Below are 60948 nucleotides of genomic sequence, written 5' to 3'. Positions count from 1 at the left end.
TGAAGCAAAGCATACAATCTGGCCAGGTTGATATCAAGATTTGAATTTGGTAAAAGCGCACAGGGTGTCATGCAATAATTGTAAAAGACTGAATCAGTGTCGGAAGGCCTTTTAGCTAGACTCAGCTAAATGACGGTGCTGCCACAAGCAGAAACGCGGATTTTGAATTGAGCGAGATGCAAAGACTGAGCTCTCACACAGTATCTGCGCATGTGCACAGGTTCCCTTCACGCACCAAAACAGCAGAGCAGTTGAGCCTCACGCTCTTAGTTATTGCGGAAATTGACCCACTATGCTGTCTACTTTCTGCATCTATGTCTTATTGCTGAGTCTACCTTTAAAATACAATTACAGTATGGAATCAACTTTTGCATTTGAGGGTGATTCGCTCAATATTATTATATTTTCATTTGTATTTACATTTTAATGTGCAATGTCCCAGGGACATCATACATGTACAGAGCCTCCTATGACCAATATAAAAACAAAAGACCCTCCCACATATGAACGGTCTCCTTTGTCTTCCGTCAGATGGCGTCATTCTAACGCGACACGTCATCAGTGCAGACGGCCGTTGCGCTATCAGACGCGAGACAATGGTTTAGAAATTCTGTGATGGATCTATCCCTAAATTTGATTCAATTTATTGGAACAAGCGCGCGCTTGAAAGGAGCACACATTTCCCTCCTATCACAGGGCTTTACTGCACCTGACCCCACCCATCTCAGATACCGCAGCTTGCGCGCCGAGGAGCAGTCTGGGAGAAATATACAAGCATCTGGATTTGATTTAATTCATACGCGCTGTTGTGCAGTACTGTAGCCTGCAAACAATCATATAAATTGCTTATATATTTGTTGTGTGTTTGCAAACGAGGGATTTAATTCAGTTATAAATGCGTAGTGCTGCTGATGCTGAATATCTGAAAGCATTTGATAAAAAGGATCTCATCTGCACGCGGATGTTGACCAAAGAAGACATTGGAGTGTTCCGGAGGCAACACAACACCGACGAGAACGAAGGATGTCTAGACTAGTTATATTCCTTTGAATGGACATTTTTGGGAAAACCTGCATGTTTGGATAGCTCTCTGTCAGGTGACATAGATAGACAGGGGTTCTTCTTTATCTGTTGTTTTAATAAAAGTGAAGCAGCGATGGATGAAGGTGCAGAGTCCGATGATGCTGTCATTATTGTGGAGAACGAAGCAGAGAGCATGCCAGTTCAGGAGAACACGAACGCCTGCAACGAGCGGACAGGCACCTTGAATTTTCTGGACACTTGTCCCGTGTGTCATTTAAACTTTCACAGTCGAGAACCAAAACTTCTGCCATGTCTCCACTCTTTTTGTAAGAAGTGTTTGCCGTCGGCTTCCAGGAATTTGGCCATGCCAGACACTAACAGCTCGACGAAACCACGTGAGCTGCTCATGTTTACAAACTATAGATACGCGAGACAGTGCATCCCAATGACTGTATAAGGGGAGGTGCATCCGGCTGTGTAAAATTGCAGTCTGTGCAAGATGGGATGCTATCGTGTGATTTGCAATTGTCTGTGATGTATTTAAAACAATGAAACTGTATTGGAAGTCATTGCATCTACCAAGAGGAATTTAATGCACAGATTACAATTTCAGACATGTGATGAGTGAGGTTAGAGGGAGGGAGTCTTATCTCATGTTCTTGTGCATTCTTGGAGATATTTAACCATTTCAGTTGTGTGTGCAACTTCATTCAATATGTATGCATGTTGTGTTTGTCTGCCCATCTTCCCATTTACAGTGAATGTGATTCGCTGTCCGGTGTGCAGACAGGAGTGTATGGAGGTGGACGTGATGGAGAACTTCTTTGTTAGGGACTCAGTGGAGGCTTCCAGCAGCACTGTGGAGAGGACTGTTCAGGTGGGTGGAAATACTGGTCAATGTAGTTTACTGCTGGATTGTACATATGGATAACCCAAGTAAAGCTTGTTCAGCAGCCTGGATCTCTGTTATTTACCAAGCCATTTCACCAAGATGCCGGGTGTTTTTCAGCTTAGTAGCCCATGAGCATTATACAGATGTAAAGCTGAAGCTTGGCATTATATCCAACATCAATGTCATTACCACAGACACGCAGTTTAGTCTTTGGCAGATTTCAGGCTCTAAATTCTAACGTTTACTTTCTAACCGATATTCTCTCTCCTGAGGCATAATAAGTTCAAATTCACATTTGACTTAACTTTCGTGGAAAGTAATATGACTGACTGGTCCATCTACACTACCTGTCTGCCAGTAGCTATGTATGTGTCTGACTGGGCTGTATACCTGTCTCTCTGTTGATGTTTGTCTGACTGGACTCTCTTCCCTGTCCATAGCTATGTATGAGTTGTGAGGACAACACAGAGACGACAGGTTTCTGTGTGGACTGTGTGGAGTTCATGTGTGCCACCTGCGTGGAGGCCCACCAGAGGGTCAAGTTCACCAAAGACCACACCATCAGACAGAAGGGGGATGTATCTCAAGGTGCAGTACAGCTTCCAGTCTGACTGAGGCAGCAACGATTGTCAAGGAAATACCTACAGTACAACAAGCAATAGCTCTATTTACATTATATTCTTGTTGATTCAGTGAAAATAATGCTCACATCCTCCTACACAGTACAGAAAGCCTGAGAGAAAATGCATACCTGTACTGTAGCTGACAGATTGGAATTGGTTACAGTTAGATTAACTTCTGGCTTTTAAATGCTTTCCTATTGGTTTTCCAGAGTATGTGGGTGTTTCCACTCATAGGCCAGTGTTCTGTGAAGTCCACAAGCAGGAGCCCCTGAAGCTGTTCTGTGAAACCTGTGATCTACCAACCTGTCGAGACTGTCAGCTACTCAAGCACAAAGACCACAAGTACTGAATACTGATGTGCCACTATTGATTTAAAAAAGATATATCTAAAAGCGAAATCTGCTGTTTAAATACATATTTATTTATATATTAATTAATTTATTAATTTATAGTGACTAAAGCTGTCCTTTATTTGAGTGGATTTGAATGATTTTGTAACAATTAAATAACTAACTATGATATGTTACTTAGTTACCAGTTTCTGGAGGATGCCTATAAGAATCACAAACATTACATGGAGGATATGAATCGTCAACTGCTGGAAAAAAAGAAGATCATTGAAGATGTGTCAAACTCCATAAACAATGGGTAAACAATGCATCTTCTTTAGCATCAGAGAATCTCTATGCTTGCTGTGTACATGTACACGATTTATAGTGAAATGTGAACACTATGTCCTTTTTTAATTTGACCTTTATTTAACCAGGCAAGTCAGTTAAGAACAAATTCTTATTTTCAATGACGGCCTGGGAACAGTGGGTTAACTGCCTGTTCCATCGTGCATCCAAATACGTTTTCTGTTTAGTAAGATGAATTTGTTCATGTCTGTTGTCTTTCATGTTTGTCAGACTCCTTCAAGTTGATGAGAACCGCATATCAGTTCACAATGAAATCAAGAAGTCCATCTGTAGTCTGATACTAGAGATCAACAGAAAGGGAAAGATTCTTGTCAATCAGCTTGAGGTACAGTATGATCACAATCACATCTCTAACATTAGGATGATTCTGTTTATTCTCACGTTTCCATAGCTATTCCAACTAGGATTTGTCAGGTTTCTTTGTATTCATTATGAGTGCAGAGAGCAGGAGGAAATGGCAAGGCCTACAAATGTTTTGATTGTCATGTGCCCTAGTCATGACAAGACCCTGTGAAGGCAGTGTTACAATGCCACATATTCTGGGAAAAGGCTATACAGATACTCCTGACCTGCAAAACAATATTTAATTCCAGAATTGTTTAAAATTACGTTAGGGTTTGGTTAAAGTAGGGGTCAGTTTTAGATTTTTGTTAGTCGTTTTAGAGGTCAGGAGTGTCCTTATAGCCTCTCTCCAGATTCTGACTTCTCCATTTATTTCCTATCCCCCGAAGGGCCTGACAAAGGATCATGAGAGCGGTCTGAAGAAGCAGAAGGAGGATATTGGCTATCTGTCCAGACACCTGGATCACGTGATCAACTTCACAAAATGGGCGACAGCTAGGAACGGCGGCACAGCTCTCCTGTACTGCAAACGTTTGGTAAGACCTCCCTCCCAGACTCTCCCTCGGTCCACTGGACTCCCAGGTATCCCCTATCCCTGAAGCCAGACAGGAGCCCATGGTGTAAAGCATAGATGAAATGCAGAACATATGCCTTGTGTTTTCTCAGTTTCTCCAAATTATTAATAACATCCCTTCTGCTGCAGATTCTGTTTCAGATCGGAAACCTCCTGCGGGCTAAATGCAATACCTCGTTTGTACCGCAGAGCACTGTGCGTTTCCAGTGTCGGTCAGGCTTCTGGTCTTCAAATGTCGATCTGGGTAAGAGAGAAAGCACAATGAGAGTGGCTACACTGAAATCTTACAATTCTATTTAATTGAAAAATTTAAATTGGAGTGTTTTATGTTGGGGGAGAAAATGATCTGTTGGACAAGGAGTAGTAGTAGTTATTCTTGTAGTGGTTTTAAATTAGCAGTTGCAGTTTGCACTAATTGAGGTTGTAGTATTGTAATAATCTTAGTTATACTGGATGTGTTTGGTATGGTGCATTTTGTTTCTGAAATAAAAGATCTGTACCAGGTCAGTGTATTACCTCTTCCGTTATGCTGAAGCCGTCTCTCTTCCTTTTACCTCAGGCTCATTAGTGGTGGAGAATGTCCCAGGCCCCCAGCTGGGCAGCTTCCAGGGCATCCCTCATCAACTCCCCCATCCTGGGCAGGGCCCCTCAGGCTCCCCCAACAGCCTGCCCCCAGGCCTCTCCCAGCCCCGCCTGGCCCCCCACAACCACAACACCCTGGCTCAGCTCCAGATGCAGGTGGAGAAACTAGCCCAACAGCCTCACTGGCAACCCCAGACCCCACCCTGGGCCTGGTACCAGAGCATGCGGCTCCAGAGACCCCCTCCAGGGCCCCTCCAGGGTGGCTCTCCCTCCCAGAGTCTCCCCCCCATGCCCCAGCAGGGCCGGAGGTTCATTGCCCCCCCTGCAATCCATCTCAGTCCCACCAGCACCCTGCCAAGTCCTGGATATCCTCCCCAGGTGGGAAAGTGTGTGCACGCGTGTGTGTGTGGCAGTTTGATTGACAGGGATTCTTAACAGGCGCAGACAGTGGATGACGTCTTCCCAAATGGAGCAGACAGCCTTCACATCCTGGGCAATTTATGTCTTGACTTGTCAAGATCATTTTGAGTCATAAGGTACCATAAAAAAAAACATGTATTGAAAAAAATTAGTCTAAATCTCAGTGCAGCTGCTCACGTGTGATACAGAACAGACCCAAAGACTCCAGAGATGATGATGATAGATATGTATGGTCTACAGTGTTTAGTCTGAGGCTGTTTTACACGACCTCTAAAATACAGGCAGATCAAGAGGACAATCCACTGGCCTGTAGATTTCAGAGTTGCGTCATGGCTGATGTGAACAAGCTGTTGAGGTGGAGCCTGGAAGCACTGTTCTTTTTAACAGCCACGTTATAGATCATTAATACGCTAGGCCTTGTGTTCAGTTTGACTTTATAATGTGTCATCACTGTTTTGAATTATATACAGTGTCAGGAGGGAATGGTTGGTCAGGGCAATGTCTAGTCTCATTATTTCACGAGTACATTTCTGACAAAACAGTGTATAACATCTTTAGTTATATAACCCCTTATCATATTGTCTGTGGAACTCAAAATTCAAGTTTCTATGCATTTTCCCCCGATGTAAAAACTGTTCGCCATTGACTGTTGAACCTGCATGCTTGGATCTAGACCAAACAAAGAAGGCTGTTTCAAAACAAAGTGCTTAAGTAAAGCATTCTGGAACATTTACAAGTGGCTTGTTTGTGTTCTGTCTTCTGTTTTGCTCTGTGTTGTGAAAGCCAGGGGCTCCTATCCTAGACATAACCTATCACAGGCTACTTTCCCAGACAAAACCAATTACAGACTGACGATACAGCATTTAATATGTCTGTCACTACCATTGACTCATAAGAATAGATATGACATTGATTGTTGATGGCATAGCTCTGTCTGACTCTGTCTCCAACTGTCTGTCTGTCTCTCTCACTCACAGGCTGTACAATCACTGAGAGGCCTGGTGAGCAGCCCCAGCAGCTATGCACTTAAACACATGGACGTATTCAACCCAATGCCTCACTTTTCCCACAATGCTCCACTGTCTAGCAACGGCAGCCTCAGTTCTCCTCACTTGCGACAGCAACAGGTACATACAGCTGCGGTCAAGTAAACAGGCAACCTTGCACTTCACAATGGAGTGTAATGGAGCGGAATGTTCTGTTTTCTCTCTTCAAAATGGAGTTGAATGTCTATTTTCTACCCTGTTGGCACCTGCCACTTACCACAGGTGATATAAATTCCACAATAAAGGACAATCACCTGCCTCCAACCAATCCATTTGAATTCTGAATAATTTAGTCCAGGCAATAAAATAAAAACTTTGAATTGAAAAATCTAAATGCCAGTTTAGATACTTTTTGGGGGGGCCCTGTGCAGGTAAAAATCAAAAATATACATGTGAAGTACACTAAACATTTTCTAAATGTCAACTTATTTGAGATGAAATAGTGAATCGTGCAAGGGTGGCAGTATACTTCATCACAACTGTAGCTCTATTTCACATCCACATATCACCTTGTAGCATGAAGTTGTTAAGAATCAGATTGTTTGCAGCTTAATTGATGTTGTGAAACCTTTTAGATGGAGTCTGCATATCACAACAAGCACCCTGGAGGCCCTGTCCAGATAATAAGACCCAACTTCCCTCAGACCCTACCAGCTTCCCTCCCATACAGAACTGGTATGTATTGGTGTTGTGTACTACTCTACTAATACTACACAACAAAATATAAGAAAACAAATCCAATGCTTCGTGTATATATGACCAGGGATCGAAGTTCAGGATTTTGGACACTGTCCAGCCAGGCTAGTAGACGTCAATGTTTACTAGCCCGGGTTCAAAATCTGTTCTATGGCATATTTGAAAATACAAAACATTCACTAGTCAGCAGGCTAGATTGGCACATTTTCTACTAGCCCGATCTGAAAAGCACTAGTCATGGTCAAGCAGGCTATATTAATTTCCATCCCCGTAATATGTATGAGGAATACAATTTATCTTCCTTTAGCACAAGGACACCATCATGCAGGACTAACTGCTATATCCTGTGAAGAGAAACCAGGGTAAGATAATGATTTCACATTCTTCGTGAATTCTATACAGGCATGACGTTTTGATATATAAAAATACATCTTTATATTTCTCTTTCTCTCACCTTCCTTCTGATTGGCTGATTGAAGGACTGTTTCCTGGAAACCTCTGGAGACACAGCAGAAGGCGTATGGAGCTGGGGGATCAGCTGCCAAGAGGAGACGAAGGGCATCGCCTGGACCCATCATCATCATCAAAGACGAGCCAGAGGACGACATCAGCTGTGTAAGAGGACGGGTGGATTGGAAATAGACAAATGTTCATAACTGATCATTACAATGTTATAATAATGATTACATGTACATCCTATTGCATGTTACTTGAAATGGTATGGGTGACTTATTTGTCTTTGAGCCACAGTATTTTTAGATGGCAACAGCACAGTAATGATATACTGTGATGTCGTAATAGTGTTCAATACCAGGATTGCTGTTGGGTGGTCCCTGAGAGGTCACTGTTCTGTTTTTGAGTGTTCTGTTAAGTAAGTGTGTTTGTGTGTGTTTCAGGTACAGGGTAACCTGAGAGCCAACCTCCCAGACAGTAGCACGGGGGTCCAGGCCCAAACCTGTCGACAAGAAGGAGGGGAACAACAAGTCCAGATTTCTCGTCAGAGCACAGAGGAAAAGGCCCAGGCCCCACCACAGCCTCCAGGGCCTTCAGAGGACCTGAGTCAAGCCCCACAGCAGAGCCACTCTCTGGGGGCAGAGCAGCAGCTCGGCAGTCAGGGCCCAGCTCCAGAAGAGGACCCTAATGAGGATTGGTGTGCTGTGTGTCAGAATGGAGGAGAGCTGCTGCTGTGTTGTGACAAGTGTCCCAAAGTCTTCCACCTCTCTTGCCACATCCCCACCCTCTTCAGATTACCCAGGTACTATAGGCCCTAGGAGAGAGGTGGACAATCTTACCCTTGGTGGGCCTGAGTGGGTGCAGGCTTTTTCTCCATCCATGCAGAAGCACACATGATTGTAAATACTATGGTAATTAGAATCAGGTGTGTTTCTGCTTGGTTGGAGCAAAAGCCTGCACTCACATCGGCCCTCACCGGGTCAGATTGCCTACTGTATCTAATGCACTGCCCTAAAATGGGATTAAATTAAATGGATCGGTTATCTGAAATTGATGCTATCATGTTGTTATTAAACTAAAGTTTCTATTGGTTTGCTGTTGTTTTTATTTCAGTGGGGAGTGGTTCTGCTCATTCTGCCGTGACCTGTCAGTGCCTGAGGTGGTGTATGACTGTGACATCAGCAGATTAGAGCCCAGAACAGTGAAGGAGGAACCAGACTCTGAGGGAGGATTCTGCCCTGTGGACAAACGGGTCAGTATTGTACTGTACTGTACTTGAAAAAGACAATAATTTCTCAGGCCTACCTGAGGTGTTTAGGGTGTTACTTTTATCTTAATACAATACATAATCTCTGGGGTTGATATAATGTAAAGGTGTGTTGTATTTCTCTCTCTCTGCAGAAATGTGAGCGACTGTTGCTGAAGATGTACTGCAGTGAGCTCAGTGCTGACTTCCAGGAGGCTAGATCCCACTTGGTGAGTGGAGAGGAATGCTCAATCCCAGGCTGGATCCTCCTTGGTGAGTGGAGAGACTAATGCCCGATCCCAGGCTTGATCCCCCTTGGTGAGTGGAGAGGCTAATGCCCAATCCCAGGCTGGATCCCCTTTGGCGAGTGGAGAGACTAATGCCCAATCCCAGGCTGGATCCTCCTTGGTGAGTGGAGAGACTAATGCCCAATCCTAGGCTGGATCCCCTTTGGCGAGTGGAGAGACTAATGCCCAATCCCAGGCTGGATCCTCCTTGGTGAGTGGAGAGACTAATGCCCAATCCCAAGCTAGATCCCCCTTGGTGAGTGGAGAGACTAATGCCCAATCCCAGGCTGGATCCTCCTTGGTGAGTGGAGAGGAATGCTCAATCCCAGGCTGGATCCCCCTTGGTGAGTGGAGAGACTAATGCCCAATCCCAGGCTAGATCCCCCTTGGTGAGTGGAGAGACTAATGCCCAATCCCAGGCTAGATCCCCCTTGGTGAGTGGAGAGACTAACCTTTACATAAATTCACTGAAAACCCACACTTACATATGGTTATATTTACAGTATTGCACTTTTCATGTAGTCTACTTTTGGCCAGCTAATTACCTAACCACCTATCTATCAAGCAACATTATGGACTAAACTTTTAAATTGTGTTGCTGCAGGATTATTTTGCTGCGACAATATAGGTCAAATTAAGATCCAACATCTGTAAAAATAATATGGTATTGGTATTGTAATATCTCCACCTTGCTCTTTGGCCGCTTATACCGATAAAAGTCTCTCAGTGCATAGGCTAGGAGGTAGCCCCCCCCCCCCCCGGGAATGTTTGTACAAAAACTGTGAGAAGCTCATTTCGGGTGACTTTTTAAATAGGCACTCTACACCAAAATAATTTATGTTGACGCCATCTGAAATAGAATTTTCCCTTTTTTAAAGCATTAAAACCTGTTGCTCAACTAATGCAGCATAGTGGCTTTAAGTAAATCGGCTGAGTCACAGTGTTTCCCATCTGCATTTACCTCATTGAAAACCCGAAAAGACATTGAATGCCTCAAATGCTACAAATATATGTTGTCACTGTGATCTTAAAAGCGTATCTGGGTAGAAATATGACATTTTTTGTAATCATATTTTTGTGGCGCCGCAAAATTAATATAGGAGAAACATTGACATAGGCTTACCATTACTGTACCAAAGATGTCTATGGATCAATAGAGAGAGGTTATGAGGGGTCTGTTTTTGGATTGAAATGTCTCCTTGTTTTATCATCCACTGTATAGCCATGATTTTTCAAGCAGAAATTTGCTTCCTGGCAACACTAACTCAAAAAAGTTCTGGGACACTGTAAAGTCCATTGAGAATAAGAACACCTCCTCCCAGCTGCCCACTGCACTGAAGATAGGAAACACTGTCACCACTGATAAATCCACCATAATTGAGAATTTCAATAAGCATTTTTCTACGGCTGGCCATGCTTTCCACCTGGCCCATCCTACCCCGGTCAACAGCACTGCACCCCCCACAGCAACTCGCCCAAGCCTTCCCCATTTCTCCTTCTCCCAAATCCGTTCAGCTGATATTCTGAAAGAGCTGCAAAATCTGGACCCCTACAAATCAGCCGAAATTGTTGCCACCCCTATTACTAGCCTGTTCAACCTCTCTTTCGTGTCGTCTGAGATCCCCAAAGATTGGAAAGCAGCTGCGGTCATCCCCCTCTTCAAAGGGGGGGACACTCTTGACCCAAACTGCTACAGACCTATATCTATCCTACCATGCCTTTCTAAGGTCTTCGAAAGCCAAGTCAACAAACAGATTACCGACCATTTCGAATCTCACCATACCTTCTCTGCTATGCAATCTGGTTTCAGAGCTGGTCATGGGTGCACCTCAGCCACACTCAAGGTCCTAAACGATATCTTAACCGCCATCGATAAGAAACATTACTGTGCAGCCGTGTTCATTGATCTGGCCAAGGCTTTCGACTCTGTCAATCACCACATCCTCATCGGCAGACTCGACAGCCTTGGTTTCTCAAATGATTGCCTCGCCTGGTTCACCAACTACTTCTCTGATAGAGTTCAGTGTGTCAAATCGGAGGGTCTGCTGTCCGGACCTCTGGCAGTCTCTATGGGGGTGCCACAGGGTTCAATTCTTGGACCGACTCTCTTCTCTGTATACATCAATGAGGTCGCTCTTGCTGCTGGTGAGTCTCTGATCCACCTCTACGCAGACGACACCATTCTGTATACTTCTGGCCCTTCTTTGGACACTGTGTTAACAACTCTCCAGGCAAGCTTCAATGCCATACAACTCTCCTTCCGTGGCCTCCAATTGCTCTTAAATACAAGTAAAACTAAATGCATGCTCTTCAACCGATCGCTACCCGCTCCTACCCGCCTGTACAACATCACTACTCTGGACGGCTCTGATTTAGAATACGTGGACAACTACAAATACTTAGGTGTCTGGTTAGACTGTAAACTCTCCTTCCAGACCCATATCAAATATCTCCAATCCAAAGTTAAATCTAGAATTGGCTTCCTATTTCGCAACAAAGCATCCTTCACTCATGCTGCCAAACATACCCTTGTAAAACTGACCATCCTACCAATCCTCGACTTTGGCGATGTCATTTACAAAATAGCCTCCAATACCATACTCAACAAATTGGATGCAATCTATCACAGTGCAATCCGTTTTGTCACCAAAGCCCCATATACTACCCACTTTTGCGACCTGTACGCTCTCGTTGGATGGCCCTCGCTTCATACTCGTCGCCAAACCCACTGGCTCCATGTCATCTACAAGACCCTGCTAGGTAAAGTCCCCCCTTATCTCAGCTCGCTGGTCACCATAGCATCTCCCACCTGTAGCACACGCTCCAGCAGGTATATCTCTCTAGTCACCCCCAAAACCAATTCTTTCTTTGGCTGCCTCTCCTTCCAGTTCTCTGCTGCCAATGACTGGAACGAACTACAAAAAGCACTGAAACTGGAAACACTTATCTCCCTCACTAGCTTTAAGCACCAACTGTCAGAGCAGCTCACAGATTACTGCACCTGTACATAGCCCACCTATATTTTAGCCCAAACAACTACCTCTTTCCCTACTGTATTTAATTTATTTATTTTGCTCCTTTGCACCCCATTATTTTTATTTCTACTTTGCACATTCTTCCATTGCAAATCTACCATTCCAGTGTTTTACTTGCTATATTGTATTTACTTTGCCACCATGGCCTTTTTTTGCCTTTACCTCCCTTCTCACCTCATTTACTCACATCGTATATAGACTTATCTTGGCCAGGTCGCAATTGTAAATGAGAACTTGTTCTCAACTTGCCTACCTGGTTAAATAAAGGTGAAATAAAATAAATAAATAAATGATGAGGGACATTGAGAGAAACACTTTTTGTTGTTTTATATATTGTGATAGCCTCTCTTTTGCTGTAGATATTACCAGAGAACCAGGAGACCCAAAAGACGCTGATGGTTCTGTCCATTGTGAAGAGCAAGCTGGAATCCAGGCAGAGCCCCTGCTACCAGACACCTTCTGAGTTTGTATCAGACATCCGACTCATCTTCAGGAACTGTGCAGCATTCAATGAGGTAGACTAGACAGCACTAACGTTTTCCAGAATAGTCCTTTTATCTTAGTTTACACCGATGTGTTAATTAAGCTCTTAATGTGTGTGGATGGACAGTGTTTGTCATTTACATGTTAGTTTTAGCAGATGCTCTTATCCAGAATTAGTTACAGTCAGTGCATTCAACTAATGTAGGTAAAACAACCAAATACATCTGTCGTCTCTTTCCTCCCATGCCAGGCTGACACTGAGGTTGCCACTGCAGGGAGAAACCTGGAGAGGTTCTTTGAGGAGCAGTTGAAGTTCCTCTACCCTGAACGGATTTTTCCAAAGGTCAAGTCTGAGGTCATCAGTTCTGTGACCCCTCCCGTCTCTCCTCCCCCTCCCACAACCCCTGATGAGGAGAGCTCCCAGCATGCAAAGCATCAGCGCAGGTGCTCTGAGACCCAGGAGTTGTGTACTCCTGCTCAGCTAAGCTCACCAAAGGGAGAGGAAGAGGCCGTATAAGCGTGCACATCATCATCTCATCAACTTTTATCAGTCAATAACACTGCCAGTACTAGCCTATACTAATAATTCATCTTATTCTCTGAGAAAGTCTGATTTTCTAAATGTGCCAAAATAATGTTCTGTGATCAAATCATTTTGGGGAATAGGAACTGTTACAGGGTTAATAAAGTGAAAACACGTCAAAGGTATCAAACCAGCCTGAGAAAACATAAGACTGATTCAGTTGTTATTGCAAGACTGTATGAAGTGTTAGTTTCATGAACATGTCAGCTGTGCAAGGTCTAGTTGTTCAGGCCTACGGTAGCCTTGACTCTAGTTTACAGTGTGATGGCTGGTAGGATGACACGAGGCCTACTTTATTAATCGCAACAATAGAACTTCATCTTTGTTCCCTCAGTGTTTTGTCATTGAGCCATTCAATGTGTCATGTATTTATATTTTACATTGTTGTAGTGGTTTTTATGCAGTGTATGTAAATATTTACAATGATCATTAACTTAAACCAGGCATGTAAATCTTCAACAAAATGCAGTCCCAAATAACCTCATTTGCTATGTTTTCTCATGACTTCATACCATCGCTACTTGTGAAAACCAAAATATTGTATTCATAAAAAATACTTCTTGCATGCAAGTTTACTTGCAGCTGTTTACAGGGTAAAATAAACAATGTCCAATATCTCACTTTATGATTCTTATTGCTGTTTGGGGTCTGTGTGGTATTCATTCAGCATTTATAGTAAGACATGTTTTATAGGGTGAGGAAATCTAATCTATTGGTGATGAATATGTCTATCACAGTTGGAATAGTTAAATAATAGCTAATCCTCTTTAAGTTTACTGTAGTAATTCATCATGACATGGGGCCCAGATAACCAACAGTACAGTACATGTTAGTGGCCTGATGCTGGGTGACATGGAGAGTGTAAGACAAGTCTGGTTGTGGTTCAAAAGGACTTCAGTGCCCTCCAGAAGATTAGCACCATTTAAAAGTGACCTCAGCCACTCTAATTTCCTCTACCTAAGAGATCTGAGTTTGTCCTGAGCTGCTGTTTCTCGTTAAAGGGTGGAAAGGAGAGGGGAAAGTGGTGTGTGTGTGTGACCTCTTGGCCCTCCCACCCCTACCGGAGGGCAGCTCCCACTCAGCCCAGTCAAAGCTCCCAATGGTGGAACAAGTTTCCCCATAATGTCAGGACAGTGGAGTCCCTGCTCATCTTCCGAAAATGTATGAAACCCTACCTGTTTGAATAGTATCTCAAAGAAATCCCACTGATCTCGGTTTGAGTCTGGTCCTCATCACAAGGCATCCTTTTGGGCCTTTTATGGTCATATCTTTACACTGGTCCTGTGATCCTACCCCCACCACCCCACACACATTAACCCAGAGAGGAGATAAGATAAGGAGATATACCAGCAGTATAAGTGTTACCTTCTGGTTGATATCTAAAGATGAATTGAGTTTGTGCTCTACTCTCCTGAGTGAGGTGAATGCAGTCTGTGGAAACGTGATACTCTTATTGTGTAACAGTGCACCATAAACTTGCCTCTATATTTTGCCACTGCTGTCTAAGATACTTGTTTAAAACTAATTGTTCTACAAGATGACACCCCCCCCCCCCCCCCCCCCCCAAAAAAAAAGTCGCCAGGATGCACTGAGTTGACACTTCCAACTCCTCATTTCAGCAAGGGTACAGAGAAGTTCGATAGTAACTAGCCTTAGCAGCACAGGGAGGCCCATCCAGAAGAGTGCTAGTATTAGCCATGCATGGCCACTCGAGATGTTTCTAGAGGGGCTGTGTGATGTGGTGTGTGTGAGGGGGAGGGGGGACACACATGGCTCTGATTAGATGATTGTTTACTCTTGGCTCTCTCACCATGCATACCCAACGCCAGATGACTGATTGAATTTGCAGAAAGACTTAGTTTGGTATAAAAGGTTTATAATGCCATCTATCAATTATTTACCTCCTTGCAAATTTTGGCACATGGCAGAGGGTGTGTGTGTGTGTGTGTGTGTGTACGTTCGCGGGCACGCACGCGCGTGTGAGTAGCTTTCAAAGGGATTGTGCCCTCTAACAGTTTGAGAAAACTAATGAGTGGTTAATCAAGTGCCCATGGCAAGCTGTCCACAGGCATTATGTGGAAAATAAAATAATTAGTCATTCAGAAAATGTGTGGTGAACACACTTATAAAAAGCATCTGCCGCAATTACATGTTATGATTTTTAGCGTGTAAACTAATCAACTAATCATTTAACGCATTTTCCCCCTTATAAGCTAATTGGCAATCCATGCATTGAGGTAACCACATTTACGCAACACCTGGCTGTTATAGAACAGTAGGCTAACACTGGCAGTTCAGATCGAGAGGAAATGGTCCATATACAGTATCTCTTCCACTTGGTGAAAAAGCAACCCCACGTCTGTGACAGTCTGAGGATGAAAAAACATACGCTTCAATGAAATTAATCATTTTCCTGAGGAACAATTTTGTCAACCTCCAATATCAAGTATGTCTGCGGAGGAGGACGGTCGTGGAGGATGGTCGTAAATGTTGCAAAATATGGAATATGCATTAGATCAAAAAAGTACAAAAAAATAAACCTACAAATTCTAAAGATTTTATGTATTGCAGTCTGGAAATGGCCACAACATATTTTTTTAGATAACCAGAGAATCACTAAGGAGTGGAGTCCAGGTCTTAAGTAATCAGTGTGATCATTCTGCCACAGACAGACGTCTGAATGAAAGTTAATCAATGTCGCCATTACGTGTCGTATTATTCAGTCAGAAGAAGAAAATGATATTTAGTGCTACTTTAAATCTGTCAGTAGGCCTAGATAATGGAAGTCATTAAAACGACTTGAATTAAATGTAATTGTGTCATATAAGAACCTGGTAGTTAATAAGAGGAAGTATAATAATGTAATGTCAAAATCAATACACTCCATTTAGGGTTTCTGAACTTTTGATTTAAAAATGTTTTACTCGTCACTTGCGATGGCCCCCGCCCGCCCCTCTGAGCGAGATAATTAGACGCTCGTTCTGAGACAGTCACGCTGCGATTCATTCAGCCACATCACCCACACGCATACTCCTGCCCAGCGTGAGCTCACAGTCTGTCTACCTTTCGCTTGAAAATCTGCGTGTCCGTGAGAAACTGTGCTGTTGTTTCACACCTAAGGCAGAATATTACAGATCTGACTGTTGTACACTTTCTTTAGTTTAGCAAGAATCTCTCCTCCTTCCAATGGGTCCCGGTATAGTTATACTTTTCTCTCTGTTCGGAGTTCTCAACGGACAAGGTAAGTTACCTTTCTGCTTCAGGATAGTAGCCTACTGATGTAATTCTAACCATGAGAATCAATCCATGCCCATGCGTGATGTACCGCATACTGTATAGACGCAAAGGAGGCTGATGAGGGGAGAACGGCTCATAATAATGTCTGGAATGGAGTATAATGGATGGAATGGAATGTTTTTGATTCCATTCCATCCACTCCATTCCAGCCATTATTATAAACTGTCCTCCCCTCGGCAGCCTCCACTGGTATAGACATACAATAGACAAAATACGCCTGTAAGCACACATAGGCATGGTAGATATTTCAAGTTTACCAGTTTACTGCACTATCACTGTGTGGGCAGAGATTAGGTCGGGTACCACTAGAGATAACCAACCAATAAGTTTTACATGTCATTTTATGAACACTCTGTCAGTTATATTACAGTACAAACATGTAGCCTATTGTGTCACATGCTGTTCAGTGTGTGTCATTTGATTTTGATTTGATTTGTGAGTGTGTGTGCCATGTGTGTTTGTGTGTATCTTGCCAGTAAAACATCTGCCCATGTCTACTAGCTTAAAGGATGGTTTCAACATTCTGAACTTGTCCTAAGGTGATTTGATAGTGATGAAATCCATTGTGCGTAGTTTTTAATATGGACTAATTTCGTTGGTAGAGATTGGTCAGACTACTGCCAGGACTGATATTTGTAATCACTGAGCGGTCATTATGCTATTTACATTTTACATCCCTCTTATCCAGAGGGACTTAGAGGTGCAATTAGGGTTAAGTGCCTTGCTCAAGGGCACATTGACGGATTTTGCTGGCTCAGGGATTCAAACCAGCAACTTTCCGGATTCTGGCCCAATGCTCTTTACCTCTAGTCTACCTGTCGATTACAACATTACAGATGGAAATTATTGCCCAACAGCTATCATTAACAAGGCTTTAACGTTTAAAATACGCAGTACAGAGATGTGTTCAAGAGGCTTGTTGCTCAGACAGCCAGCCAGACGCAGGCCAGGTTTCTCCTTACACTATGATGGTGTGTCAAATGAGTCTGGAGGCACTTAAGCAGTACCCCACTGATCGTTTGCTGGTCAGAGGGGAGGAGCTCTGATTTAGACCTTTAAGGGTCCCTCCAGGGGTCACAGAAGCTTGGGACAACCCATATACCCCAGATTAGGGTCCACTGGACACACATGGGGCCACTTTCACAGCCTGCCGGGCTCCTGACAGTGGTGTGCCTAGGAAAGAAGTTGACATCACCCCATCTCCATTGAATCCAATGTCATTGGGCATGTCACACGGGGGCTATACCCTCCCCCAACACCTATCAGCACCCCTAGCTCCTCTTCTCAGATTCCATGCTCCATGGGAGAGAGTCATGGTATGGTGTCAGAGTGGACTGACTGAAGATCTGAAGATGGCCCCATACGACCAGGTTATGGAACATCCATGTACATTAATCACTCATTCAGACATTTTGTATCAGCTCAACCATCATAGACTCAACCATCAGCCAAATACGTATTAGGTTGAGTGAAATGTGTCAGTGACAGACTTTTGTGACATGTTCTCAGCACTTATAAGGTCATTTGTGTAACTTCGATGCCATTAGGTAAACTGACTAAAGTGTGTTAGTTAAAGGATGTGGCCCATGGAAGTGGACTGTTCTGCTGCAATGTCTGGCTCTATCTGATGGGCCATTGTTGTGGGCTGAGGGACTGGGGCACCACTAAGCTCATTAAGCAGCGTTTACATGAGGAGTCTAGTCTCTCTCTCTCTCTCTCTCTCTCTCTCTCTCTCTCTCTTGCGCTCTCTCTCTCTCTCTCTGCCCAGACCCAGACAGGAGGCATGACAGCCCTCACCACCAGCACCACATTCCAAGATGGAAATCAGCTTTTTATGTAGACAGACAATGCATCATACAGACAGGCAGGCGGGTAGACTGCTAGATCTCCTCTGCAACCGCTGGGTTTGCCTCGTTTGATACAATAGTAGAGGGTAGATTTAAGACGCTCTGCTCATTCAATTAGTTGGGAAAGGGGGCAGGCTGTGGACTGTGGTGGTTATGGAATGGTCCTGTCATGCACTGTGGGTTAGGATTAGTTATCAGTATAGAGTTGAGGGAGAATACACCAGAACTGCAGGACGTGAGAGTCATGTGACCATCAGATGAAACTGAGATTCTATGATATTCTCATGCTATGCCTCTTCTGAGCTGGGAAGGGAGCCTCATGGAGCTTTGTGGGAGCTGGTGAGATGCATTCTGGGGGTTTGTCTGCTCTTTCTAAAGACATAGTGAGGGTTCCAGCTTCCAGGGTGTTTTTGGCAAGGAGACGTCAGTTAATGCCAGTGGTAATGGTCAAGAAATAGAAGAAAGGCCAGACCGGCCAAATCTGGCCTGTGGGGCAGCCGAGCAGAGAGAATTGTTCCCCACAGTAGGTTTTGACCATTCCTACTATTCCCCGCTCTTCCAGCTAATGTATTGTCTTCACTTTTACATGCGTAACTAAGTTCTCTCTCCAAGCAACACTTTTGTCACTCTCCAAGAGCATCCTGGTGTTGGTTTCAGCCCTCAGATGAAAGCTGAGATAGACTTTATCACTGTTGAAGAGAGTGGCACTAGTCTAGTCAGAGGCCCATGTGAAGTATTTTACTAAAAGCTTTCCCATTGGACAATAACTATTTGAATCAAAGTTGATTTCACGAAATTTCAACCACAAAATTCTGTGGTGACATTGAATCAACATGGGAAAAATGATTGAATTTGAAAAAAGTCATCAACATAAGAGAATTGACTTTTTTCACCCACCTTTTAACCTAAATCCAATGACATGGTGACATTTTGATTTGATTTCGTGTTGAATTCACCTTAGTGAATGTAAATCCAACCTTTGGACTGACGTCTGTGACCAGTGGGTTATGACTCAGTTAGGACATGGTGGGACGAGGAGCTCGACTGCTGCAGTTATTAGTCTAGCTGGTCACCAGCGACTCCTGTGGCGGGCCGGGTCGCAGTGGGTCGGCTGGCTTCCAGGTTGGAGCCACGCTGTGTTAAGAAGCAGTGCGGCTTGTTTGGGTTGTGTTTCGGAGGACGCATGGTTTTCGACCACCGTCTCTCCCGAGCCCCGTACAGGAGTTGTAGCGATGAGACAAGATAGTAATTACCTACAATCCGATACCACAAGATTGGGGAGAAAAGGGGGTAAAATTAAAAATGTAAAAATATTTTTGGCATGGTAATCCATCTTGACTACCCAGTCTGTATTTGTTTGATGATACACTTTACACTTTATTTTCAGCATAAGTTATCTGCATGGTTGCTACATAATTTAACTATTTTTTATGAATCTGCCCAAATTAACTTTCATATCTGTATCTCTCAAGGTCAATGTTGACAGTTATGTGATTTCCTTTGCATAAATGACCATATTCTTTTAAAGTTAATTTATTCACACCTTGGGCCCCTATCTGTACTTCCCATATTCAAAGATATAAAACAAGTTCCATAGCTCCTCTGGCAGAAATAATTGGAACTCTAAATTGTTATTTTATTACTGTTTTATGGAACGATAAATTTAAGGTGACACATCCTACCTTAGTTGAAACTTCTGATCCTATTTTGTTGTCTCGTCTGCCAAGCTAGAATTTGAAGTTAGACATGCCTATGATCCTCTACGATGTCTGTTATTATTTTCAGTTGTTGTATTCACTATTATTCCTCTAGTCTCCGACTAGGCTACGAATCAACAGCAGGTTTATTGGATGAACTAAGATGACTTTGAGTGTTCTTCTGGAGGATTTATATCCATAGTACCAATTTGGCAGGCAGAGCTTTGTTTATGCCTAAGGCAAGAAAGGACCAGCCAACCTGCCAGAGTTCTTTCACGTTTGGCAAATCACAGTAACCACAAGGAAATGAATGTATTTGATCTGATTGCTATGGCTGAATTGTTTACAGAGTTGAGGCATTCCGAGCTCTTTAATCCACATGAAAAAACCAGACGGAGCGCCACAGAGTTGGTCCAGCTCCAGTCGTAAAGCCTCTCTTATTTCTACACAACATATCCATCATTCAGCATCGCTGGCAAAATGCTTATGGGCATTTAAACACACTCCTATTACAGCTCTGAATTTCATTTTCAATCACTTGGAAGACACATTGTTAATAGTTGGGGAGTGTGAGTGGCATTGGGTAAAACAATAGATTTTTGTTTGGCTAAGAGTTTTGCACATTTGGTAAACATGCGTTGCATAATCATTCTAAATCATGTTGTATTGTACATGCAAGAGAATAGACTCCATTCTGCTCTATCAGTTTAGTCCTAAGTAATGTTAGAGAGTTTCTTATCCTTCAGATTGACTGTTACCTTATGTAACATGGAAGGTGGTTCTGTGCTTTATGAGCTACCTTGCCTGGGTCCTGAAGTCTAACGTTTGCTCTCAGCAGGCTAAAACCATATAAATACAACTGCTATAGTCACACCCCATTTGGGGTCTCTGGATCTCTACCACACTGAAGCAATCTGTTACATTCCATTTTAACAGACACTCCTGTCCAGAAGAACTTTACATGAGCAATTAGGGTTAAGTGCCTTGCTCAAGGGCAGATTTTTCACCAAGTCTGCTCGGGGATTCAAACCAGCAACCTTTCGGTTACTGACCTAATCCTCGGCTACCTGCCACCCCACTCTTCAGTAGGGCCAGTCACAGCATACAACATAAGCCTATAACCCAGTGTTTGTTTGTGGTTTTGTCCAACCACAGGTGGAAAACAGATGTCAATAGATGAGTGCTGTAAGGATGGTCGGGACCGGGGCATTGATAACCAGGACTGCACAGCCCTCCCTCTCATCTCCGAGTCCACCACATGCAGGTAACTGAGGCCCCACTACTGGACTTACTGGGCTCTCCTATCCATAGAAATGTCATTACAATAGATAGAACATGGATTGTATTTCTATGGTCTTACCTCTGTGCCCATAGTGGGAAGTGCTTACCTCAGTATTAGTCCCATGGGTTAATTTAATGCTGTAAAGATAGACTATAGGGCAATATGTATCGTGTTAGGCCATAATGTGAGATGACTTTACCTTACCCCCGGTCATAAATCCCCAGACACATTATTGACTTGATGTGAGAGCAGGGTACATTACAATAGTAATAATGACAGTAATAACATCTCTGGTAGTAATATTAGAAGGTGTGTTGCCACAGGTTCAAGGCCAATAAGGAGGAGATCTGTTGCTCAATCTGCTCTCTGGTGGCACATGTATTTACATTGGCTACCCAAGTGATAGAGAATTTGTTCAAATTATAGAGTGAGGGGGGAAGGGTGAGGGTTTTTGGTTGAGTGGGGGGTTGGGTTTAGGGTTTAGAGAGAGGGGTATTGCCAAATCCAGGAAATACCACTGAGGTGAAACTATACTCAAAGAGAGGACTGGAGAGGGGGAGGAACAGGAAATCAGAGGGATTATTTCAGACACTGAAAAAAGAGAAGAAGAGAAAAGAAAAACAGGAGCCCGGTTGTGCCCTTAAAAGGTCCTGAGGAGGCGGCGTGAGTGTGGTTGTAGTTTATAAGGAAAAAGAGATAATTTCTGGTAAGAGGGTTGATAAAGACAGAGGCTTTTTGGAGCAAGTTACAGGAGTGGAGTGGAGAGGGGATCTAAGTGCTGTACAGTACTGTATATACACTCAAACTCATAAAACAGACAATGGATTTCACTCCCTCCCGACAGACCAGACAGACCAGACAGACCAGACAGACAGACAGACAGACAGACAGACAGACACAGACAGACAGACACAGACAGACAGACAGACAGACAGACAGACAGACAGACAGACAGACAGACAGACAGACAGACCAGAGACAGACCAGAAACAGACCAGAGACAACCAGGCAGAAAGACAGACAGACCAAAGACAGAGACAGACAGGGAGACAAGCAGACAGACCAAAGACAGAGACAGACAGACCAGACAGAGAGAGAGACCAGAAACAGACCCGACAGAGAGACAGACCAGACAGACCGGATAGACAGACAGACGGAGCAGACAGACAGACAGACCAGAGACAGACCAGAGACAGACCGGATAGACAGACAGACGGACCAGACAGACAGAAAGACAGACAGACCAGAGACTGACCAGAAACAGACCAGAGACAATCAGGCAGAAAGACAGACAGATCGAAGACAGAGACAGACAGGGAGACAGGCAGACAGACCAGACAGAGAGACAGACCAGACAGACCGGATAGACAGACAGACGGAACAGACAGACCAGAGACAGACCAGAGACAGACCAGACAGACCAGACAGACCAGAAACAGACCAGAGACAACCAGACAGAAAGACAGACAGACCCAAAACAGAGACAGACAGACCAGACAGAGAGACAGATCAGACAGAGAGACAGACCAGACAGAGAGACAGACAGACAGACAGACAGACCAAAGACAGACAGACAGACCAGACAGAGAGACAGACCAGACAGAGAGACAGACCAGACAGAGAGGCAGACAAACACAAACCGCCCTTAACTTATTAAAGTCCCTCAGAGGAGCAGACCATTGGAGGCAAAGCACAGCAACCCGACTGTTGATGGTCTGATAAAGCTTGTCTACAGTAAAGAGGTGTGCTGCCTGCACTCACTCTCATTTCAGATCGGATTATTTACAGATCTAATTATTTTTGTCTACAGTACGACAACCGTTTCTGGTTTTACTGTAAAACGGCTAATCAAGCCTCTCCAACTGGACAGACTGGTCAGAGAGGTGGATATCACTGGTTCTCCAACTGTCTGGAAGTGCTCAGGCATCCTAGATAGGCTGGTTCCACTCCAGACTCAGCCTGGCCTTCCCCCAGAGGAATGTCATTCCAGTAATGTTGTCCAGGAAATAGGGATGCAAAATCCAACCAGGATTTCTGGAAAACCTGGGAATTTTGGGAAAGTAAAAATGTTCAAACCTTATCCAGGAAGTGTTGCAGCTCTGCACCCCTCTGGGTCAATCAGGGGGGGGAACATCCAATGAGGAGGTGGGTGGGTTTACAATAGTTACGGTAAATAATCGATTGTTAAGTTGGCTTCACTGTACCCATAACAGTGGGTGTGTGGTAAGCCAAATGAAAGCAGTGGTGAATTGACCCAACTGTTAAATTGAAGATTTTATACATAGACAACTTTTTATCCACCTTGAGCTCACACAGGGTTTTCCTTTATCACTCAACCACATACAGCAGCTGCAGCAGGCAGGACTATGAATAGATCCCTATTAGGCATGCCCAGGGCTCTTCTCAACAGGAAGCACTTTGAGACAGCGCTCTATTCCACTAAGGAGCCCAGTGATGGAGTTCAGAATAAACTGTGTTCCCTGTTTCCTGTCCCTGTTCCTGTCTGACAGGATAGTACAGGAGCAGTGCTGTGCGACGGTACTGGAGGACTCCATCTGCACAAACGGCATCAACATGGCCAAAGACCAGGGGGGCTGTGACACCCAGTTTCCTGGAAGCACCTGCGAGACCAAGACCGCAAAGGTGTGTGTGTCTGTGAGAGAGTATGTGTGTGTGTGTTTGTGCATATGTGCATACATTGCACAAATACTTGTATGCAGGTGTGTGTGTGTGCGTGTGTGTGTGTGTGTGTGTGTGTGTGTGATCCTGTTGAGCAGGATGAAACATGTCACTCTGGGGAGAAATGAGGAATGGAGCTTGTTGCTGTCAGGTAGATTATACATTCACATAAGATACTGTCTACTACAGGCTCTCTGCCAAGATAGGTGCTCTACACCCAGCTGTCTTCTTCCTCAGGATCCTACACCACCATATCACTACAACACACTACAGCACATCAAGGCGGCAGTCAAGACCCTTGCAGAGCTTTGCCAAGGGATCCACAGTACAGTTGCCCAGAAGAATGAGATCGTTGTTAGTGCAGCCAGCAACATGTCTTAACTTGAACCTCCACCTCAGTGAAATGCAGGTGTTGGCTGATTGCATTAAAGTGTGCTGCATTTATGAATGGGAGAAAAGAGGTACAGGATGAGTTTAGAATGGGGGATAAACCATAGCATGCTCATTTTCTAGCTCCCTCTAAAATCTCTCAGTACACTACCAGACTACAACCCCACCACCCACATTATGACATCCTCAAGACATGCACACACAGAAGATACAGACACACTCAGACTAGACTCCTCGGCCGTCACTAGTTACCACGGCCACAAAGTAATAAACCCTGACTATTTGTGATTTTAAACCTAACCCAACCACAACCACACTGCAAACCTTATACCTAACCCTAAACTTAAATTAAGACCAAAAAGCTAAGTTTTGATTTCATTAATTTTTATGATATAGCCAATTTTGACTTTGTGGCTGTGGTAACTGGTGGAAACCTGACCCCTCTCCCGAGTTAAGCCTAGACTGTTCCCTTTCAGACGATGGTGATTGGTGAAGTTGTAAAGTGGTGGTGTAATTTTCCTCTGTATGTCCGTCTGGCCAAATGATGCATATTAACACATTGAGTAATTATGTCTATGGTCTGACTCCTCCAGATGTGCTGTGACTGTTGTCTGCTGGGCCGGGCTGCTCAGGAGAAGGGTCTGCCCTGTGACCACAGCCTGTCTCTGGGCTACCAGTGTGGCCTGGTGTCCCGGGCCTGCTGCGATGACGGAGCCCCTGATGTGAAGACCAACACTCTGGGTAAGAGAGGAGGGAAGAAGGAGAGGAGGGTTGAGGGAGAGGAAAGGGTGGAGAGAGGGAGGAATGGGAGGTGTTGTAATATAGAGGGCAGGGAGGAGGGAGAGGAAAGGGGAAAGATGGAGTAGAGTGGAGAGGATATATGGACTATTTTTAATCTAGTTCTACACTGCCCTCTGGTGGCCATTAGGAGCCTTGGCTCTTGCTGTAGTTTTAGTAAAGACCTCCATTGTCATGATGAATAGTTTCAACACTCTTTGTTTGCAAGCAGTTTTTGCCTGTACTGGTGAATATTTTAATTCTTATCCCCCACAGTTCCTGACAAAGACAACGAGGCCCTCACTGGCAAGGATAATCCGTTACTGAATGAGTGCAGTAATGGTACTTCCCCTCCTCACATTACTGTCACATGTTATTAGCTGACTGTCCTCACAGAGAAAGTCAGAAACATAGGTACTCTAACAGAAACAAAAATAATTTACTTTAATGTGCACATTTTCTGTTCTCAACAGGATTAGCGAAGTGTACACAGGAATGTGTGGGCAACGGCACCTGTGCCTGCTTCAAAGGCTACAAACTCAAACCAGATGGGAAGACCTGTGAAGGTGAGTGGACAGGAGGCAGCAGTCATATCTTGTTGAATAGTAAATGAGGTGGAATAAATCCCTATCCATCTAGTATCTCCACAGAACTAGGCTATCTTACTTCTTAGATACACCTTCCACGTTATCCTCTTCCTCTTCCTCTTCCACTCTCCCTCTCTCTCTCTCAGATATAAATGAGTGCCTGCTGGGTGCCAGTAACTGCCGAGGAGGTGAGCGCTGCATCAACACGCTGGGGTCATTTCGTTGCCAAAGAGAGGTCAGCTGTGGTACCGGTTACGAGCTTACCGACAGCAACAACTGCAAAGGTCAGAGGTCGCAACACAACGCCTCCTACAGGGGAGAGGGAATATGTAAAGATCAATATGTATGATTCATACATCCATGATAAACTGTAAAACAAATCCTTGATAAACTGATAAACATCTGTCCATTAATCATCTATCCGTCTGTCTGTCTGTCTGTCTGTCTGTCTGTCTGTCTGTCTGTCTGTCTGTCTGTCTGTCTGTCTGTCTGTCTGTCTGTCTGTCTGTCTGTCTGTCAGATTTACAGTATGTCTGACTGACAATGAAGCTATTGTTGAGTATTTATAAGAATACATTTGAATCACATACATTTTAATATCATGTAAATCTGCTGATGCTTTCGTACAACATGTCTTCTTCCCCCAGACATTGACGAGTGTGAGTCGGGCACCCACAACTGCGCCCCAGACTTTATGTGTCAGAACACTCAGGGGTCATTCCGCTGTCGGCCCAAGAACCAGTGTGGCGATGGATACATCCAGGATGCCCTGGGCAGCTGCATCGGTGAGCATCAGAACCATGTTACCATGGCAACACATCACCAGGACAGTACATCACCCCATCCATCCCACATATACCCCAAAACACAGTAACTTCAAAGTACAGTCCACAGGGCCCTCCGACATACATACATACAGTTGAAGTCGGAAGTTTACATACACTTAGGTTGTGGTCATTAAAACTAGTTTTTCAACCACTCCACAAATTTCTTGTTAACAAACTATAGTTTTGGCAAGTCAGTTAGGAATTCTACTTTGTGCATGACACAAGTAATTTTTCCAACAATTGTTAAGAAACAGATTATTTCACTTATAATTCACTGAATCACAATTCCAGTGGGTCAGAAGTTTACATACACTAATTTGACTGTGACTTTGAACAGCTTGGAAAATTCTAGAAAATTATGTCATGGATTTAAAAGCTTCTGATAGGCTAATTGACATAATTTCAGTCAATTGGAGGTGTACCTGTGGATGTACTTCAAGGCCTACCTTTTAACTCAGTGCCTCTTTGCTTTACATCATGGGAACATCTGAAGATATCAGCCTCAGAAAAATATTGTAGACCTCCACAAGTCTGGTTCATGCTTGGGAGCAATTTCCAAACGCCTGGAGGTTCCACGTTCATCTGTACAAACAATAGTATGCAAGTATAAACACCATGGGACCACGTAGCCGTCATACCGCTCACGAAGGAGACGTGTTCTTCCTCCTAGAAATGAACGTACTTTGGTGCGAAAAGTGCAAATCAATCCCAGAACAACAGCAAAGGACCTTATGAAGATGCTGGAGGAAACAGGTAAAAAAGTATCTATATCCACAGTAAAACGAGTCCTATATCGACATAACCTGAAAGGCCGCTCAGCAAGGAAGAAGTCACTGCTCCAAAACCGCCATAAAAAAGCCAGACTACGGTTTGCAACTGCACATGGGGGCAAAGATCGTACTTTTTGGAGAAATGTCCTTTGGTCTGATGAAACAAAAATGGCACTGTTTGGCCATAATGACCATCGTTATGTTTGGAGGAAAAAGGGGGAGGTTTGCAAGTGAAAGAACACCATCCCAACCGTGAAGCACGGGGATGGCAGCATCATGTTGTGGAGGTGCTGTGCTGCAGGAGGGACTGGTGCACTTCACAAAATAGTTGGCATCATAAGGATGGAAAATTATGTGGATATATTGAAGTAACATCTCAAGACATCAGTCAGGAAGTTAAAGGTTGGTCGCAAATGGGTTTTCCAAATGGACAATGACCCAAATCATACTTCCAAAGTTGTGGCAAAATGGCTTAAGGACAACAAAGTCAAGGTATTGGAGCTCTGTCAGGAGCTCGGATTAAATGTCAGGAATTGTGAAAAACTGAGTTTAAATGTACTTGGCTAAGGTGTATGTAAACTTCTGACTTCAACTGTACATGACATATGTATAACCTCTGACCTCTACCCCAGACATCAATGAGTGTCTGGCCCAGACTGGGCCTTGCCACCCTGGCCAGTCGTGTATGAACACGGTGGGCTCCTTCACCTGCCAGAGGAACTCTGTCAACTGTGGCCGGGGATACCACCTAAACGACAACGGCAACCGCTGCGTGGGTACGTACGGCTGCCTCACTTCCGTACTGAGGCCTCATCGGGCCAGTCTGGGCATAAGGCCCCCTCAACGTCCCTGTCCTGGGCTATAGTAGAAAGCCTCAACATCCCCTGGAACCACCGCAGCACTGATAGCACGTGCTTCTCTACCATGTTCACCTCCTTTGCTTAGCATTCTTAGCATTCATTTCTTAGCATAGAATCTTACACTGTAGCCTACATTTCCATGTATTTCTCGTGGCCTCGCTATCCCTCTGCATACCGATGCGTTTTTTTTCTTCCTGTAATATCTTGTGATCTCTCTCTCTTTGCCCTGGGGTAGATATTGATGAGTGTAAAGGTCCTGATGGAGAGTGTGCAGGCCATGGCTGTATCAACCTGGTAGGATCGTTCCGTTGTGAGTGTAAGATTGGCTTCATCTTCAACAGCATCAGCCGCGTCTGCGAAGGTACATACTGACTTCTTACTCCTTGTAGTTACCTAGTAGTTACAGGACAGTGTCGTGTTAGTTGACATAAGCAGGACACCAACAGTCTTGACTGTTTATGACATCTGATATGTCATCGTAATCACAGCGTTATGTATGTCTTATGACAAAGGGTTAAAAAATAGATTTTAAAAATGAACTGCCAGTTGGGGAACCCTGCTGTAGATATTCAACTTAGTGTCCTTTTCTTCTGTGTCTTAGATATCAATGAGTGCAGGCACTACCCTGGGCGCCTCTGTGCCCACAAGTGTGAGAATGCCGTGGGGTCCTATAAGTGCAGCTGCACCCAAGGCTTCAAGCTGGCCAGCGACGGCAGGAACTGTGATGGTAAGGCAGTCTTCCAATGTTAAGAGTTGTTTAAATCTGAGCGTCCCTCATTGGCCATCTCTTGTTTTGCCTTACTGAAGTTTGTGGTCATGTGTTTTATAGATGTATCTCTCTCTCTCTCTCTCTCTCTCTCTCTCTCTCTCTCTCTCTCTCTCTCTCTCTCTCTCTCTTTGTCTCTCTCTCACTCTCTCTTTGTCTCTCTCTCTTTGTCTCTCTTACTCTCTCGCTCTCTCTCTTTCTTTCTCTGTCTCTCTCCTGGCTATATATGACTAGTTTTATCTAACTGAGTTACATTGTTGTTTGTAGATCTAAACGAATGTGAGAGCAGCCCTTGCAGTCAAGAGTGTGCCAATGTGTACGGCTCCTACCAGTGCTACTGTCGCCGTGGCTACCAGCTCAGTGACAGGGATGGCATCAACTGTGAAGGTAGGAGATGCTAAAACACATCTAATGAGCCATAGCCTATGGTGTAACCTAATCAGGAGCCCCATTACACAGGTAGTATTTGATTCGACTTCCTGTACCCTTTACATCCTCTATTGTTTGATCTTTGACCTTATCTCCAGACATTGATGAGTGTGCCTTGCCCACCGGGGGTCACATCTGCTCCTACCGCTGCCACAACACCCCCGGGAGCTTCCACTGCAACTGCCCCGCCACCGGCTATACTCTGGCCCCCAATGGACGCAGCTGCCAGGGTAAGTCCTCGCTCCTTATGGGGATGTAGGGGTCCTCAGCAGGGGGGTTATGGTCATTCTTCAGATCAGAAGACAAACACCAGTAAAGATGGCAGGTAGCCTAGCGGTTAAGAGCATTGGCCCAGTAACTGAAAGGTTGCTGGTTTGAATCCCTGAGGTGAAAAATATGTTGATGTACCCTATGTACCCTTGAGCAAGCAACATAACCCTAATGGCTCCTGTAAGTTGCTCTGGATAAGAGCGTCTGCGGGAGTGAATAAAATGTAACAGTGACGATTCTGTGAACCAAACTTCCGTAATGAGTAACCTTGCCTGATACCTGAAGAATTGCATTATCTCCCCAAGCTAATGCCTATAGGCTTTAGCTCAGCGGTCTCGTGACACGCAGCGGACGAGGTTTGAACCTAGGTTTCATGTTTAAAATATAGGATTTAAAATGTTTGTGGTTCTGAATTGATTAATTTCTCTTCCTGTCCAGATGTTGATGAGTGTGTGACAGGGACACACACCTGCTCTGAGACAGAGAGCTGCTTCAATGTACAGGGTGGATTCAGATGCTTGTCCTTTGAGTGTCCGCCAAACTATCGTCGAGCAGGAGAGAAGTGAGTACCTACCTACCTACCTACCCGAGGACTCTCTCTCAAGAACTGGGGCTATACAGTATACCGGTTTTTAGTTCACAGTATCCCAAGGTCGCCAGGTATGGAGTTCTCAGTTAAGTTGTAATTGACCAAGGCGGATGACTTTATGTAACTCCTTGTTAATCAGGAGAAAAACTCTTTTCACACTACTGAGCCAAACCGAGTGCAGTCAAGCCGAGTATTACTGGGCTGGTCTGGCTCCGCAATGTGAAAGGAAAAATATCCCAGCCAGCACAGTATGGTCAGGTCGGTCCTAAAGTGTGGATCAGGCACAAGTTATTTTATGGCCCCTGCTCTACAGTGTATACACAACCCCAACTCCAACCCCTACCTCTCTATTGAAGCTGTGCATGCCCAATGTGGACTCTTAATGGCTTCAGTTTTTGGGTTCAGTCAAAGGCATGTTCTGTGAAGGCAGTCGAAATAACAAAATGTAATCCTTTCCTTGAGATGTTCTTGCATGACCCTACAGGGGGCAGTGTGACACATGCTGGTCCACAGAAACACATGAGGCTGACTTTGTCCCTACCCACCTAGCCCCACCCAGCTAGCCCCACCCAGCTAGCAGCATGCCATGCACGGCAAATCAAACTTATACCTCTCTTTTGTTCTCTGTTTGTTCTATCTGTCCGTCTTTGTCTTGTCCTGTCTCTGGCCCCTGTCTCTCCTTACAGTCGTTGTGAACGCTTGCTTTGCAATCAGACTAGCGAGTGCCTGGCCTCGCCTCTGAGAATAACCTACTACCACCTCACCTTCCCCACCAACATCCCCGTGCCCACCAACGTCTTCCGCATGGGCCCGTCCAACATCGTGCCTGGAGACCATGTTCAGATTGCCATCGTCGGCGGCAACAAGGGCGACTTCTTCGGCATGCAGAGAGTGCCCTCTGGTGGCGAGATGGCTGTGACGCGGCCCATCACGGAGCCGCAGGACTTTGAGCTGTCTCTGGAGATGAGACTGCTGCGTTACGGCACCACCAGCACCTACCTAGCCAAAGTCCTGGTGTTTGTTGTCCAGGAGCAGCCCATTCTACCATATAACGCTATCCCTGAGTAGCGGGTAGTAGCATATAGCAACAAGAATACGGCAACAACAATGACAGCCAAAAAAGAGCAAACACTGCCATGATAAGCAAGCACAAACACAGTTGACGTAGACCAGAAGCAGCATTCTGTCATTTGTCTCCTTGTTTTTGGTCTTATTGTATTTTTTGTGATTACTGTAGCTAAGTATAGCCCTGCAAAATAGGTCAATGGTAATGTACTCACTTGGAGGTACAGCATTTGAATAGCAGCTAGGTGGCACTCTAGGGCAGGGTATTGAGGTAGTGGCCTGGGGATGCCTATTGATTACTGTATGTAATGGTGTAGTCTGGAGTCCTACAGGATCTTATGGTTGATTTGTTTAATGAAATGTTTTCTATTAAAATTGGACTAGACACAATAGACGTTCAATCCGGATATATTTTTTAAACATATGTTTTGTGGACAGCACCAGAGATCTCATTTTTTATTAGAATATTACATAGCTGGGGGAACTATGACCTGTAAAGCATGTATGCACTTCATGTTTGGGGTAAGTTTATGTGGTTGGTGAAAACATATTTTCAGTGGCATAGGTACATCTCTTGAATAGAACTGTGATATTCCAGTAGGTGAGTATCAGTGTTTTAAATAGCATATTAAATAGCATTTTAAACAGCATATTAGCACTGTTAAGTCATAGTTGATTTGGTAGAAGCAGTTAATTGGTGGATCCACATCCTTCTAATGTGGTCTCACATCCTGACCGAGCCTACTTGATATTTTAGGAATAATGTGAAACGCACATATTGCACTGCATACTGCGGGTGTAAAATCAAGCAGACAGTGACTCAAAGGCAAGCCAGAGTAAGTGACAGGCAATGGAATGCAGTCGTGGAAGACTAGGAAATAGGCAAGGCACAGAGATAGAGTAGAATTAGCCGAAACATGCTGTTAGGCCACTAGTCAGAGCCTCCCTGGGCTGCGGCTTACAATACCTGTAAATTCAACCATGGGTCCCAAGTTCCTCCCGACCTGTCAGGGCAGTAAGGATGCACCTGTCTAGTCGGGAAATCCATAAAATAAAACATGGTGGTCTGTGCACAGCTACAGATATAGTATCTTAATTTGATCACCCTGTTGCAGGAGAACATTCCTGTAACTCAGGAAATGTAAAACCTGTAGTGTATTTGAGGTTTAAAAAGGCTTCTGAAGTTTGTAATTTCCACTTTGAGATTTCAGACTTGATTTTTCCTTGTGAAAAATGTATCAACCTCTTCAAATATGTCCATTAATTATAATCCACAAAACAATTCACATTTCCTGTTGCTGCAAGATTAGTTTACTTCTGTAGCAAACTGGCTCAAATGAAGATCATACATCTGTAAAGCACAATTTGTTTTTTTCTCTACTCTGACAGTGAGTTATGGGGATCTGGGTTCTGGCCGGTGGTCTGAACAATTTGTGGCGGAGCAACATCACCGCTTGGAGAATGAATGATGCCCTGCAGTGTTTGTGTTGGGGCGTTATCAATCTACTGACTATAAATAATAATTACCCAAAAAATAAAAGGACTTTGCAGCACTTGACCAGAGGACTTCCATTCCATCCAACAGTCTGTTTTCCTTTCTGGTCTTGAAGTATTGTTTTTTCTGTAGGGCTGGGTCTCTCTGGGCCACGTGAGGTGAAGAGAGAGATGAGAGGACAGGGGAATACAAGGGCCCTCCTGTGGTACCCACAACACCCCCCCCCCACCCCACAAAGGGCATAATTAGCCCTTCTCTCTACTTGCTGTCTTGTCTTTGATGTACCCTGCTCTGTGTGAGGGCCAGTTCACCCTGGGTCATTATAATCTTGTAAATTCACTTTGTGGCCTAGTGGAGCAGAGCGTTCACCCCATCCTCCAGGCCCTGCTCTCTCCTCTTGCTGCTGCTGCTGCAGGCTGAGGTATTATAAACTAGAAGAACATTTGCGGCTTTGGCCTGAACCAAAGCAAAACCTGTACCCTGGTGTTAATTGCTAATTACAAGCCCCTGACTTTTTGTCAGGGGCTTTTCCACTCTCTCCATGAAAGGAGCTGTGCAACCCGAGCCGGGTTCTGGCCTGGGGTTCTGGCCTGGGGTTGAGCTGCAGCCTATAGGCCCCACGAGGAGAGACAGAGAGGCATGATGTAGCTATATTATACATTACACTGGAGCAGTGGTGGATGTTCACTGGACCCTATACATGGTACTCTTGGGAACCAGAGCCAAATCATATGTGCACTGGCCAGCTACTTGTCTGTTGGCATTACCTTGCATAACCTTCCTTTTGAATCCCATCCACACCAGACATTATCAACTGTATAAGCTGCGTGTATAGTATATTGTCTGTTTAGAATAGGCTCATGGAGAAGCAGAGTTTGTTCGGTAGAGCATAGCACATCCCCACCAAGCAGAGGAGATTATGGCTGACGTTGAGTTGTAGAATTTGTCTTGATATGTTTCGTAACCAGGACCTCCCCAGGGCATTGATGTTTTAAATAGAGGTCTCTGTCCCTGGTGCTTGTGGGTGAAAGCCTGCTGAGAAGCAGTTCCTCTCAGATTGCAGGACAGGTTCCTGGCAGCATAGCAGCCCTGTTGCTGTAGGCATGTGGGTGGGTGGCATTTGTTTCAGCGAGGTCTCCCCTCACCCTAAGCTGCCACTGATTAGATTGTGAAATAAACCGAGTCTTAAATAATGGGATGAGAGCAGCTCGGAGCGCTTGGGGAGTTGTCTAGTCATGTTCTTCACAATTTAGGAGAATTTTAGAACCCCCCTTGTCCCATAAATTCTCCTCAAGAGATTATCTGATATGAAGCCGGGGACATGCTCAACAAATCCAAATATTTTGCTGCGAGCAACTCATGCATCATTCTCTTCTCATAGTATTTCATATTTCACTTCTCTTCTCCCCACACAACACAACCAGTGCATCAGAAACCAAACCATCAATGGCTACCAGAGCCTCCACTAGCCAGCTACACTCTGGCTACTGTGTGATTTTTGGCTGTCGTTGTTTTATCATTCTTGCTAGCCACATACAGTACCGAAGTTTTTGATGTAGAATACAGCATCCAGCATCCCCGCTGTAGTTGGACAGATCGTGTTTGTGTAGCGGTTGTTCCACAGGGTCTGCTGAGTTCTTGATTGTGCAGTGCACTTCTCCCTTGGAATAGGATGCCCTGCCATTTGAGCTTCAGGGGAGGAACCGAAGGCGGTTTGTGCCTTAGGCTTTTTGTAATCTCTCCCTGAAGGTCAGAAGTTGTGTGTGTGCATTTGTGTGTGTCCTCTCTCTCCAGTGCAAGGGTCGAGCGCTCAGACACCGTCCGCTGTGTGAAGTCGTGCCAGCCCAATGACATCAGCTGTGTCCTGGACCCTGTACACTCCGTCTCCCACACTGTCATCTCCATGCCTACCTTCAGGGAGTTCACCAGGCCTGAAGGTAGGGGTGATCTCTTATGCACTTATGTAGATTACAGCACTTTTTTCACATCCAATGTTTTTATCACTGACAGCATGTTATGTGAAAACATACTTGTAAGTATATTCCTTTTTATATTACCTTGTTGTCCAAAACCTGTTGACCAAAAAAGCCTGTGATAGACTAGCCTCCTGTCCAAGGGGTGTGCTTATACATCAAGCTGCCTCACACTACATAATGAGGAGTTAGGCTCCTGCTCCTATGAGCTGAAATCCAAGGCTTTTGCAAGGCTACTTATTTACTTGCCCAAAATAAGCTAATGAACTAATTCCTTTGAAAACAACCTATGTGGCATCATTATGAGTCAGAAAAAGTTATTGTACCAAACACCTTAGTTAGATGTAAAATTGCACAATTATAACATACTCAGCAACAGATTTCTCAAGATTTTTTAGATTGATTCTGAGAAAGTGAAATAGGCTTCCTCGTCTACAGGGTCAAACTTTTTTTTAACTAGGCAAGTCAGTTAAGAACAAATTCTTATTTTCAATGACAAACTAGTGGGTTAACTGCCTGTTCAGGGGCAGAACAACAGATTTGTACCTTGTCAGCTCGGGGGTTTGAACATACAATCTTGCGGTTACTAGTCCAACGCTCTAACCACTAGGCTACCCAGCCGCCCCAAACATCATTAACCAAATGCAGAATCGGTCAGAAAACAAACCTCCAAGACTCTGGTTTCTCTAATGGGCAACATTAGTGGCTCTTTAAGAGTGTTGTTGACAGTGTAGTGGTAATTCATGCATCAGACACTTCCTCCTTAACATTCAATATATATATATGAGCTGTGTGCATTCAAACCCTGGGGGACAAGGTTGGTGTGCTGGTAACACCGTTAAGTGTTGCCTAGCCGCTAGACCAAAACCAATGTCTAAGTGTCACTTAGGATGGATCTGACTGACTGACCACTGTAATCACACCCATACAAACCGAGACAAACTTAGTCCTACAAACTTAGTCCTTAGTCCTCATCCTCAACTTCATGGGAAGTTAAGTCCTTGTTGTTTCTCATAAGCTCCTCGTCGGGATGTTTAGGACTTGCAGGCCTCTAACTGAACAACAGCACTGAACACCCATCATCCCTGTCATGACCCCCTCTGCACACAATAAACCCAGAGCTTAGCTGCCTCCCATTTTATTGTCTTCCTCCGAGGAGAAGTTGGCACGAGCCTGGCCGTTTCAATCCCAGCCTGATTATAAGGGTTTAAAGCCCTGTAAAGCTCTTTAGTCTCTAATTGTTATCTTCTTCCAACAGAGATAGTTTTCCTGAGAACCATGTCGATGGCGCACTCCTCCCCCCACATCAGCTCCGACATTGTGTTCGACATCCTGGAGGGAAATGTCCAGAATTCCTTCGACATCGTCAAACGTGAGGAGCACGGCGTAATCGTGGGTGAGTGGAAAGAAAGAAGGAGCGAAGGGATGCAGCCAACTAAGCCATATGCCATTTGACTTGAGTTGAGATCTGAGTAACTCATCAAGTCACAAGGGTCAAATAACAATAGCAGGCAATCACTAGTCCCGAGGCCTCCCTGGATAGACGTTCAAACAAGCGGTTTTCTGACCTAATTTTGCATTGCGTTTTTTATATATACAAACCAAACACATGTGTGTGTCTCCATGTGAGAGCTGAGTGGGGAGAAGAAGAAGAAGAAAGAGATGCTTTGGTTTGAGATGCATGAAATTCTCCATCATAAGGATGCTCCCGTGACACAAGTACATCTGACAATCACTTCCAATGCCATTTGCACCTAAGCTGTCCTTTGGGTTGTCCTCGGAGACCAATGAATGACGACTTTCTCTTCTTTCTCCACCAAACATTTTGGCATCAGTTTGTTCCACTTTTCTGCACCATTTAATTCACTTACTGAACTGCCATGATTTTCCATTCCTTAAGCAACAAAGCCCTTCTTCTCCTCAACAGATTATTGTGGCTATGATGTACAGAGATGGCTTATATTTTTGCATATGAAGAAGTCTGGATGGGCATAATATATTTTCATGTGCGTATGTAAATTTATGTGACGAATATCAGTCCTTTTTAGGGTTGCAAAATGAGGATTTATTACTCGTGTCTGTAATAATCTCTGGCCCTCTGTGTTGCCTTATCACATGCAAAATATATGAAATAATATTATTTTAAAATAAAAATATATAATGACAGAGCTGTAAAACATTATCCTAAATTTACAACCATTGACGTTCGATATGAGGGTTTCAGCATGAAATATCCTTTTAACACACATAGTTATTTCACCGTGTCAATATGTATTTGTTGTCAATGTTTTGCCGTCAAACTGGTGGCAGTTGTGAACACAGTCAATAGTTGGAAGAGTTGCACAGTTGCCTTATTGATTAGATGCTTTTTTCATTAATTAGGCTATTTATTCCTGAACCATATGGTCTATATATTAGAAACTCATGGACAATATGGACACATGAATGAATACAAACAAATGAATAATATATATGAATAACGTTTTTAAAAGTTATTCAAGTATAAATTACCAAAGTTACGATAGCGTGACAGATTTTCTGTTAATGACCAAAATTCCTGAATATTCCGGAAACTTTGGTAAATTACCGGTAGCTGTGCAACGCTAGTCGTTATACAGACTTTGAGATACTAATGGTACCCTACTTAACCCGGCAATCAAGGATCAGATCCAAGTCTGTTGCTGTAGAACAGAGAAGAGAGGAGCCTTGGTGGGTGTGACTGCATGTGGAGCCTCTGTAGTGTAGGAGCACATCCCTTTAGCCTCCACTGGTCTGGTGAGGATCGCTGCTCACTGTGTCTGGGGGAGATGAACCGAAGCCTGGCTCCAGGAGGATGGGGGTGTACTCGGCCCGGGGATGACGCATAGTTGGGCCTGCCTGGATGTTATTGTTTTGGCTCTGCGATGGGAGGATGGAGGGATGCGGGCAGTGGAAGGAGAGAGTGAGAGATACACACTGTGCTGATGGATGAAAGGATGCCCTGTCACTACGTACCACACAAGGCTGCTGAGGGGAGGACGGTTCATGATAATGGCAGGAATGGAGTCAATGGAATGGAACATGGAAACCATGTTTTTGATGTACTTGATACCATTTCACTAATTGCCGTACCAGCCATTACCACAAACCGGTCCTCCCAAAATAAGGTGCCACCAACCTCTTGTGCTACGTACATCTGTCTCTTCCCAGAATGGAGAGGGAGAAAGAGAGAGTAAACAAAGTGGTGAGTGTACACAAAGATTATTAGTCTAACAACCATACAATACCCACTGGGCACAGATGTCAATTCTCAATGTCTATTACACATTGGTTCAATGTAATTACATTGAAAAGACGTGGAAACAACGTTGATTCAACCAGTGTGTGCCCAGTGGGTACAGATACCATATTTTGAGTTTTGTGGTTATCATTATGTTACTGGGGTAACGGGGAAGGGGCATAATTGGGGTGGGGGGTGGCGGGGGTATAATTGAGCTACCCTTTGGTACTTTGGTACTTGGGACTTACGTCACCCATCCTCAGAGGTTTAACGTGTGTGTGCATGTTTGTGAGAGAATTTGTGTGACTCTCTCTCTCTCTCTCTCTGTGTCTCTCTCTCTCTCTCTCTGTCTCCCTCTCTCTCTCTCTCTCTGTTTGTGTGTGTATGTGTGTGTTCGTGCATGTGCAAGAAAGTGTGTGTACGAATATGTGCAGAAGTAATCCTGGGCCCTAGTGATTCATGTGGTTAAATGTATTGTTCCATTTCCCCACACCAGCCCTCAGTGTCTCGTCGAGCATTAGAACGCTTGAAATGGCTACCACATGAAAGGCTTCGCTGCCTTGTTTGTGAGGAGGCTCTTCTCTCCCAAACCCTTGGGGTGCTTATTGGATGCAGCTCTTGCATGTTAGCCATAGTCGTCCATGTTGAGTGGCTCTGCTGACGAGGCTTTGGTCAATAACTGTCTGCTGTGAAGTCTGGTGTCCATGTCGTGATCAGCTATAGGGTTTGGTTTATTCAACTCAGTGGTGGTGCTCCGCGCTGGTTCCTTTGGCTGGTGGCTGTGGCTTAGCTCTGTAGCTAGCTGACGTGTAAACTATCTGTAAGAGTTGCATATGAATCTACTTTATGAACAAGAGGAAAATCCTCCTTTATATTCACCAATAGCGCTTTTAATAGACTGACCGCTTTGACCAGGGTAAGCCGTTTAAGTTTGGTACACTGCTACTTTGGGAGAATGATTGAGTTTGTTCTCTGTTTCACACGCTGACGCACAGTCTTACACACACACACACACACACACACTGATGCACAGTCTCACCCATACACACACACACTGGCTATACAACGAGTCACACACTGCGAGAGAGCCGCACAACTCTTCCCTAGTCATCCATCAGTGTCACGCGAGAGTTTTTCCCAGCTCTGTCACGTCTGGATGACAGCCTTGACAGCCAGCCGCATCTGTGCAAACACAACAGCCCCTCAACGCTTGGGGAAAACATGATCACAACACAATACACTCACAGAATCCAATGTCCTGGAGCCCAGTGACTAGCCTAGCACCACGTACAGCCAGGACCACACAGCAGATGTCTTACTGAGTCTTACAGCCCTCCAGGTAGAGCTGAAGTAGATCCAGCTTGGTGGTATGTCATCACTAAGACAACATCTCTGGCACATCAGATGATGCATATTGGGAAAGACAAACAGTGAGGGAAAAGGTATGCATTCCTCAGACTCTCTTGCACTGTCATCTGATTAGGGCAGACTGTTTGATGACGACGTCTGTTTGAAGGGACATGATGATAATAGGATGATTGATTCTGGCAGCCAGCCAGAACTGCAGAGCTACTCCCTTTAAAAACAACAGTTCTGTGGTCTACAGCACGAGGAGCAGGTGGTCCGGAATCAGGGGCTTTCCTGTGATGCAGCATGTGGTGGTGTGTGTGTGTGTGTGTGGCGTGCTACAGATTGGTGGTGGTCTCTCCATTTGTCTCCATGGTGTTGGTGGTTCCCCCTGTTTGACTTTGTCTGCCCAGCCACGCTTTCACAGTGGGATTAATATTGTCTTAACAACACTCCCAGTGAACGCATGGTGTGGATGGACTGAGCTCACGTCATGCTCCTGTTAGCAGGCAGAGGTAGCTATGGTTTGAATGGGTCTGTGGGTGGAACTTGGGCTGAGGCTGTGACTGTGGGTGGGAATGGGGCCGAGGTTAATGTAGCATCGTGTGAAATATGTGGGAGAAGAATAAGGATAAGGATGGATGCTAGAAGAAGTAGCATCTTCTTCACAGAAGGGCAACACTTTTTCCACTGGCCACCGTGAGAGTGGGGAAGTGAGCAAACCATCACAGGCAAGTTCCTAAACCTCATCCTTTGGTGAATCTGGTATGTTCCGTTAGTAAATCAAACCTTCCGTCAATGGGCCACTTACTAGCCTGAAGACTGAGACGCCACAGCAAGATTCCAACCATTCTAGAACGCAGGTAGAAATATGCCTCTGTGGTTCTGAGTTATGCACAGATAATATGAAAGGCCTATTTACGATGTCATTGGCACAGAGGTGACAGGCTCACCGTGTCCATTAGCTCCATGAATGAAGGAGTGAGCTCACTGTCTGTGTCTGGTTAGGTACTTTGTGCTGGTGGCGGTCAATGGAGCCGTTCACAGCAGCTGGTGGAATTTGGGCCTGGTGTGTCAGAGCAGGTGTTAAGGACACAGTGGGGCTTGAGGCTCTAGTCTAGGTGTGCCTCCTAAATGGCACCCTATTAGTTACCTGGTCGAAAGACAAGTCATGCTCTATATAGGGAATAGGGTGACATTTCAGACGAACTCTAGCTTGTGGTTGAGTGTATTAGAATGAAGGGAGTTAAGGACAGAAATCTGCAGATTATATAGTGTGATAAGCAGAGAAAGCCTCCTCGCGGCAGAGAGAGAGAGAGACAGAGAGAGAGAGGTTGTCTGTCTGTCGGGATGATCATGAATTATGACATGAAATCAGCAGGCCCACCAGAGCGGGCCAAGCCCATGAGGAATCCCTGCCTGCCTGTCACTGAGGGGATTAGTACAGCTAATCAAAACAGTGTCTTCTCCACCCGACAACCCCACAGTATAGCAAAACACACAAGGCCTTCTCTTCCCGGGGTGGTCTACACTGATGTTTGATAGTGTTACACGTCACATGCACACACAGAATGTACAGTGCATTTGGAAAGTATTCAGACCACAATGTTCCACATTATGTTACGTTATAACCTTATTCTAAAATAGATTCAATTGTTTCCCCCCCATCAATCTAACTACTATACCACATAACGTATTTTTTGAAAATTTTGCACATATAAAAAAATATCACATTTACATAAGTATTCAGACCCTTTACTCAGTACTTTGTTGAAGCATGTTTGGCAGCGATTACAGCCTCGAGTCTTCTTGGGTATGATGCTGCAAGCTTAGCTCATCTGTATTTGGGGAGTTCCTCCCATTCTTCTCTGCAGATCCTCTCAAGCTCTGTCAAATTGGATGGGGAGCATGGCTGCTCAGCTATTTTCAGGTCTCTCCAGAGATCGGGTTCAAGTCTGGGCTCTGGCTGGGCCACTCAAGGACATTCAGAGACTTGTCCCGAAGTCACTCCTGTGTTGTCTTGACTGTGTGCTTAGGGTTGTTGTCCTGTTGGAAGGTGAACCTTCGCCCCAGTCTGAGGTACCGAGCACTCTGGAGCAGGTTTTCATCAAGGATCTCTCTGTACTTCGCTCCTTTCATCTTTCTCTCGAGCCTGACAAGTCTCCCAGTCCCTGCTGCTGAAAAAACATCCCCACAGCATGATGCTGCCACCACCATGCTTCACCGCAGTGATTATGCCAGGTTTCTTCCAGATGTGATGCTTGACATTCAGGCCAAAGAGTTCAATCTTGGTTTCATCAGACCAGAGAATCTTCTTTCTCAAGGTCTGAGAGTCCTTTAGGTGACTTGTGGCAAACTCCAAGTAGGCTGTCATGTGCCTGTCACTGAGGAGTGGCTTCCGTCTGGCCACTACCATAAAGGCCTGATTGGTGGAGTGCTGCAGAGATACTTGTCCTTCTGGAAGGTTATCCCATCTCTACAGAGGAACTCTGGAGCTCTGTCAGAGTGACCATCAGGTTCTTGGTCAACTCCCTGAACAAGGTCCTTCTCCCTGATTGCTCAGGTTTGGCCGGGCGGCCAGCTCAAGGACGAGTCTTGGTGGTTCCAAACTTCTTCCATTTAAGAATGATGGAGGCCACTGTGTTCTTGGGGACCTTCAATGCTGCAGACATTTTTTAGTACCCTTCTCCAGATCTGTGCCTCGACACAATCCTGTCTCGGAGCTCTACGGACAATTTGTTCGACCTCATAGCTTGGTTTTTGCTCTGACATGCACTGTCAACTGTGAGACCTTATGTAGACAGGTGTGTGCCTTTCCAAATCATGTCCAATCAATTGAATTTACATCAGGTGGACTCCAATCAAGTTGTAGAAACATCTCAAGGATGATCAATGCAAACAGGATGTCTCATAGAAAAGGGTCTGAATACTTATGTAAATAAGTTTTTTATTTTTTATAAGTTTGCAAACATTTCTAAAAACCTGTTTTTGCTTTGTCATTATGGGGTATTGTGTGTAGATTGATAAGGAAGAAAATGTATTTAATACATTTTAGAATAAGGCTGTAACGTAACAAAATTTGGAAAAAGTCAAGGGGTCTGAATACTTTCCGAATATACTGCATGTATATTTGCACTCCTCAGAAAACACCTGCACATACACTGTGTGCCTACACCCCCCCCCCACACACACACACACATACTGTACACACACATTGACACACCATTGAGTCTTGCTATAAGTGTATACAAATAATTTGCCGTACATAGCTAGCTATGTACTTTTCTTCCTCCCCTTCGCTTTCCACTTGATTTGTATTGACTTGTTCATCATCCCTCCCTGTATCTCCACAGCCACGCTGCTACATTTTCAGTTTTATTGTGAGTATTTGTATTTGACTAATTTATTTTCACTTTATCTACACTGTATGTCTTTTTGACTAATACAGATAAAAGGTATCAGGAGATTCTGGCATAATGTATCTGTTTATCAAAAATGGATCCAAAAAAGGATATACGCGTGTTGAGGAATCTGTTTCCAAGTCCACCAAATCCAGCATCATCTTTGACATTGGATGTTTCAATGCCGTGTTTTGAGATGTAGATTGAGTGCTATCGTCTACTGTGTCCGGTGGTTAGGTTACTGTATAAGGTCACTTTTATTACGATGTGAAGGTCACGATGGAGATAATGCTACATGGGCAATTCCACGGAAACGGAGTGAATAATAATAACAATAATAATGTACAAAAACACATTTACTTGAAGAACAGTGCAGATTGGTTTGGTAAAGTTTGGTAACAGAATGACAGTTTGTGCGGTTTGTTCTGTCATTCTGTTACCGAACTTTGCATCTGTCTCAGCATCATTCTGTTACCTTGAAATTTGCCCATATGCTACTATATCATCAATGTTACTCATTCATCAAACAACCACTGAAAATAGAAAGTCCAAGAAAAGCTAAATTATTTTCCTTCCAGCTAGCAACTTTTTCAATGATGTCACAACAGTGGAGAAGGACTACATGCGTCCAGCACGGTCCCAGGGTTCATTTGGGAGAGATCTGTAACTATGACTCAGTCATCGCTAATTGACCTTGAAATACCAAACCACACAAGCTCGCTTTTCAGACCGGGGGTGTGCAGCTCTCACGTCCCCTTTGGAGTGGTCAGGAGCTATACCAAACACACAAGCCAGTCAGGCCCGTGCCCTATGGTCCGGTCCCCAAGGAGCCTGTATTCTTATCCTAGGCTTCCCTCAGAGCGGACTGGGCCTGGGCCTGGGAAAAGCCGTGCTCTGCCTGGCCCCTTTCCAATGGTTTTACAGCACGGCGCATCACGCCACGGCCAGCGTGTCATTATACAATGATGTGGCGAGGCCGACGCATACTATGTTTTCTGGTGTTAAACCCGTTCATTAAGGATTTTGTCATACACTTCCTCGCCGAGTTGTAGAAACCAGAAAACCCTGAAGTTGTACTGTTTACATGTAACCCTTCAATATTGTAGCTCTCGCAGCCATAGAGGATGACAAATGCCTCCTGGCATTTGCTTCATTTTGTTTTGTGGCAGTGTCGCCTCGTGCTTCTACCATGCATTTAAGGTTATTTTCTAATTACGGGCTATTTTATGGTGTGGTGGAATGTTCTGGGGAACAGGGGGTTTGTGCGGCTGTGTGTTTGATGGAGGTTGGAACATGGTGGGGTCACCTCTGCACCCTGCTGCAGATAAACTACCTCAGCAACGGAACGACGTGATCCCGACTCCCAGAGATACCGGAGCAGAGTGCTTTCAGACATACTGTAAGCCTACCATCAGATCCTGGAATGAACTACATACACAAAGTAGAGGAGAGATGATATCAGTGAGCGATTTGGTATTTTCATTTTTTTTTTACTTGTACTTTTTACTGCACCTCAATTAATGACGATAGGATTGCATCAAAGTGAAACCTGCTAGCTTTGTGGTCAGGCTTTCACCTCACCACAGCTCGTGACTGAGTGAAATGTTTGCAATGATTATGTGGCTCTGGTGGTTTGGTTTCACATCAGGTTCATAGCTAGTATGTTGAGCTCCAGTTGTCACTGTAGATGCCTTGCCTTCATGGAGGATACATTACTCTGCATGCTGTGGATGTGAAACATGCTGATGGACAGAGCCCTTACGAGGCTCCTCTTCAGGTGTCAAATCTGAACTGCTCTGATTGCGCAATTAAAGCATGGGATGATTGAGAGGAACAACTAGAATCTACAGCTCTGAGAGCTGCTGCACGTCACTGATCAATGACTACAAGTAAGCTGCTGACAGTAGAACTGAGCACAGTACCTGAGAAAGGACTGAGCAGCATCAGCTTCAAAACACCATCTTGTCACGTGTTTGCAAAAATGAAAACATCACAATATACAATATGTTTTTGTCAATGCATTGCATTCATTGGGAAGAGATGAGTGTCACAGAGTTGACGTTTTTGTTAATGCATTGCATTCACTGGGAAGAGATGAGTGTCACAGGGTTGACGTTTTTGTTCATGCATTGCATTCATTGGGAAGAGATGAGTGTCACAGAGTTGACGTTTTTGTTAATGCATTGCATTCCATTTGAAAAGATGAGTGTCACAGAGTTGACGCTTTTGTTAATGTATTGCATTCCATTTGAAAAGATGAGTGTCACAGGGTTGACGTTTTTGTCAATGCATTGCATTCCATTTGAAAAGATGAGTGTCACAGAGTTGACGTTTTTGTTAATGCATTGCATTCACTGGGAAGAGATGAGTGTCACAGAGTTGACGTTTTTGTCAATGCATTGCATTCACTGGGAAGAGATGAGTGTCACAGAGTTGACGTTTTTGTTAATGCATTGCATTCACTGGGAAGAGATGTGTCACAGAGTTGATGTTTTTGTTAATGCATTGCATTCCATTTGAAAAGATGAGTGTCACAGGGTTGACGTTTTTGTTAATGCATTGCATTCCATTTGAAAAGATGAGTGTCACAGGGTTGACGTTTTTGTTAATGCATTGCATTCCATTTGAAAATATGAGTGTCACAGGGTTGACGTTTTTGTTAATGCTTTGCATTCCATTTGAAAAGATGAGTGTCACAGAGTTGATGTTTTTGTTAATGCATTGCATTCCATTTGAAAAGATGAGTGTCACAGAGTTGATGTTTTTGTTAATGCATTGCATTCCATTTGAAAAGATGAGTGTCACAGGGTTGACGTTTTTGTTAATGCATTGCATTCCATTTGAAAAGATGAGTGTCACAGGGTTGACGTTTTTGTTAATGCTTTGCATTCCATTTGAAAAGATGAGTGTCACAGGGTTGATGTTTTTGTTAATGCATTGCATTCCATTTGAAAAGATGAGTGTCACAGAGTTGACAGTCGGACACAATCATAGACAAGCAGGCAGGCAAACAGTTTCACCAAGTCAATCTAAAATATTGTGAATGATATCCTCTTCATAAGGCTCTTAGTTTCTACATTTTCAAGTGCTTTTGGGCCAATTGAATTCATATTTCATATGTCGGGTCATGACCCTCCTCTGGTAGCAATATGAAACCTTTTTAACCCTTCACAAATGCCCCTTTCACCTCCATTTAAGTCCCTTCATTTATTCATAGGAAGCGGAAATACAATGCAAGGCCCACAATGTACATTCTTTAACAATACCCTGAATTTACTGTTCCACAGAGGGTTGAATCAAGTGTTTTTGTGTAACTGCAGGGAGAAAATGAAGGACCATGTTGAGCATGAATTAAGCCACTTCCCATAGCCACAGGAAGCTGAACCTAAACAGAGGGCATACCTATAAGGTCCAAATGGGTTGTTCGGAAGGACAGTAGGCTAGCACAATCGCAGTCTTTGGGAGGTTCAAGGTTATGTGAGGGTTGAAGGTAAAACTTTCTATGGAAGAAGGCCTTGTTCTCTGTGAAGTTTTCACTGTTAAGAGTTAATTTCACATAGTCACATGTAGGCTTGCGTTCATCGTGTGCTTCTGCTGAACGATCCCATACATGAGTTGTGTTTCTAGACTCAACTGTTCTTCCGATGTCACATAATGGCGCCAGAGGGGATGGCTGCCGTCTTATCTGCTCTTAACCAACCATGCAATTTTGATTGTTTTTTCGTGTTGTTCATAACTTGTTTTGTACATAATGTTGCTACTACCGTCTCTTATGACCGAAAAGAGCTTCTGGACATCAGAACTGGGATTGCTCACCTCAAATTGGACGATTCTTCTTCAATGAGTCGGGTGGGATGGATATAATACAGACACCCGACCAGGCCCAGATCCCCATGATTCGCTGGAAAAGGTTTTGTGGAAAGAGATCAGGATGTCTTGTGAGGATCAGGGGACGAGTGGCTAATCTGCCCTGGCCTTCCGTTCTACCAGCTAACGTTCAATCGCTGGAAAATAAATGGGACGAACTGAAAGCACGTATATCTTACCAACGGGACATCAACAACTGTAATATGTTTCACCGAGTCGTGGATGAACGACGACATTAAGAACATACAGCTCGCGGGTTATACACTCTAACGGCAGGACAGAACAGCAGCCTCTGTTAAGACACAGGGCGGGGGCCTGTGCATATTTGTAAACAATAGCTGGTGCATGATATCTAATGAAGCCTCAAGGTTTTGCTGCCTGAGGTAGAGTATCTCATGATATGCTGTCGACCACACTATCTATCTAGAGAGTTTTCATCTGTATTTTTCGTAGCTGTCTACATACCACCACAGACTGAGGCTGGCACTAAAACCGTACTCAATGAGCTACTAGAGTTGGCCCTCCTAGTGACTTTAAAGCAGGGAAACTTAAATCAGTTTTACCTAATTTCTATCAGCACGTTAAATGTGCAACCAGAGGGAAACAAATTCTAGACCACATTTACTCCACACATAGAGACGTGTACAAAGCTCTCCCTCGCCCTCCATTTGGCAAATATGACCATAACTATATCCTCCTGATTCCTGCTTACAAGCAAAAATTAAACCAGGAAGCACCAGTGACTCGGTCTATAAAAAAGTGGTCAGATGAAGCAGATGCTAAACTACATGACTGTTTTGCTAGCACAGACTGAAACATCTTCCTGGATTCTTCCGATGGCATTGAGGAGTACACCAGCCACTGACTATGAATAAGTGCATCGAGTATGTTGTCCCCACAGTGACTGTACGTGCATACCCCAACCAGAAGTCATGGATTACAGGCCACATTCACACTGAGGTAAGGGTTTAGCTGCCACTTTCAAGGAGCTGGACTCTAATAGCAATCCCGCTATGCCCTCCGACGAACCATCAAACAGGCAAAGCATCATTACAGGACTAAGATCGAATCGTACTACACCGGCTCCGATGCTCGTCGGATGTGGCAGAGCTTGAAAACTATTACAGACTACAAAGGGAAGCAAAGCCGAGAGCTGCCCAGTGACACAAGCCTACCAGTCGAGCTAAATAACTGCTATGCCCGCTTCGAGGCAAGTAACACTGAAACATGCATGAAAGCATCAGCTGTTCCAGACGTCTGTGTGATGACGCTCTATGCAGTCGATGTGAGTAAGCCCTTTAAACAGGTCAACATTCACAAGGCCGCTGGACCAGATGGATTACCAGGACGTGTACTCCGAGCATACGCTGACCAACTGGCAAGTATCTTCACTGAAATGTTCAACCTCTCCCTGTCTGAGTCTGCAATACCAACATGTTTCGAGCAGACCACCATAGTCCCTGTGCCCAAGAACACTAAGGTAATCTGCCTAAATGTCTACCAACCCATAGCACTCACGTCTGTAGCCATGAAATGCTTTGAAAGGCTGGTCATGGCTCACAACACCATTGTCCCAGAAACCCTAGACCCATTCCAATTTCCATACCTAAAGGACGCTTATGTTGGAATGCTATTCATTGACTACAGCTCAGCGTTCAACACCATAGTGCCCTCAAAGCTCATCACTAAGCTAAAGACCCTGGGACTAAACACCTCCCTCTTTAACTGGATCCTGGACTTCCTGACGAGCCGACCCCAGGTGGTAAGGGTAGGTAACACCCCATCTGCCACGCTGATCCTCAACACGGAGACCCCCCAGGGAAGCGTGCTCAGTCCCCTCCTGTACTCCCTGTTCACTCATGACTGCATAGCCGGGGACGACTCCAACACCATAATTAAGTTTGCCGATGACACAACACCGACAACGATGAGACAGCCTATAGGGAGGATGTCAGAGACCTGACTGTGTGGTGCAAGGACAATAACCTCTCCCTCAACGTGATCAAGACAAAGGGGATGATTGTAGACTACAGGAAAAGGAGGACCGAGCACACACCCATTCTCATCGATTGGGCTGTAGTGGAACAGGTTGAGAGCTTCAAGTTCCTTGGCGTCCACATCACCAACAAACTAACATGGTCCAAGCACACCAAGACAGTCGTCAAGAGGGCACGACAAAACCTATTCCCCTGAAGGAGACTGAAAAGATGTGGAATGGGTCCTCAGATCCTCAAAAGGTTTTACAAGTGCACCATCGAGAGCATCCTGACGGGTTGCATCACTGCCTGGTATGGCAACTGCTCGGCCTCTGACCGCAAGGCACTACAGAGGGTAATGCGTACTGCCTAGTACATCACCGGGGCCAAGCTTCCTGCCATTCAGAAACTCTATACCAGACAGTGTCAGAGGAAGGCCCTAAAAATGGTCAAAGACTCCAGCCACTCTAGCCATAGACTGCTCTCTCTGCTACCACAGGGAAAGTGGTATCTGAGCGTCAAGTCTAGGTCCAAGAGGTTTCTAAACAGCTTTAACCTCCAAGCCATAAGACTCCTGAACAGCTACTCAAATGGCTACCCAGACTATTTGCATTAATAGTACCCCCGTGACAGTACCCCCCCGACACACTGCACAAGCAATGCAATGACACTGGCCTCGAGGACGATCACAGGAACGCAATGCGGGTCTATCAGGATCCGATGCAGCTGCCGAAGTTGCGTCATCATTGGACTGGCTAGTTGTTGCTGCCAAAGTTGTGGCGGCGTAGTTCGGACCAGTAGCAGTGGCAGTGGCGTCGGATGGCCCAGTTGTGGCTGCTGAAGTTGTGCCATCGAACGGACCCGTTGTGGTGAAGTCAGACGACCCAGTTGCAGCTGCCGAAGTTGCAGCGGTGCCGGACGGACCAGTCGCAGCGTTGTTGGACGGGTCATTTGCGCGGTCTCCCTCAATATTAGATTATTCTGTCATGCTGGTATGAGAAGATTCGGGAGACAAGCACAGTAATGTGTAACGTTTTTTATTCAGCCCTAATGACGGCATGCCGTGTAAAGGCAAGGGGACAAAGACCAAACAAACATGTAAAAAAACACAGGGTTGAAACCCAAACAAAAGAGCGAGGAGTTCCTCGAATAAATAACACAAGCGCACAATGATTATCACACGGGCCGAGACCCATAGACATCTGCGCAATCCACAAGGGCACAAAAGCCCAAAACACACAGCACAAGTACTCACACGCACCTACGGACATAGTAACAATAATCAACACCACCATGGTGACCAAAGGGCACATATATACAAATAAAATCTGTGGGAATTGGGGCCAGGTGTGCACAATGAGAGTTCCGGGGGGATCCGTGGGGATCCGTGAAACTGTTGTTGATTTACTTCTGTGTTTTAGGTCGTTGTCATGTTGCATCACCCAACTTCTGTTGAGATTCAATTGTCGGACAGATAGCCTAACGTTCTCCTGTAAAATGTCTTGATAAACTTGGGAATACATTTTTCCGTTGATGATAGCAAGCTGTCCAGGCCATGAGGCAGCAAAGCAGCCCCAAACCATGATGCTCCCTCCACCAGACTTTACAGTTGGGATGAGGTTTTGATGTTGGTGTGCTGTGCTGTGCCTTTTTTTCTCCACACATAGTGTTGTGTGTTCCTTCCAAACAACTCAACTGTAGTTTCATCTGTCCACAAAATATTTTGCCAATAGCGCTGTGGAACATCCAGGTGCTCTTTTGCGAACCACAGACGTGCGGCAATGTTTTTTTTAGACAGCAGTGGCTTCTTCCGTGGTGTCGTCCCATGAACACCATTCTCGTTTAGTTTTTTTTACGTATCGTAGACTTGTCAACAGAGATGTTAGCATATTCCAGAGATTTCTTTAAGTCTTTAGCTGACACTCTAGGATTTTTCTAAACCTCATTGAGCATTCTGCGCTGCGCAGGCAATGCTTCTTGTGAATAGCAAACTCAAATTTTGTGAGTGTTTTTGTTATAGGGCAAGGCAGCTCAAACCTATCTCTCCAATCTCGTCTCATTGATTGATCTCAAGGTTAGCTGACACCTGACTCCAATTAGCTTTTGGAGAAGTCATTAGCCTAGGGGTTCACATACTTTTTCCAACCTACACTGTGAATGTTTACAAGATGTATTCAATATAGACAAGAAAAATATTAGTTTAAGCACACTGTGTTTGTCTATTGTTGTGACTTAGATTTCTTCTATTTTAACCTTAGTTTAACTAGGCAAGTCAGTTAATAAGGATCCGCCCCTTTTATTTAAATTTTTGCCTGAAATTACATACTCAAATCTATCTGCCTGTAGCTCAGCCCTGAAGCAAGGATATGCATATTCTTGGTACCATTTGAAAGGAACACTTTGAAGTTTGTGGAAATGTGAAAGGTATGTAGGAGAATATAACACAATAGATCTGGTAAAAGATAATACAAAAAAAATCAACTGTTCTTTAGTATTTTTTTGTACCATCATCTTTGAAATGCAATAATGTGTGTGCAATATAGCCTAGGTGCAATATACATTTTGGCCACTAGAACGCAGCAGTGTATGTGCACAATTTTAGACTGATCCAATGAACTATTGCATTTCTGTTTGAAATGTTGTATCAAGACTGTCCAAATTATTAATAACTTTATATGTTAAAAATTGTGCACTCTCCTCAAACAATATAATGGTATTGTTTCACTGTAATAGCTAGTGTAAATTGGATAGTGCAGTTAGATTAACAAGAATTTAAGCTTTCTGCCAATATCAGATATGTCTATCTCCTGGGAAATGTTCTTGTTACGTACAACCTCATGCTAATCGCATTAGCCTACGTTAGCTCAACCGTCCCGTGGAAGGGACACCGATCCCAAAGAAGTTTTTAAGAACAAATTCTTATTTACAATGATGGCCTAGGAACAATGGGCTAACTGCCTTGTTCAGGGGAAGAACGACAGATTTTAACCTTGTCAGCTCGGGGATTCAATCAAGCAACCTTTCGGTTACTGGCCCAACGCTTTAACCACTAGGCAACCTGCCGCCCCGATGAAGATCAGATCAAATTTGATGACGATTTTATGCAGAAATCCAGGTAATTCCAAAGGGTTCCCATTATTTTTCTTGCCACTGTACAGTTGAAGTCGGAAGTTTACATACACTTAGGTTGGTGTCATTAAAACTCGTTTTTCAACCACTCCACAAATTTCTTGTTAAAAAACTATTGTTTTGGCAAGTCGGTTAGGACATCTAACTTTGTGCATAACGCAAGTTTATTTTCCAACAATTGTTTACAGACAGATTATTTCACTTTCATCATTCACTGTATCACAATTCCAGTGGGTCAGAAGTTTACATAGGCTAAGTTGACTGTGCCTTTAAACAGCTTGGAAAATTCCAGAAAATGTCATGGCTTTAGAAGCTTCTGTTAGACAAATTGACATAATTTGAGTCAATTGAGGGTGTACCTGTGGATGTATTTCAAGGCCTACCTTCAAACTCAATGCCTCTTTGCTTGACATCATGGGAAAATCCAAATATATCAGCCAAAATCATAGAAAAAAATGGTAGACCTCCACAAGTCTGGTTCCAAATGCCTGAAGGTACCATGTTCATCTGTACAAGCAATAGTACGCAAGTATAAACACCACGCATTCTGTCTCCTAGAGATTAATGTACTTTGGTGCGAAAAGTGCAAATCAATCCCAGAACAACAACAAAGGACCTTGTGAAGATGCTGGAGGAAACAGGTAGAAAAGTATCTATATCCACAGTAAAACGACCCCTATATTTACATAACCTGAAAGGCCGCTCAGCAAGGAAGAAGCCACTGCTCCAAAACCACCATAAAAAAAGCCAGACAATGGTTTGCAACTGCACATGGGGACAAAGATCGTACTTTTTGGAGAAATGTCCTCGGGTCTGATGAAACAAAAATAGAACTGTTTGGCCATAATGACCATCGTTATGTTTGAAGGAAAAAGTGGGAGGCTTGCAAGCCGGAGAACACCATCCCAACCGGGAAGCACGGGGGTGGCAGCATCATGTTATGGGGGTGCTGTGCTGCAGGAGGGACTGGTGCACTTCACAAAATAGATGGCATCATGAGGGGGGGAAATTATGTGGATATATTGAAGCAACATCGCAAGGCATCAGTCAGCCAAGTTAAAGCTTGGTCGCAAATGGGTCTTCCAAATGGACAATGACCCCAGGCATATTTCCAAAGTTGTGACAAAATGGCTTAAGGACAACAAAGTCAAGGTATTGGAGTGGCCCTGACCTCAGTCCTATAGAAAACTTGTGGGCAGAACCGAAAAAGCGTGTGCGAGCAAGGAGGCCTACAAACCTGAATCAGTTACACCAGCTCTGTCAGGCGGAATGGGCCAAAATTCACCCAACTTATTGTGGGAAGCTTGTGGAGGGCTGCGTTTGACCCAACTTAAACTATTTAAAGGCAATGCTACCAAATACTAATTGAGTGTATGTAAACGTCTGACCCTCTGGGAATATGATGAAAGAAATAAAAGCTGAAATAAATCATTCCCTCTAGTATTATTCTGACATTTCACATTTTTAAAATAAAGTGGTGATCCTAACTGACCTAAGACAGGGGATTTTATCGAGGATTAAATGTCAGGAATTGTGAAAAACCGAGTTTAAATGTATTTGGCTAAGGTGTAAACTTCCGACTTCAACTGTATATCTTTATATAATGGAAATGTAAAAATTCTGAAACATTTTTGCTTGTTTTTGCTCTGATTTGAATTTAAACGTTTTCCTCGTGAGACTTTGTTTGCGTCAGTGGCGAACTTGGCCCCAGCTGACCCCTGTAATGGAAAACATCTAGAGCCTCGATTGGATTCGGGTCACATTTATGATCTGAAACCATCGCTCCATTCCCAATAAAACAGGGCTATTGGGAGATCCAGGCCGTATTGTGGTGCTCCATACTGTATTTATAATGATATGTTTCATTTTGTTCGCTTCGCTCATCTTCATTGTGTCTTCTGTGAACTGATTTACTTCGAAGTTACATGAACGAATTTGAACTTTATGAACTGTTGCTTCACAGGCATCTCACACAGTGCATATATTGCATTGGTAGTATATCTTGTTGCATGTCAACTACTCACATGCAGTGGACCACAACCCCAAACTCAGTCAACTTTATGTCTGAATGATCTCTCTGTATTGAGTGAATATATGGCGCAATATTACCGATCAGCATGACACCTTCATTCGCTAGTGATGATAATATTGTTTTTTCATACGCAAAGCCCCAATCTGTTTTTCCATGTCCTTTACTTTTCTGAACATTACTGTCATTGAGTTCATGTATAGGTTTCTCCTCTGATGGTGCTGACGGTTAGGAAACAATAAAACCCTCGTCCCCCTCCCCTCAGCCCTTCAGCCCTGTGTCACTATGCAACAGAGTTCCAAAACACCAAAACAAGGGGGCAACCCTATTAAAAAGGGTCCTATTCCACGCTCTTCAGGCGTTTATCTCTTGGAATCTTCTGGAATCTTCTGTGTGGCCACAGGGATTCAGACTGACTGGGAGACGGGTGAGGGAAGAAGGAATGAGAGGGGAGGCTCAGTGAGACTGACTCTGGTTGAGCTCCTTTAACTGAATCCTAAAGATGGATCCCTGAAAAAATGCCTGCCTCCATGGCTGTATTGCGTGACTGAGACGGCTCCGCTTCCCATCATCCAACACATGGGACTAATTTACCCTCGTGGGCCACAAAGATGGTGCCACAAACATCAGGCAGGCCCCCTCAGGAAGAGAAGGGAAGAGGAGACAGGGAAGAGAGGAGAAGAGAAAAGAATGGGAGAGAGGATCTTGATTCTAGCATCACACCATGTCAGTGTCCATCCCAGAGGACATTTAGCAGAAACCAGCTCACACTTGATCATCATAGTTTGCCCTGTGGTGAACATCACTGTTTTATGACAATTGTGGTACAAAGGCATTCCATGGATCACATTGAATGATGCCGTGACATCTTGTTGATTTAATTTAAGATGATTCATTGTGCTGTAGTTTTGATGGACTTTATAGCACTCAATATAATGTAGTACTTTGAGACCAATAGACCAATTTCTACTTCATTTAATACCTGTCTCCCTGTGTGTGAGAAACAGAAAAAAAGAGAACAAGCGAGAGAAAGACAACAGTGAAAACAGTGAATGGACAGTGCAGTGATTGTGCTGCCTGGCTGCACGCTGGACGATTGCTGTTCAAACAAGACTGAGCTGAAATGTCACCAGCCCTCCACAGAGAAAAGGGCCCGCTGACAGCCTGGATAAACAGTGTCGTTCTTTCACCCTGTAATCGCATGTTCACTTAAAAAGAGCTTCCAACAAATTCCATGTGCATTCGGTCATTCTTGGGTCTCAGTCAGCAGTGGTCATGGTGTGTTTTCCCCACGTTGTTACAGTGACGGGAGAGTCTCTCGCTCTCTCTCTTGTCCTCCAGGGAAGGGTGGAAGGAGGAAGGTGGGGACGGGTAGATGGGTGGAGGGAGAGAAGGATGGAGGAGCGAATTAAAAGCCAGATTCACATGAAGAGGTTTGACATTCCTCTCATCATATGAGGTTTATTGGTTTATTGGTTTATTTGGATCCCGATTAGCTTTTGCAGAAGCAGCAGCTATTCTTTCTGGAGTCCACAAAAAAACACAACATGACAAGTAACAAAAAAACACTGATATACAAACAACTTAACAAATAATGTGTGTGTTAGAGTGTCTCTGTGCGTCCCCTCACAGTCCTTGCCAGTCCATGAAATGTTGTTAACTCTTTTTTTTTTACGGTAATTTTGCTGTTTTTCTTGAATAATTAGAGATGTAAGGGAGTTCCATGCGATCATGGCTCTGTATAATACTGTGCTTTGCCATGAATTCGTTTTGGACTTGAAGACTGTCTTGTGGGGTATGTATGGGTGTCTGAGCTGAATGTTATTTAATTATGCAGACAATCTGGAATTTGTCACAGTAATACTTATCATAAAAACTAGAAGAGAAGCAGTTCATCTCTTGTCAACCATCAACCAGGAAAGACTGGCATCTATGTTGTTGATGTTGGTCTGTATGTGCAGTTAAATGCAAGGTGTGCTGCTCTGTGTTGAACCAGCTGCAGCTTTGCTAGGTCTTTCTGTGCTGCACTTGACCATATTACTGGACAACAATCAAGATGGAAGACCAGAACCTGAACAACTAGTACAGTTAATTTGGTGTCAAAAACACAGAGCATATTTTTGATAACAGACATACCTCTCCCCATCTTCACAACAACTTTGTCAATATGATTTGACCATGATAATTGACCATGCAATGTTATGCCTAGGAGTATAGCTTTCTCAAATTGCTCAATGGTTACACCCTTTATGTATAACTCCAGTTGAGGTTTAGGTCTTAGAGAATGTTTTGAACCAAATACAATGCTTTTAGTTTTAGATGTATTTATGACCAGTTTATTTTTAATCGCCCATTCTGATACTGACTGTAACTCCTTATTTCACTGAGCTCACTGGCTTTGGGTGTTGACATGTAGAGTGTGGAATCATCCTCATACATAGTCATTCTAGCTTTTATGTTAGACCAGTGGCAAATCATGTGTGAAAACAGAGAAGAGTAATGGCCCAAGGTAACTGCCCTGAAGGACACCGCACTGTACATATCTGATGTTAGTGAAGCTTCCATTGAAGAACGTTTTGTGGGTTCTATTGGATAAATAACTCTCCAACCATGTGATGGCAGGTGATGTAAAGCAATAGCAAGTGAGTTTCTTCAGTAACAATTTATGATCAATAACATCAAAGGCTGCACATGAAGGGATGGAAATCAAACAAAATATTTGTCAAACTACCCCAACAGATTTTTTCAAACATCCCATGTCACAGATGTTGGACCTGAATGTCACCTATGCTTGTAGAAATCATGGTATACGAGCGCAGCACATCACTAGATTCCAATAATAGTACTGCTGCACATGATGAGAAGAAAACAATATCCATCCATCCCTGCCACCACTTGTCATTCCTACTTCCTGTAAAATGTTTCCTACCCCTGTAAAATGTTTCCTACCCTCAAATTATTCTAATTTGATGGTGAGCCATCACTCTTTACATCCTCCTTCAATACCTTTGGTACACTTCTCTCTCTGACTATCCCTCTGTCTCCCTTAGGTGTGGTCCGACAAGTGAAGCCTCTGATTGGCCCGCTGAACATGGTATTGAAGCTGGCTATGAACTACGTCACCTCTGGGGTGGTGTCTCATCGGAACATCGTCAGCGTCCATATCTTCGTCTCCGAGTTCTGGTTCTGAGTACAGGAGACACACCAACACCACCTCACATAGCCATACTGTTCTACCACAGTACTACCAACACCACCACACATAGCCATACTGTTCTACCACAGTACTACCAACACCACCACACATAGCCATACTGTTCTACCACAGTACTATCAACACCATCACACATAGCCATAAAGTATTACCACTTACACACTACTACCATACAGTACAACCACAGTCCAATAACTTTACCCTCCTAGCATGAAGAGAAAGGAGATTGCTGAGTGCATGGAGGAGAAAATGAAGATTATTTAGGTGTATAACTAAAATGATATTAATACCATTGGAGGGTCCAATAAAGGGATATCCTGATACAACCAACACACATTTTAATAACTTTAGTTAACTTTCATTCCTTTTCGATGAAGATAAACAGACCACTAGCTGCTTAGTTGCTTTTGTTATTGTATGAAACTAAAGCACTTCCCAGTAAGTTTACCTGTAATATAAGTAGATGTAACAAGCCAAGCCATGAGTGGATGCATGCATCTGGCCTATGGAACTTGACGTGAAGACTCATAAACTGTATCATATAATGTAAGCATGCTGTCATGCCCAAGACTATAGAATGTGATTGTGAATTGAAAGTGCATGCGTAGACATGGAGATGTGAAAAACCATTGGAGGATTCAACAGTTGAATGTAACACTAACCCATGAGTAATGATGTGTATTACATTTCATTATCTTACTGTATACATTGTGAAAGGTGTTTCGGTACTAAATAAACCATCTTGTTTTTTTCTTTGAAGCATTTTATTTGTGTGTTGGTAAGTGAAAGCTTCAGATTGGTTGATGAATTTAACTTGCGTACGTTTGAAGGGAAAGTGGGACAGAATTCATTATGGGTACATTGGTTGAAAAGGGGGAGTCGGTGGAGAGAGGAGGGGTATATAGGAACCAGGGACCACATCCCAATTAGGTTTTTCACTGAACCAGAAGGGGTCTCTACTCTATTCCCTCTAAGTCAGGCTAATGGACATAACACAGAGCAGTGGAACAGAGCAGATGTTCAGTAACGATGAGGCTGTAATCATCAGTTTGGCTGAGGCCCTGGCAGAGCCTCCAAATGCTTCAAAGACAATGGAGGAAGGAGGGCCATTCATCAGGATCCCAGCCCATCTACAGGATCCCAGCCCGTCTACAGGATCCCAGCCCATCTACAGGATCCCAGCCCGTCTACAGGATCTCAGCCCGTCTACAGGATCCCAGCCCATCTACAGGATCCCAGCCCGTCTACAGGATCCCAGCCCGTCTACAGGATCCCAGCCCGTCTACAGGATCCCAGCCCGTCTACAGGATCCCAGCCCATCTACAGGATCCCAGCCCGTCTACAGGATCCCAGCCCATCTACAGGATCCCAGCCCGTCTACAGGATCCCAGCCCGTCTACAGGATCCCAGCCCATCTACAGGATCCCAGCCCGTCTACAGGATCCCAGCCTGTCTACAGGATCCCAGCCCGTCTACAGGATCCCAGCCCGTCTACAGGATCTCAGCCCGTCTACAGGATCCCAGCCCATCTACAGGATCCCAGCCCGTCTACAGGATCCCAGCCCGTCTACAGGATCCCAGCCCATCTACAGGATCCCAGCCCGTCTACAGGATCCCAGCCCGTCTACAGGATCCCAGCCCGTCTACAGGATCCCAGCCCGTCTACAGGATCCCAGCCCGTCTACAGGATCCCAGCCCGTCTACAGGATCCCAGCCCGTCTACAGGATCCCAGCCCGTCTACAGGATCCCAGCCCGTCTACAGGATCCCAGCCCGTCTACAGGATCTCAGTCCGTCTCCAGGATCTCAGTCCGTCTACAGGATCTCAGTCCGTCTCCAGGATCTCAGTCCGTCTACAGGATCCCAGCCTGTCTACAGGATCTCAGTCCGTCTCCAGGATCTCAGTCCGTCTACAGGATCCCAGCCTGTCTACAGGATCTCAGTCCGTCTACAGGATCTCAGTCCGTCTACAGGATCTCAGTCCGTCTACAGGATCTCAGTCCGTCTACAGGATCCCAGCCTGTCTACAGGATCTCAGTCCGTCTACAGGATCTCAGTCCGTCTACAGGATCCCAGCCTGTCTACAGGATCTCAGTCCGTCTACAGGATCCCAGCCTGTCTACAGGATCCCAGCCTGTCTACAGGATCTCAGTCCGTCTACAGGATCTCAGTCCGTCTACAGGATCTCAGTCCGTCTACAGGATCTCAGTCCGTCTACAGGATCCCAGCCTGTCTACAGGATCTCAGTCCGTCTACAGGATCTCAGTCCGTCTACAGGATCTCAGTCCGTCTACAGGATCTCAGTCCGTCTACAGGATCCCAGTCTGTCTACAGGATCCCAGCCCGTCTACAGGATCTCAGTCCGTCTCCAGGATCTCAGTCCGTCTACAGGATCTCAGTCCGTCTACAGGATCCCAGCCCGTCTACAGGATCTCAGTCCGTCTACAGGATCCCAGCCCGTCTACAGGATCTCAGTCCGTCTCCAGGATCTCAGTCCGTCTACAGGATCTCAGTCCGTCTCCAGGATCTCAGTCCGTCTCCAGGATCTCAGTCCGTCTACAGGATCTCAGTCCGTCTACAGGATCCCAGCCCATCTACAGGATAAAAGCCTGTCTACAGGATCTCAGCCCGTCTACTGGATCCCAGCCCGTCTACTGGATCCCAGCCCGTCTACTGGATCCCAGCCCGTCTACATGATCCCAGCCCGCCTACATGATCCCAGCCCATCTACATGATCACAGCCCATCTATAGGATAAAATCCTGTCTACTGGATCCCAGCCCGTCTACAGGATCCCAGCCCGTCTACTGGATCCCAGCCCATCTACTGGATCCCAGCCTTTCTACTGGATCCCAGCCCATCTACTGGATCCCAGCCCATCTACTGGATCCCAGCCTGTCTACTGGATCCCAGCCCATCTACAGGATAAAAGCCTGTCTACATGATCCCAGCCCGTCTACTGGATCCCAGCCCATCTACAGGACAGTGCCTGTTTACACTGACAGCTCTAAAGGTACTGAGGAGATACAGTATATATACAAAAATATGTGGGCACAACTTCAAATTAGTGGACTTGACTATTTCAGCAAAACCTATTGCTGACAGGTGTATAAAATCGAGCACACAGCCATGCCATCTACAAGGACAAACATTGGCAGTAGAATGGCCTTACTGAAGTGCTCAGTGACTTTCAATGTGGCACCGTCATAGGATGCCACCTTTCCAACAAGTCAGTTAGAGCTGCCCCAGTCAACTGGAAGTGCTGTTATTGTGGGAACGTCTAGGAACCACAACGGCTCAGCTGCGAAGTGATAGGGCTCACAAGCTCACAGAACGGGACCTCTGAGTGCTGAAAGTGTACCCAATAAAACACTCACTACCGAGTTCCAAACTGCCTCTGGAAGCAACGTCAGCAAAATAACTGTTCGTCGGGAGCTTCATGAAATGGGTTTCCATGGTCGAGCAGCCGCACACAAGCATAAGTTCACCATGCGCAATGCCAAGCATTGGTTGGAGTGTTGTAAAGCTTGCTGCCATTGGACTCTGGAGCAGTAGGAAACACGTTCTCTAGAGTGATGACTCACGCGTCCCCATCTAGTAGTCTGATGGACGAATCTGGGTTTGGCAGATGCTAGGAGAACGATACCTGCCCCGGTGCATAGCACCAACTTTAAAGTTTGGTGGAGGAGGAATATATAATGGTTTGGTGCTGTTTTTCATGGTTCGGGCTCGGCCACTTTGTTCTAGTGAAGGGAAATGTTAATGCTACAGCATACAATTACATTCCAGATGATTCTGTGCTTCCAACTTTGTGGCAACAGTTTGATCGAAGGCCCTTTCCTGTTTCAGCATGACAATGCCCACGTGCACAAACCAAGGTCCATACAGAAAGGTATGGACCATGTAGCACTACATGACCAAAGTATGTGGACACATGCTATATTTCATTACAAAATCATGAGCATTAATATGGAGTTGGTCCCCTCTTTGCTGCTATAACAGCCTCCACTCTTCTGGGAAGGCTTTCCACTAGATGATGGGACATTGCTGCTGGGACTTGCTTCCATTCAGCCACAAGAGCATTAGTGAGGTCAGACACTGATGTTGGGCGATGAGTTTTCGCTCGCAGTCGGCGTACCAATTCA

At 44.6% G+C, this 60948-nt stretch overlaps 2 protein-coding genes across 3 annotated transcripts; both read left to right on the top strand.

The window, feature by feature from the left end:
* The first annotated feature begins 558 nt into the window (after nucleotides 1–558).
* On the top strand, nucleotides 559–13603 carry LOC135556568 (transcription intermediary factor 1-alpha-like). Its single transcript, XM_064989873.1, has 18 exons — nucleotides 559–1418; nucleotides 1782–1900; nucleotides 2356–2503; nucleotides 2748–2880; nucleotides 3070–3186; nucleotides 3447–3561; nucleotides 3968–4114; nucleotides 4282–4396; nucleotides 4712–5112; nucleotides 6132–6281; nucleotides 6776–6875; nucleotides 7204–7258; nucleotides 7376–7511; nucleotides 7793–8151; nucleotides 8463–8601; nucleotides 8751–8825; nucleotides 12277–12432; nucleotides 12651–13603. The coding sequence occupies exons 1-18, from the start codon at nucleotides 1157–1159 to the stop codon at nucleotides 12915–12917; spliced, it is 2994 nt and encodes a 997-aa protein (XP_064845945.1). The 5' UTR covers nucleotides 559–1156; the 3' UTR covers nucleotides 12918–13603.
* A 2364-nt stretch (nucleotides 13604–15967) lies between these two features.
* Nucleotides 15968–57564, top strand: LOC135556567 (fibulin-1-like). 2 transcript variants are annotated; one of them, XM_064989871.1, is made up of 17 exons: nucleotides 15968–16224; nucleotides 20980–21088; nucleotides 23617–23749; nucleotides 24769–24916; nucleotides 25229–25294; nucleotides 25426–25518; nucleotides 25686–25823; nucleotides 26187–26324; nucleotides 27769–27912; nucleotides 28232–28357; nucleotides 28598–28723; nucleotides 29030–29149; nucleotides 29290–29421; nucleotides 29900–30023; nucleotides 34405–34547; nucleotides 35842–35979; nucleotides 56642–57564. In XM_064989871.1, exons 1-17 carry the CDS (start codon nucleotides 16170–16172, stop codon nucleotides 56779–56781), a joined length of 2073 nt encoding a protein of 690 aa, XP_064845943.1. In that variant the 5' UTR covers nucleotides 15968–16169; the 3' UTR covers nucleotides 56782–57564. The 2 variants fall into 2 exon arrangements, with proteins under 2 accessions (XP_064845943.1, XP_064845944.1); XM_064989872.1 differs by lacking the exons at nucleotides 34405–34547; nucleotides 35842–35979; nucleotides 56642–57564 and adding an exon at nucleotides 30737–31507.
* The last annotated feature ends 3384 nt before the right edge of the window (nucleotides 57565–60948 follow it).

The sequence above is a fragment of the Oncorhynchus masou genome, chromosome 15, assembly GCF_036934945.1.
Source record: "Oncorhynchus masou masou isolate Uvic2021 chromosome 15, UVic_Omas_1.1, whole genome shotgun sequence".
Taxonomy (NCBI): Eukaryota; Metazoa; Chordata; class Actinopteri; order Salmoniformes; family Salmonidae; genus Oncorhynchus; species Oncorhynchus masou.
This window is presented reverse-complemented; position numbering and strand designations above follow the sequence as displayed.

Excerpts from the sequence above, each read along its gene's own strand:
- LOC135556568 (XM_064989873.1), top strand. The coding sequence starts at position 1,157 with ATGGATGAAGGTGCAGAGTCCGATGATGCTGTCATTATTGTGGAGAAC. Across the intron at positions 6,282-6,775 it reads CTCACTTGCGACAGCAACAG|ATGGAGTCTGCATATCACAA; the intron begins GTACATACAGCT and ends GAAACCTTTTAG. Across the intron at positions 7,512-7,792 it reads CAGAGGACGACATCAGCTGT|GTACAGGGTAACCTGAGAGC; the intron begins GTAAGAGGACGG and ends TGTGTGTTTCAG.
- LOC135556567 (XM_064989871.1), top strand. The coding sequence starts at position 16,170 with ATGGGTCCCGGTATAGTTATACTTTTCTCTCTGTTCGGAGTTCTCAAC. Across the intron at positions 25,519-25,685 it reads AGATGGGAAGACCTGTGAAG|ATATAAATGAGTGCCTGCTG; the intron begins GTGAGTGGACAG and ends TCTCTCTCTCAG. Across the intron at positions 29,150-29,289 it reads GGATGGCATCAACTGTGAAG|ACATTGATGAGTGTGCCTTG; the intron begins GTAGGAGATGCT and ends CCTTATCTCCAG.